This window comes from Bufo gargarizans, chromosome 3, assembly GCF_014858855.1.
Source record: "Bufo gargarizans isolate SCDJY-AF-19 chromosome 3, ASM1485885v1, whole genome shotgun sequence".
Taxonomy (NCBI): Eukaryota; Metazoa; Chordata; class Amphibia; order Anura; family Bufonidae; genus Bufo; species Bufo gargarizans.
In genome coordinates this window covers 548656619-548708467 of record NC_058082.1, presented here as the reverse complement: position 1 = coordinate 548708467, position 51849 = coordinate 548656619, and the positions used below count along the sequence as shown (strand labels likewise).

Sequence of the window (51849 nt, the reverse complement as noted above, 5' to 3'; positions counted from 1 at the left end):
CTTGTGGCCCCCACACAGTATCATCTCTCCTTGTGGCCCCCACACAGTATCATCTCTCCTTGTGGCCCCCACACAGTATCATCTCTCCTTGTGGCCCCCACACAGTATAATCTCTCCTTGTGGCCCCCACACAGTATCATCTCTCCTTGTGGCCCCCACACAGTATCATCTCTCCTTGTGGCCCCCACACAGTATCATCTTTCCTTGTGGCTCCCATACAGTATAATCTCTCCTTGTGGCCCCCACACAGTATCATCTCCCCTTGTGGCCCCCACACAGTATCATCTCTCCTTGTGGCCCCCACACAGTATCATCTCTCCTTGTGGCCCCCACACAGTATCATCTCTCCTTGTGGTCCCCATACAGTTTGATCTCTCCTTGTGGCCCCCACACAGTATCATCTCTCCTTGTGGCCCCCACACAGTATCATCTCTCCTTGTGGCCCCCACACAGTATCATCTCTCCTTGTGGCCCCCACACAGTATCATCTCTCCTTTTGGCCCCAAGTGTTTTTTCTTCTAAGTGGGTATATGTCACAATACATTTTTTAATATCCTTAGAATATTTTTGATATCGCCCAACCCTAGACCCAAATTTGCTCATCTCTAATCTGCATTTTAAGCAAAATGGCCGGAGAATCCCTTTAACAACTCATTTACATCTGAATAAAACCCTATTTCTCTGCGGTGCTGACCCAGTCCTACCAGGCGCAGTGCCGGTTTGAGATCACCATGGCTGATGATGATGCCCTTTAAACCCTGTCTCTTGGTTTTGCTGCTTCCGATCCTTTGTCTTTCTTCCGTCTTCTCGTGTTTATTGCGTCTTATTTTTATGAACCCATTAACCATGAAATTAAAGGTGCCTTCAGGGACTCGTGACTCAGACTTGTAATCACAGATCTTTTACTTGGGTTTTATGAAACTTGGGTTTAAGGAAAATAAACATGTTTTCCGATGACTTGTGTTACTGGACCAACGGCGTTTATGGCTTTGTGATGGGATCTGCGCAAAATGTATCATCAAGAAAAAAATCACTGTTGATCGCTGTAAATGATCAATTCTTAGGGCTCATGCAGACAAACCTATTTTTTTTTTTTGCGGCCCCCTATGCGGAACCATTCACTTCAATGGGGCAGCAAAAAAAAACGGAAGATTGCATTCCATGTCCATATGTCTACATGGCCGCTCTGTAAAAAAACAGAACATGTCCTAGGACAAGGATAGGACTGTTCTATTAGAGGCCGGCCCTTCCATTCCGCAAAATGCGAAATGCACACGGCCGGTATCCGTGTTTTGCGGGTCCGCAATATGTGGACCTCAAAACACCTAACGGTCGTGTGCATGAACCCTTAAACTGTGAGGAAAGGGACCAATGAATACTGACGCCTCAGGATGTGGCCCCACCCTGGAGGAGGTTTCGGTGCCTTGTTGGTGAAGTTGTAGGGTTTAAAATTGCCCTGAGAATCACTAGGCAATATTTTTTTTATTTATTTTTTTAGTAGGTCACCATTTACTTATGAGGGTCTTATAGGGATTTCCCCAGAGGGGGAAGGGGGATAATCCAAGTTAATAATAATAGTATCATTCTTCCTGATCCCACTAGGGGAAGCTCACTGCAGACTGTGCTGTTATGGGGTTGGATGAGCGCTGTATAATTCTCAGTGCAGGGAGCTCCCCCTAGTGGTGGCTGCAGAATTTTATATCACGTTATTCTATAGCTGCATGCAGGGGTTGTAGAATCTGTACAAAAAAAAATAGAGCTCTCACTACTATAAAATGTTTTGGTCCTATTAAAGTTAAATGGGAATTAAATTATAGGCAAACTGTTGTGCCCTAAACCTCCCCCATTAACACCTTCACATATGTAAACCTCCAGTAATATTTAAGAAGACCCGTCCCCTCTTCTGACATGATTTTAGTAACATGATTCCCTACATAAAAACAATTCTGGAGCATCTATTCTTGTGGCATTATCTTGTGTCATTCCTCTGTTATTCCTACTACTAGTTCATGAATGAATTGCCAGAAGTGTGCAATGAGGGTCCAGATGGGTGCTACCAGCTGGGTGTGTGTCCCTGCACAGTCTGACACTGGCAGAACTGTATGGATAATGTCAGACTATGAAGGGACATCCCCCCCAATTTAGTAACACCCAGTTGGACCTTTATTGCGGAGTGCTCACAATTCATTCATAAACATCTAGTAGGCATAATGGAGGAATGGTACGACATAGAGACATAAGAATTCTTATTACATGGGGAAAGCAAATAGTTACTAAGACATGTAAGGAAATGATGCAGGTTCTATTTAGGTGTTTACCGGGGTTACCAATCATCCAGAAAATCTTGGACAGTATTGGGGAGGTCCTATTTCTCCTTGTGCAGATTCAGCTGGTGTAGGAAGTCTTACATCCAGTACTCCTTGGGGGGAAAACTATGCAAATTAGGTCTCATTCATGACCTTGATTGATCCCACTTGTAGGGTCCCATGATCCCAATTGGTTTTCACTGGAGAGGTTACTGGTTTGCTCTCCAGTAATCCAGTTCAAGGAAATTGTGAACCATACAACTTCACCAAAACTCTCTGAAAGGCTCTTCCAGGGTGGACCCAGTATTCCTTCAGAAATCTTTTTAGGACAGTCAGAAATCATTGATGATCCAGTGTAACATGTATTTATCTAGAGAGGATTGGTGGGCAGCCAATGGTAGAGAAAGGTCTTCTCCTATGTGTTGGGATCTCATCTTCAGGAATGTTTGATATAGATGTGTTTCATCATCAGAAGTCATTGATGACCCAGTATAACATGTATTTATCTAAAGAGGGGCAGTGGGCAGCCAATGGTGAAGGAAAGGTCTCCTGCTATGTGGTAGGATCTCATCTTCAGGAAAGTTTGACATACAGTAGATGGGTTTCACGCTCAGAAGTTATTGTTGACCCATTATAACATATATTTATCTAAAGAGGAGCAGTGGGCCGCCAGTGGTCGAGAAAGGTCTTGCCCTATGTGGTGGGTTCTAATCTCCTGGAAAGTTTGACATAGATGGATTTCACTATAAGAAGTTATTGGTGACCCAGTATAACTTGTATTGATCTAAAGAGGAGCTGTGGGCCGCCTATGGTTGAGAAAGGTCTTCTCCTACGTGGTGGGATCTCATCTTAAGTAAAGTTTGATGTACATGGATTTCACTATAAGAAGTCATTGATGACCCAGTATAACATGTATTTATCTAAAGAAGAGCAGAGGGCGGCCAATGGTCAAGGAAAGATCTTCTCCTATGTGGTGAGATCTCATCTTCAGGAAAGTCTGACATAGATGGGTTTCACCATCAGACGTCATTTGTGACCCATGATAACATATATTTATTTAAAGAGGCGCGGTGGGCAACCAGTTGTTGAGAAAGGTCTCCTCCTATGTGGTGAGAGCTCATGTTCAAGAATGTTTGACATCTGACTGGTGGTACTGGCTCCTGACCAGTTCTGCTCCAGAAATGTCTTCCTCCACCGTGCTTTTCTTCTCACTTCTGCCCATTCTCTTCTAGGGATGATTTTCGATAACTGATTCTAATTTCTGTCTTTTCTTTCCTCTTTCTCTCTTCCAGGCAAGACAGGGGTGCTTGCTGATCTGTTGCCCAGTTTTGAAGTGGAAATTATGCCAGGTACCCAGTGTCATCTTCTAAGTGTTTCTACAGATCTGTTATTCATCCATCTGTCTCTTCCATCTGTCTTCACTCTCCTCCAGGTCAGGTTTTCCTAATAGGACAAACTCTGTATTACTCCGCTCATGTCTGAGGAAGGTCGATAAATTGTTACTGGAATTATTCTATAGCATTTTGGCTACGATTAATATATTCATGATCCTGGGCAGACACAGACAACAGAGGGCCCCATGTAAAAGCACCTGGGGCCCCTATAGTCTACCAGAGCTGCCAATGAAGCAAGAGGGTGGTTCCTCTCATAGAGCTCTCTAGAAGGTGTCTCTACCGAGGGGGGTTAATACATTTTAGCCGTTTTGGAGCTCTCTGCTTCTTTGTAGAGAAATGTTAATGAGCTGTGAGACACATACAACACGTTCATACACGCACATACATGCACACAGAGATACATATGTACATTCACAGAGGCACACAGATATTTAGACAAACATACCCATAGATATATATGTACAGACAGAAGTATATGCAGATAATTGCATGCACCTTTTCAATATTCACACATACATGTAGTGTACATACATGCATACATACCTGTATACTCGACTGTGTCTGCCCCAATACAGATAGGCACATCCATATGGACAGACATTATAGACACATTCTCATACATCTATATACAGTGTCACACGGACTATTTCATACATGGATACATACATACAGATACATTCGTACATGGATACATACACAAATATTCCTAAACACATCAGGCTATTTAATAAAGGGGTTATCCAGGATAGGTCATCACTATCACATCGGTGGGGGTCCGCCACCCATCAGCTGTTTCAGGGTGCCACCGGGCTCACCGGAGATCTGATTAAAGCAGCAGCTCACCAAGCACAGCACCGCACATTGAATAGTGGCTGTGCTTGGTACTGCAGCTCAGCCCCATTCACTAGATCCAAAGTAGCTTCTCTCAAAACTTTAGTTTAATGCCGTATGGAGATCCGTCTCCGTACAGCGTTAAAATGTACGGCCTCTGATGAGGCGAAGTGAGCTGTTCCCGAAATCTTGCAGTATATGATTTTTAAACTGAAAAAACTGTCTAAAGCTTGGATCCAAACTGGGCTTCCGTTCCGAAATACCAGTCGGAACCAAAGCCGAGTTTGGATCCAAGTTTTAAAATGGATTTGCAGTTTAAAGGCTGTGTACACCTTTGGGGGCAAGTTTTTTTTATTATTGCATTGTATTCATTATGAGCTATTCTGTCTTTTCCGTCATCTGGGGAGCAGACAGACTCTTTATCTCTATTATAAACACTCATTATAGCTCAGCTCTTAACTGATAATAATGTGCCTTAAATAAGTGTTTATGACCTCTCAGTAAATTAGAGATGAAAGTGAAAGTACCAGTCACACAGCTAGAAAAAACTGGTAGCCCTTTGTGACAGAATGGCTCAATATTTTTAATAAAGGCCAATTGAAAAAAAGATTTTTAGTCAGAAATGAGTAACATGCACTCATTTTAAAAAATTGCCTCCGAAGGTGTACATACAACTAAAATTTCTTAACTCATCGCGTTATCTTGAGACAAAAGCCATTGAAAAGCAATTGAAGGTGTTTGCTTAGATTAGATAACACAACTCAGAAATCTCAGAAAACAGAAGTGTTAACTCTACTCCATCCGTAGCCTTTAAAGATCAAATACCGAAGTTATTCAACAAAGTCTCGCAAAACTTCAGGAATAATTCACTTCGCCTCTTCGGAGGCCATACATTTTAATGTTGTACGGCGATCTCCGTACAGCATTAAACCAAAGTTTTGAGCGAAGTGACTCTGGATCTAGGATCTGAAGTTCGCTTCGCTCATCACTACCATTCACTTCAATGGGGCTGAACTGTATGTAGGCCATGTGGCCGATGTACAGTATCATCACATGGCCTAGGAAGAGGCCGCCCATGGAGCACTCCGCCTCTTCTAACAGCTGGGTGTAGGACCCCCGCTGATCTGATAATGATGACCTATCCTGAGGATAATCCCTTTAAGACCTGTCAGCTACTTTGGCTGTATATAATTAAAGCCAATGTAAACGGCCGAAAATGACGTTTGTTAATTATCTTAAGCCAGTGGGCCTCAAAGTGCAGTGTTCCCGGGTCCCAAACCTTCCTCCTGTAGCTTCACTGAGTCAGAAACCCAGCACAGGCAGTTGCCTGTTTAGCGCTTGCACTGGGACAAGGTGACCAGGCGGATGAAGTTTAAAGATGATGGTGACATCACAGAGGAGAGAGGTGGAAGGGGAGGAACGGCACAAGTTTAGTGGCAGGCTCGGAGTCTTGGAACTCGCTTTCAGACGAGCGAGTGTCACGCAGAGTTTGTATGCAGCAGCCCCCGTCCTGACCTCCCATAGCATTAGATTGATTTATGATGCTATATAACCCTTACAGTTCTGGAATGTATTGGATAACAGTGACATAATGCTGTCACTGTTATCCAATATACTCCAGAACTGTAAGGCCCCTTTCACACGGGCGAGTTTTCCGCGCGGTTGCAATGCGTGAGGTGAACGCATTGCACCTGCACTGAATTCACTTCAATGGGGCTGTGCACATGAGCGGTGATTTTCACGCAACGCAGGCCCCATAGAAGTGAATGGAGCTGCGTGAAAATCGCAAGCAAGTGCAAATGATTTTCACGCATGGTTGCTAGGAGACGATCGGGATGGGGACCCGATCTTTATTATTTTCCCTTATAACATGGTTATAATGAAAAATAATAACATTCTTAATACAGAATGCTGAGTAAATTAAGGATGGAGGGGTTAAAAAAAAAAAAATCTAACTCACCTCATCCACTTGTTCGCGCAGCCCGGCTCGTCATCATTCTTCTTCTTTGAGGACCTGGGAGGAAAAGGACCTTTGGTGACGTCACCGCGCTCATCACATGGCCCATCACCATGGTGATGGACAATGTGATGAGCGCGGAGCCATCACATGGCCAATCACCATGGTGATGGACGATGTGACGGACCATGTGATGAGTGCAGTGACTTCACCAAAGGTCCTTTTCCGCCCAGGTCCTCAAAGAAGAAGAAAGAAGACAAGCCGGACTGTGCGAACAAGTGGATGAGGTGAGTTTATTTTTAATTTTATTTTTTTTAACCCCTCCATCCCTAATTTACTTAGCATTCTGTATTATAACCATGTTATAAGGGAAAATAATAAAATCTACACAACACCTAACCCAAACCCGAACTTCTGTGAAGTCGATACCGACACTGGATGCAGTGGTGGGTTCCTCTGGGCTCTCGTCAAGACGATGGGCCTCCTGGATTATTCTTTGAACTCGTTAAACTCTTGTATCAGAGCTCCTGTTATCTCATTGAGCGGTTTGATGTCTCTTCCATTTTATTTAGCAAGGCAGAAGACATGGTCGCCCCCTGCCTCCTCTTCTGTTCCCCTTGGCTGCCTTAGGGCTCATGCACACAAACTTATCTTTTGTCTGTTTCAGTTCCGTTTTTCTTTGCCATTGACTTTAATGGGGCCACGGAAAAAAAAGTGGAAATGAAACGCATGCATTCCGTGTCCGTATGTCCACATTCCGTATGTCTGTATGTTCCGCCCAAAAAATAAAACGTGTCCTTTTATTGTCTGCTTTACGGACAAGGATAGGGCCAAAAGTACCGTTCCGCAAAATGCAGAACGCACACGGCCAGTATTCGTGTTTTGCGGATCTGCAATTTGCGGACCGCAAAACAACAATGGTCGCCTGCATGAGCCTTTAAAGGGAACCCGTCACCACATACCTGGAAATTAAACCTTCTGAAGATGCGCGCTTGTCAGTTGAAACTCTCTTGGTCCCATGTTGATATGTGGCAGCAATTTGGAGAACTAAGCCTTTGTAGTTTATGCAAATTATGCACATGAGCTCCTAGGTGCAACCCCCGCGGTGTCAGGCTATTTTCAAGACTCCCATAGCAGTGAATGGTGGGTGGCCGCATGTAGAAGAGGAGAATTAAAGGGGTTATCCAATAGTAAGACTACCCCCTACAATGCCCAGGCCCCTCCTATAGACAATACTTACCTGGTCCCTGGCACCCACGTCCCTCCGGATCCCTGCACGGCCACTGGAGACGGGGGGATCGGCCAATAGCAGATGGTGACAGTGACCAGCCTCCCTAGCATCGTGGGTGAGAGGCAGGGATCCAGAGGAACACGGGTGCCGGGGACCGTGTAAGTATCATCTATCAGAGGGGCCCGGGCATTGTGGCTGTCATTTGTACTATTGGATAATCCCTTTAATTTTTCTGTAATTTTATTTATTTTTTGTCTCAGGGGGAAGAGTTAAAGGGGTAATCCCATCTGAAACAATGGGGCATATCGCTAGGACGGTGCGGGGAAAGTGGTAGCTGGAGGTCCCTGGGTTTCCCTGGGTTCGACCACCACCAAGCACTCTCCCCATAGCGAATGGGAGCGCACCCCGCTGGCGCGGCCACCGCCCCCCATTCATTTCTATGGGGCCGACAGAAATAGCCGAGCCAGCTCTTGGCTATTTTTGGCTGCCCCATAGAAATGAATGGAGAGCAGCCGCGCATGCACGGTGCCCCCTCCTAGACTTAGCCAGCTGTGTTTACGAAATAGGTGGGTTCCTAGCGATATGACCCTATTGTCTCAGATGAGAATACCCCCTTATATTGGTTGTGCAGCACTAGTATATGACCTATCCTCGGAGAAATAAAAAGTTATGGCTCTTGGAAGGTGCGGATAAAAAAACTGCAGCAGAAAATGAAAAACGGGCAGCGGTGCCAAAGGGTTAAAGCTCTACACGATATTGATTTCACAGAGCCGCTTAGCAGCAGCATGCGGTCTTCAGTCACGGCTCCCATCCCCCCCATCCATATTACTGCACATACATCAGGTCACTCGCTTTCACTGTGATTAGAGAATGATGATGTAGATCTCCTAATTAGACTCGCTGGATGATGCTCCCGGGGATTAAAGTCGGGGTGACGGCTTCAGGAAGTTGCGGAGTCTAAGGTGTCCCCCCATTGTTCATTCTCATGGGGGGAGACTTGAGTAATTCGTTCCAAGGCTAGTCGCCTCCAGATTACAGGTAGCAGGAGGGGTCAGTAACAGGCATCAGGGTGAGGGATCGGCAGGAGACAACACGGTAAGGAAATTAAAGGCAAAGGTCGGTACATGAGTAGTCGGAGAAGCAAGATCAAACTTACCTCTAGGGATGACCATGCAAGGAAATTAGGAAATTCTGGACCAGGTCTTTTTTAAAGGTCCCCACAGGCAGATGAAGCATCACACTGAAGTATTAAAATTCTTACATGGACCTCCTTTAACCAGGGGGTCTGACTATACACCCTAATAGAGCGTAGGATATCATATGGAGTTCCCCATAAGCCAGATAATTTTTATAGGAGGCCTGTAGTAATACTTTTCTCCTGTAGTGGCCGCTGCAGAACAACAGTATCACAGATCACAGGGCGGTTTCAGGAGCCAGATTTGTGGCGATCACTTGATCGCTGCGACGGTTGTCTTTAGAGAAAGGGTTGTGTTGATTAGATTAGTTATTTGGGGATGTTTGGGTTTAAAAAAATAACATTTTCTAACAGTTTGGGGCATAAAAACCTGTCTTAGGCTGTGTTCACATCACGTGATTGCGTTTGGTGCGTGCGTCAGGATAACTTCTGAATGTAGCCCAGTGGGGGAGGGCTCCTGCTTCGGCCAGTTGCCTTACAGGCAGACTCAGGTTGGTCAGAAAGGGAGAGGAGACACAATACAAGGTGTCACCTCTCTAATCACCTGCGGTCCAAGCGATTTCCGACTTTCAGTCCCGTAGACGGCGGTTAGAGGTCCTCGCTCACGGTTTAGTGTTCTGATTTATCTTTTTGGTTCATCATTTCATTAAATATTAAGAGGTGGATAATTGATTGTGAGTGAGTCACGCACGGAGTCAGCATTTCCTCTCGTCTCTTGCCCAGATTTCTCCGAGTCCCCACAACATTTCGCAACAAAACAGCAACATGTGCATTTGCCTTTAGGTTACTTCTGCTTGTACTGTTTTAGTGCCTTTTTTTGGTGTGTATTTTGTAATTTAGGATAAGATATGTGCCAAACCTGCAGTTAACGTCAAGATTTGCTCATTTCTGCTTTACTTGGCTTCTACCGATCTTGATTGATCTCATGTCTTATACTCTAGTTATAGCCAAAGCTGCATTCTAAATTCTGAAGCATGCATTCATGTATCACCGCCCCTCTGTCAGACATAGGACGTAACGGTTTAGCGCTGTGTCAGTTATCTGATCTCCCACAATCCACTCTCATAGCAGCAACATTGCTGAGTCCTAAATGTAGCTTCGTATGTGAATAGAGTAGAATATAATTCAAGATCGGACCATAAAGATTCTAAAGATTGTATACAGATGTCCTTGGTGGGAAGGTCAAGTGCATGGTGAATGTCCCCTTTAAATATGCACCATGGCAGCTGAAGGGATTGACCCTTTGTGCGCTGGCTAAAGGAAATGTAAAGCAAATATTTGATCTCCAAATGTTATTCTTCAGAAATGTATTTCATCAATTCCCTATAAGCCATCCGCCTGGAATCATGGAGAGAGCGGACTGGTGAATAATACATGCTATGGATTGTTACACTTCATCATTCATGCCGGCAATTAAATATTCATTAAAGGAACAGGCACACCGGTGGAGGGGGGAAGAAGCATTAGAAAGGGGCTGGAGGGTTCAAAAAAGTATTCTGACCTAAAAGTGAACAAAAGTGAATGCAGATAGCTCTGTCCAGTATTTGAGGGAGGACTGAGCAGCCAGGGAACCTGTGGCCCACCCACTCCCTTACCCTCCACTGTTACTCCCATTCCTCTTACTGGGGTTCTGTGCCTGTTACTGAGGGTCTTGTGCCTGTTGCTGTTATTGAGGCCCTTTGGCTTCCGTTAGTACTTGGGGTCCTTTGCCTGATGCTGTTACTGAGGGTCTTGTGCCTGTTGCTTCTAATGGGGGTCCTGTGCCTGTTCCTGAGGATCTCGTGCCTGTTGCTGAGGCCCTTTGGCTTTTGTTAGTACTGGGGGTCCTTTGCCTGTTGCTGATACTGAGGGTCTTGTAGCTGTTGCTGCTAATTGGGGTCCTTTGCCTGTTCCTGAGGATCTTGTGCCTATTGCTGAGGCCCTTTGGATTTTGTTAGTACTGGGGATCCTGTCGCTGCTACTGAGGGTCTTATGCCTGTTGCTGTTACTGGAAATCCTGTGCCTGTTGCTGTTATTGGCAGCCCTGTGCTTGTACTGTAGCTGTTACTGAGGCTCTTGTGCTTGTTGCTGGCATCCCTGTGCCTGTTACTGTTATTGACAGCCCTGTGCTTGCTGCTGTTACTGAGGCCCCTTGGCTTTCGTTAGTACTTTGGGTCCTTTGCCTGTTACTGAGGGTCTTGTGCCTGTTGCTGTTACTGAGGTCTTTTGGGATTTGTAAGTACTCAGGATCCTGTTGCTGTTACTGAGGGTCTTGGGCTTGTTGCTGTTACTGAGGCCCCTTGGCTTTCGTTAGTACTTTGGGTCCTTTGCCTGTTACTGAGGGTCTTGTGCCTGTTGCTGTTACTGAGTCCCTTTGGCTTTCGTTAGTACTGGGGGACATTTGCCTGTTATTGGCAGCCCTGTGCTTGTTGCTGTTACTGAGGCTCTTTGGCTTTTGTTAGTACTTGGAGTCCTTTGCCTGTTTCTGTTACTGAGGGTTTTGTGCCTGTTGCTGTTATTGAGGGTCTTGTGCCTGTTGCTGTTACTGGCAGTCCTGTGCTTGTTGCTGTTACTGAGGGTCTTGTGCCTGTTTCTGTTGCTAAGGATCATCAGTCTATCACTAAAATAGTGATAAAAACATCACTACTCCCCCCTTCTTGTGCTATTGAAGGTGAAGCAGTGTCTCTGAAAAGGGGAGGGGCATAGACCTACTTTATAGCTGGGAGTCAGCTTGCTACAACAGAAACCACCCCCTGACTTCCTCTGCTATGGAGACCTGTGAACCCAAAACACCCCCTTTACTGAAGCCCCACCCTTTCCAAGCATTATTTTTTTTTTTTTGCAGAAATGTGCCCTTCTTTTCATCTGAATGGGTCTTACAGAAATCCCTGTGCATAATGCAGAAAACAGCCCATTTATATATCCGGAACAGATTTTCGGTCTCACTTAAATTTAAAATTTCAGTTAAAAAAAATTGAAAGGTCTAAAATTCCTAATATATTTTTATATACAGACTAGAGCTTCACTTTACTGACTTCCAAATCTCCTGCATGGACATATAAACTCTACCTGAAGTCACCACTAGAGGGGGCTCACTGCATACTGTTATACATTGTAAATCTAGATGTACTAGGCTCCTGAGCTCCCTCTAGTGGTGGCTGCAGGCAGCAAAATTGTATCACTTACCTTTATATTCATGCAGAGACAGCCAGGGAGTTGATTGGACCATTAGTGTTGGGTCACTTCTTATGGTCTTGAATAGGGAACCTCCATGCTTTATATGCTGTATAATGTGGGGGTGGGTCTTCCATTCGGTTGCATATGGGAAGTGAAATAGATAAAGCTTATTGTCTAGTGGGAAACAGATCAACATCAAAAACATACTTACCATATCAACCCGCCTCTGTGAAAATCCCCATATCCACCAAATACCAATCACCTTTGGGTAGGGCTTACATAAGGCCTACCTATTTTTGACCCAGGACAGCCCAAATTTGCCCGACCAGTGGCTCAGGAGCCACATTATAGCTTTTGACCCCCCTTTCCCCATTTATTGTGGCTTATAAGTTACAAATGGTTGAGAGATGAAGAAGCAGCAGAGCGGGCGTACATACGGGATGAAAGGACTGCACTTCCCTCCACGCTGAGTCGGTATTATTGAGCCGGTCCCAGCTGTGTATTATGTAATTGGAGCGACCTCAGCACAGTCACGCTATAATGAGTTTGTTGTAAGAATCGCGGGCTTCATCGAGCCGTGGTCAGGGTCAGGTGTATATTCACCCCCGCTGAGTCACAGCATAGCCAGATACCTAGAGAGAGTCCGGCCCTTTATCTGACCAGGCACGACGATATCCTCCACCTCACCTAACACAGAAAATGTCAGCGTGATAATTAATCAAATATTACCAGAGTCTGAATAACAGAAGAATATTCCATTATCCACACTAGACCCTGACCCCCGACTAATGAGCATTTAGACTGCAGTTCCAGTCATATTCTCAACGACAGCATGTTCTCTTATAGTTATATTCTTGTACATAGGAGCAGTATTATAGTAGTTATATTCTTGTACATAGGAGCAGTATTATAGTAGTTATATTCTTGTACATAGGAGCAGTATTATAGTAGTTATATTCTTGTACATAGGAGCAGTATTATAGTAGTTATATTCTTGTACATAGGAGCAGTATTATAGTAGTTATATTCTTGCACATAGGCGGCAGTATTATAGTAGTTATATTCTTGTACATACAGTCATGTGAAAAAATTAGGACACCCTTTGAAAGCATGTGGTTTTTTGTAACATTTTTAATAAAAGGTTATTTCATCTCCGTTTCAACAATACAGAGAGATTAAAGTAATCCAACTAAACAAAGAAAACTGAAGAAAAGTCTTTTCAAGATCTTCTGTAAATGTCATTCTACAAAAATGCCTATTCTAACTGAGGAAAAAGATAGGACACCCTCACATGTATTCCCTCTTAAATTGGCTCAGATCTCACACAGGTATATCACACCAGGTGCACATAATTAGTAGATCGTTACTCTGCATGTTGAATGAGGCTTGCCCTATTTAAACCTCAGACATTTAGTTTGGTGTGCTCCTGACTGTTGAAGTGAGAGTGAGCACCATGGTGAGAGCAAAAGAGCTGTCAGAGGACTTCAGAAAAAAGATTGTAGCAGCCTATGAGTCTGGGAAGGGATTTAAAAAGATCTCAAAAGATTTTGAAATCAGCCATTCCACTGTCCGGAAGATAGTCTACAAGTGGAGGGCTTTCAAAACAACTGCCAACATGCCCAGGACTGGTCGCCCCAGCAAGTTCACCCCAAGAGCAGACCGCAAGATGCTAAAAGAGGTCTCCAAAAACCCTAAAGTGTAATCTCGAGAACTACAGCAGGCTCTGGCTACTGTTGATGTAGAAGTACATGCCTCTACAATCAGAAAGAGACTGTACAAGTTTAACTTGCATGGGAGGTGTGCAAGGAGGAAACCTTTGCTTTCCAAGAGAAACATCGAGGCCAGACTGACATTTGCCAGAGATAAAGTTGACAAAGACCAGGACTTCTGGAATAATGTTCTTTGGACAGATGAGTCCAAAATTGAATTATTTGGACACAACAGCAGAGGACATGTTTGGCGTAAACCAAACACAGCATTCCAAGAAAAGAACCTCATACCAACTGTGAAGCATGGAGGTGGAAGTGTCATGGTTTGGGGCTGCTTTGCTGCAGCAGGACCTGGTCAGCTCACCATCATAGAATCCACGATGAATTCTACTGTGTATCAGAAGGTGCTTGAAGAACATGTGAGACCATCAGTTAGAAAATTAAAGCTGAAGCGGAACTGGACCATGCAACATGACAATGACCCAAAACATACTAGTAAATCAACCAAAGATTGGCTGAAAAAGAAGAAATGGAGAGTCCTGGAATGGCCAAGTCAAAGTCCAGATTTGAATCCCATTGAGATGCTGTGGGGTGACTTGAAAAGGGCTGTACGTGCAAGAAACCCCTCAAACATCTCACAGCTGAAAAAGTTCTGCATTGAGGAGTGGGGTAAAATTTCCTCAGACCGATGTCGAAGACTGGTAGATGGCTACAAGAACCGTCTCACTGCAGTTATTTCAGCCAAAGGAGGTAACACTCGCTATTAGGGGCAAGGGTGTCCTATCTTTTTCCTCAGTTAGAATAGGCATTTTTGTAGAATGACATTTACAGAAGATCTTGAAAAGACTTTTCTTCAGTTTTCTTTATTTAGTTGGATTACTTTAATCTCTCTGTATTGTTGAAACGGAGATGAAATAACCTTTTATTAAAAATGTTACAAAAAACCACATGCTTTCAAAGGGTGTCCTAATTTTTTCACATGACTGTAGGAGCAGTATTATAGTAGTTATATTCTTGCACATAGGAGGCAGTATTATAGTAGTTATATTCTTGTACATAGGAGCAGTATTATAGTAGTTATATCCTTGTACATAGGAGCAGTATTATAGTAGTTATATTCTTGTACATAGGAGCAGTATTATAGTAGTTATATTCTTGTACATAGGAGCAGTATTATAGTAGTTATATTCTTGTACATAGGAGCAGTATTATAGTAGTTATATTCTTGTACATAGGAGCAGTATTATAGTAGTTATATTCTTGTACATAGGAGCAGTATTATAGTAGTTATATTCTTGTACATAGGAGCAGTATTATAGTAGTTATATTCTTGTACATAGGAGGCAGTATTATAGTAGTTATATTCTTGTACATAGGAGCAGTATTATAGTAGTTGTATTCTTGTACATATGCATGTATTATAGTAGTTATATTCTTGTACATAGGAGGCAGTATTATAGTAGTTGTATTCTTGTACATAGGAGCAGTATTATAGTAGTTATATTCTTGTACATAGGAACAGGCATACCGAGGTGGACAACAGCCCAGAGACAAAACAGAATACTTTATTAAACAGTACATGACCAAAAATGACAGTAAGACCTGGACTAACAGTTAAGGGCACCGTGGCAGATGGAACACCCCTGGACCAAGTGCACGCATTTGACCTGGGAGTATAAGTGAGCCCTGTTCTTCACAATACCCCTGATGCTGAGGGTAGGCTTTTACAAGGGCTCACCAGGTCGCACCTCCGGGATGGTCCTGGTGCACTTGGCCACCTACCTGCAAGGGACAAAGGCTAATGCAAGCACCAGCGGCCCAGGTAAACACAGACAAAGTCTGGAATGGCAAATGAACTGGAACCCAAACATACTAGAACACAGGACACTGTTCAGACATAACTAAGAACACAAGAAGCGCTGACATGGAACTAGCAGATGTCTGAACCCCATGTGAACACTGCTACACAGCGGTCGCAGGAACAGCTGCAGACATAGGCTAGGCCAGGATACGGATACCGAACAAGCAGGACATAGAGAGAGTGTGGCAAAGCACAAACCCAAGAAGGCCAAGGTAACATAAAGCATGTTAACATCTGTCCCGGGAGACATCGATGTTTTACCAGACGACCACACAGAAAGGGCAGGTGGCATAGATCCTGGAGACAGCCTAGTCTTAGGCCCACAGCTCATAGGTATTATTAGCTGAGTACTGAGGGCGCCTGACCACGTGGTAAACCAAACTCAGACCAAGGAACATTAACCCCACATGAACCAGGACAAACAAGAACATAGAGCATCCATATACACGGGCCCATGTTCACACACCTAAGGCCACAGCCAGTATGCAGAGTGGCACCAGTGTCAGGAACTACGCAGTGATATGGACGCGGGGACACACAGTCACAGGCCACAGTTCACACACAGGAGGCCGCGAACTACACGTAGCCCAAGGCAACCAACCTACACAAGAGGAACCTGCAGCGAGTAGTCCACAGCGACTAAAGCGAGCACAGGGATCTGCACTGTGACACTGATGAAGGTTCTCCGAGCACCCACCCACCCCGGCAGTGGAGACCCTTGGCCTGCATACTCTGGCCTTGTCACAGAACAGATGAGGTTTTAGTAGACATAGAATTCTAGTTTTTTTAGCTAATATTTCTTTCTGCCATACATATGGAAAAGAGTAAAATTAAAAGATCAAAATTCTCTTCATATGGACAGTAGTGCTTTTCTCCAAGATAGATTCCAAGTGCCCCCCCCCCCACCCCCACCCCTCGCCCTTCTTGTAATTCCTTCTTACAGTCTAATAGGAGTTTTATTTGCATTCATGGCTCAGAACGGTGTGCAGCTTTCAGGACACCATCGCTCTGGACCAGTCTGGACCATGGGGTTGAGGAACAGCGCTGAGATTACTGGTGAAGAGGAGCTTAGACGTGTTCAGTACAAGGCGTCTTCCATAAACAGCGCAGTTATTCTGGAGTGTATAATAAGCAGATATGGCAGTGTTACCATAGTGAAATGAGCAGCATTCCCGTACTGCCGAGTGCTAATAAACCTCTACCTGAAGGCGGCTGTAATAATGTGTTGTCAGCGGCGTACGTAGGTGCTCCTGTCTTCTGACTCCCTCTGCCCTAAACTAATGGCTCATTAGCGGGTGTGGAGTTTAAAGGGGTTGTCTCATCTGAGACATTGGTGTTATATTGCCAGGATATGCCACTAATGTTAGATTAGGTGCAGGTCTCAACTCTGGGACATGCCCCTATCTCCAGAATGGGACCCCATGAAGTGAGACGAGAGCAGCCGCTCATACGCCTCCCCCCTACATTCACTTTTATGGGAGTTCAGAAAACAGCAGGGTGCTGGCTCGACTATTTTCAGCAGTGAATAGTGCGGTAACCGCGCTTGTGCGGTGTCCAGTCACTCCTACGGGACTTGAATGTCTTGATTTCCTTTGGGAAGCCAGTTAGAAGATGACCTTTGTGAGCCTTCAGCCTCCACTATGGAGAACTCACTGCATACCTATTCATACAGCTGTTTTCTAGCTCAATTGGAGCTCTTTGAACGTGTATGCAGTGAGCTCCCCCTAGTGGCAGCTTTAGGAAGCCTGCAATTTATCGTTCAGGTCTTTGACTTGCGCTAATTTCTTCATTTTATGCAGGAACCGATACTGGCCAGGCCGCTATATGTCCTGTAACTCATTTTATCCAGGGGATTCAAAAGAAGGTGCACTTACCCTTTAACTACTAGATGGATGATCATAGAGGATTGTTTCCTAATTCTTCCTAAATACAGACACTCACAGTCCATCCATACCACTCTGTGCTCCTCCAGATCTCATTCATCACCCCCATTTTGTGTCCTTCACCTTTTCAGTTTTCTGAAGGTTAACTCTAACTTGTCGTAACGTTTCTCATGCAATATAAAAGTTCTGGATTCAGGTGGTTGTCTTCTAAAGGTAGAAGGGATTTTATAGTCACTGTTTATATATACTGTGCAGAGTACCAGAAGTACTAATTCATAATGAAACCTTGCATGGAGACCTAACCTTTGGATGATGTCTCTTAGCCATTTACCACGCTATAAGCACCCATGACTGTCCATTGGTTTGGCCACAAATTATCATGGTCACATAGATAGAGCCCTCACATTTAGAGTAGTTTTAGGTAAGTTTCGACTAAGAGAGTTTGGCATAATTAAGCTGAACCAAAATCCAAAAAGTTTTGCCCAAGTTTGTTAGTTACGTTTAGAATACTTCTGAAATCCTTGTTTTTAGACCATTCAAAGCCGTCGTCACTCCCAACAGCTGCTGAAGTCTCTTGGTGGTGCCAAAGGTATTCTTGGTCTCTATCGAGTGCTGCAACCACTATTGCTCATTGGTGGTCTGAGCTCGCAGAGTCCATGTATTTGTGAGAAGATTACCCTTTGGTGGGACATCTCGTTGAGTCCTCATGCACATAAACATATGTGTTTTCTGGTCTGCAAACTGTTGATCTACAAAATTCGGATACCGTCCATGTGCATGCCACAATTTCATTACAGAAATGCCAAAAACGTACAAGAATAGGGTGTGTTGTATAGTTTGTGGAATGGCCATACGGATGCGAACAGCACACAGATGATCCGTATTTTTTGGGAAATGAACTGGTCCACCTGCTATCTTCAAAAAATGCCTTTAGAGACAACCATCCCTGCTTTGAGTGGGTTGTGTCATCAAAATTGGTCTAGCCATCAACATTGTGGTTGGGGCCATGCAGTGACCATTACAGAGCTCATAGAAGGGAGTACTGAGTAGAGACCCCCTCCATCCTTCTATCAGAGAAGGAGGTACTTTAGTGAGACAACCCCTTTAAAGGGATTTTCCAGGGTGAAAAAACTGGCAGCGGGCTCAGAAGTTAGACAAGATGAAAGAACCAATACTCTTCACACTGATCCCCCAACGCTTCTGTTCCGATACTTACCGGGTCCCTGCCGGTGTCTACTTCCTGGCCACAGCAGTGACCCACAGTGGTTGGCTGAGCAGGCAACAAGAAACCAGCAGGGAATCGGGCAGCATGGGCATGGTTGGTAGGTATTGGTTCTTTTATTTTGTTAACCCCCTTTTAGCTGAAAAATCCCTTTAAACAATGTAATTACAGAAAGTCAAACAGAAAGTCATGTTCCTTTAACTCCTACTCGCAGGAAGGCACAGAGAGATCTCACGATCGACTGACCAGAATTTTACTATGGCAGCACGGTATCTTGGTGTTGCCACATCTTCCCTGCTGTACACTGATCAGCATATCTTCTTTGTCATTTGCAGAATGGGTGTTTGTCTGCCTGGTCATCGTCGGCACGTTCCTCTTCTTCGCCATGGTGGGCATTTGTTGGTGCCAGTGCTGCCCCCACAGCTGTTGCTGTTACGTTCGCTGTCCTTGCTGCCCGGAAACCTGCTGCTGCCCAAGAGCCCGTGAGTATCACAACTGTCTCTGCTGTACATCCTCATATGAGTAAATGGAGAACTTTTAGGTAGACCTGCTAATGCCCAGAAGAATAACTGCCCCTGACCCCCTCATTATAATCCACCCTCTTTTTCATTAAAGCGTGTAATATATATTGCTTTAAACTAGGGCTGCACGAAATGGGAATTTTGTGCGATTGCGATTAGGGCCATAAAAATTGCGATAACGATATGCGATGCAATATTTTAAGGGAATTGTGCTAGAGGTCTATTTGCTTGGATTTTCCCATATGAGCCGCTGACGCCGCCACAGGAACCCCTGCCGTGACCCATCGCCCAGGTACCGTATTTTTTTGCTTTATAAGACGCACCTGATTATAAGACACCTAGGTTTTTGAGGAGGAAAATAAGAAAAAAAAAGATTGTGAAGCTTTTGGTGGATTTTGAACTAATGGTGGTCTGGGTATGACATTGTTATAGGGGATCTGTGGATGGCACTGTTATGGGGGACCTATGGATGATGCACTGTTATGGGGGATCTGTGGATGACACTGTTATGGGGGATCTGTGGATGACACTGTTATGGGGATCTGTGGTTGGCACTGTTATGGGGATCTTTGGATGGCACTGTTATGGGGGATCTGTGGATGGCACTGTTATAGGGGATCTGTGGATGACACTGTTATGGGGGATCTGTGGTTGGCACTGTTATGGGGATCTGTGGTTGGCACTGTTATGGGGATCTGTGGTTGGCACTGTTATGGGATCTGTGGATGGCACTGTTATTAGGATCTTTGGATGGCACTGTTATGGGGGATCTGTGGATGGCACTGTTATAGGGGATCTGTGGATGACACTGTTATGGGGGATCTGTGGATGGCTCTGTTATGGGGGATCTGTGGTTGGCACTGTTATGGGGGATCTGTGGTTGGCACTGTTATGGGGATCTGTGGTTGGCACTATTATGGGGATCTGTGGTTGGCACTGTTATGGGGGATCTGTGGATGGCACGGTTATGGGGGATCGGTGGATGGCTCTGTTATGGGGATCGGTGGATGGCTCTGTTATGGGGATCTGTGGATGGCACTGTTATGAGGGATTCTTGGATGGCACTGTTATGGGGGATCTGTGGATGACACTGTTATGGGGGATCTGTGGTTGGCACTGTTATGGGGATCTGTGGTTGGCACTGTTATGGGGATCTGTGGATGGCACTGTTATGGGGGATCTGTGGTTGGCACTGTTATTAGGATCTGTGGATGGCACTGTTATGGGGATATGTGGTTGGCACTGTTATGGGGGATCTGTGGATGGCACTGTTATGGGGGATCTGTGGATGACACACTGTTATGGGGATCTGTGGATGGCACTGTTATGGGGGATCTGTGGATGGCACTGTTATGGGGGATCTGTGGATGGCACTGTTATGGGGGATCTGTGGATGGCACTGTTATGGGGGGGAGCTGTGGATGATGCACTGTTATGGGGGATCTGTGGAGGACACTGTTATGGGGGATCTGTGGTTGGCACTGTTATGGGGGATCTGTGGATGACACACTGTTATGGGGATCTGTGGATGGCACTGTTATGGGGGACCTGTGGATGGCACTGTTATGGGGATCTGTGGATGGCACTGTTATGGGGGGGGGGAGCTGTGGATGATGCACTGTTATGGGGGATGTGTGCTATGACACATAGGGCCATAAGGGGGACCAGCATAAGATGCTATATGTGTGGATTACACACATATAGCATATTATGCTGGTCCCTCTCATGGCCCTATGTGTCACAGCATTACTTTATTAATGTCCCCTCATGTGTCCTAAACCACACACATACCTGTCTTTGTATGCAAAGTCTTTCTTTACTGCTGAAACAATCGCTCTCCTATTGATATAATCGCCAGCCTCTGTAGTCACGATGAATGCACTGCAGCGAGCGGGCCGGCGCATGACTTCAGTCACTCAGTCAGTCACGCTCCTCCCACTTCATTAATGAAGCAGCAGCGCGACTGACTGAGTGACTGAAGTCATGCGCCGGCCCGCTCGCTGCAGTGCATTCATCGTGACTACAGAGGCTGGCGATTATATCAATAGGAGAGCGATTGTTTCAGTAGTAAAGAAAGACTTTGCATACAAAGACAGTTATGTGCGCGAGGCCCGCCGCGACTTTCCCCCAGCCGCTCCCTGCACTGTAACTGATGTATCGCTGGCCGCGCTGTGCAGCATAGCGGCCGGCGATACATCTGTGTCAGCCACGTAAAAAGTCAACCATCGCTTTATGAGACGCACAGTGTGTCTTATAAAGCAAAAAATAATCGCAGCATTTTTGGGTCGGCCAAATCGCCATATCGCATTCAGCGATTATCGCGATACGATTGCTTTGGCGATATATCGTGCAGGCCTTCTTTAAACCTATATGCATTTAAAGTCTTTGGACAGTTTTGAGATGAGTAAATAAAGTTGCCCTGTTTCAGTTTGCAGTCTTCATACTTGCATTTATATTCAGACCTCCTGATATTCAGTTCGCAGCCTGCTTCTAGTTTCAGACGTTTCTCATGTGGTTGTGTCCCTCCCAGTAATACATTCTGGATCTGTGTGTCCAGGATGCTGCTGCCTTCCCCTCCCTACCGACAGCCTGTCTGATCTGCCCTCCCCTCTCTCCACACTCTGATCTGTGATATGCAACCTCCTCCCCCTCCCTGCTGCTGTCTCTAACACTGAGAGAAGTGAGAGTAGACAGATAGGTGAATGACTTAAGCACACTATACAGAGGCAAAATGGCAGGAAATTTTAATGAAGGAAGTTTAGAAAGTTGCGTAATTTTGCATATAGGAAACAAATGAACAATTAAAAAAAAAACTTTGCCTTTTAATATAGTCCATTCAATATGAGTCCCCCCCCCAGCTGATTTTGCCTGCAGCTAACACTGGGGGAGCTTACTGTATGCTGCTTATACATTGGCTTCAGTAATAAAACAGTACTAAGCTCCTCCTGAAGGTAAATGATACAGTTCTGTCTGCCTTCAGCCACCACTAGAGGGAGCTCAGGAGCTTACTGCATATTGTTTATACACTGTCCTCAGGGATAAAACAGTAGTAAGCTCCCCCTGGTGGTAAATGATAAAATTCTGTCTGTCTGCAGCCACCAGAGGGAGCTCAAGAGCTAACTGCATACTGGCTATAAACTGCACTTAACCTTTGTAAAAATTGTTTTTCCGGAGTGTTTTGTGCCACCCTATTTTATTCTTTCTCTTCTGCAGTATATGAAGCGGGCAAGGCTGCAAAGATTGGCTATCCTCCCAACGTTCCCACCGCCTGCCCTCCATATTACATCTCCACAGTTCCTGTTGCTCCAGTCCCGGCACCGATGCTCATGGAAAAACAGCACGTTCCGCCGCTAGTGCAGAGCGACTCGTTAGGAGGACAAAATGGTAAATCCAACATCTCTCATGAAGTGAGGAGGTGGATAGGGACAAGCGGAAGTTCACATACTGAGGGGTATGTAGTAGAAAGGATAGCATTCCCCAGCTGCACAGAGTATTTCAGGAGTTCACCTACCGAGGGTTATATCATAGAGGGACCACGTTCACCAGAAGAGAGGATTGTGCTGATCTTGTAGGTGGTAGGTTTAATGAGGGGAGGACTGTGTGTGAGAGGGGCAGTGTCATCATCTGAGATGGAGACAAGTGGAAGGTCACTGCAGCAGCACAGAGTATTACAGCAGAGCAGTGACCTGTCCACCTATAAAGTCAGAGACTTTTCCTACAGTAACATAATGTGTCTGTGTTTTCATCAGTACGTAAAGGCTACCGCATCCAGGCGGACAAGGAGCGCGACTCGATGAAGGTTCTGTACTACGTGGAGAAGGAGCTGGCTCAGTTTGATCCGGCGCGCCGGATGCGAGAACGATGTAAGTGCTCCATGCAGAACGTCTCCTCTTCTAACTCCTTCTCAAGAGCCGGGGATTTAATCTAAGATTTCAGAATCTGTTCAATTGAGTCATTTTTCTGTGAACTTGGCGGCCACCTACACAGTGAGTCACCAGTTACGAGCTGTCACTTCCAGCCTCGCATTGTCCCAGCGCAGAAATATATTATATTCTGTTCAGCCGAGAGGAACGTAGACACAGGCGCATTAGCGGGATCTCAGGATTAGCTTTTCTCTGGGCTGATACATGGCTGTGTACTTGTGTCTAGTTATAGGATAAGGCCCTGTTCACATTGGCGCTGGGTTCTGTCCCACCAGAGGATAGATTACCAGAACAAATGGAAATATGAGGGACTCCATTACAGGTAAATAGGGTCATTCAGGAGCCTACACTAATGCAGACCTCAGACCAGACCCCCTAAATGCAAACCACAGACCCCAGAATAAATACAGACCAAGACCCACTAAGTTCAGATCCCAGACTAGACTCCGATGTAATACAGACCCTAGACCAGATCCCCTAAAACAGACCCCAGGCAAAGCCCCCTCAATAGTGGATTCCAAACCACATCCCCTAAATACAGACCCCAGACCAGACCCCTAAGTGCAAATCCACTAAATAAATATAGATGCTTGGCCAGACCCTCTAAATACAGACCCCAGACCAGAATTCATAATATAGACAGACCCCATAACCCCTAAATGCAAACCCCAGACAAGACCCCTGATTAATTATATATCCCAGACCCCCTAAGTACAGACCCCAGGCAGGAATACCTAAATACAGATCTCAGGCAAAGCTTCCTAAATAGAAAATTCCAGACCAGAACACATAATAAAACACAGACCTCGGAGTAGGCCACCCAAATGCAAACCCTAGACAAGACCCATAATTATACAGACCCCAGACCAGACCCTCTAAATGGAGATCCTAGACAAGACCCCTAACTAAGTATAGATCCCAGACCAGACTCCTAATCGATAGAGATACTAGGTCAGATCATCTAAGTATAGACCCCAGGCAAAAGCCACTAACTGTCAGACCCCAGACCACATCCCCTAAATACAGACCCTAGACCAGAACACTAAATAAATACAGACCCCAGACCAGAGTCCAGACCCCTAAATACAGACCCAGACCACCTAAGTACAGATCCAAACTCCTAAATACACACCGCAGACCAAACTCCTAAATACAGACCTAGACCCCTAAGTAGAGATCTCAAACCAGGCTCTTATATAATACAAACCTCAGACCTGATCTCCTAAATATACAGGGTGGGCCATTTATATGGATACACCTTAATAAAATGGGAATGGTTGGTGATATTAACTTCCTGTTTGTGGCACATTAGTATATGTGAGGGGGGAAACTTTTCAAGATGGGTGGTGACCATGGCGGCCATTTTGAATCCAACTTTTGTTTTTTCAATAGGAAGAGGGTCATGTGACACTTTAAACTTATTGGGAGTTTTACAAGAAAAACAATGCAACCCTCTTCTCCCACTCTTCACACACTGATAGCAACACCGCAGGAGAAAAGCTACCACAGGCTTCCAGTATCCGTAGTTTCAGGTGCTGCACATCTCGTATCTTCACAGCATATGGAAGCCTGTGCTAGCATTTCTCCTGCGGTGTTGCTATCAGTGTGTGAAGAGTGGGAGAAGAGGGTTGCATTGACAATCCAACACAATGGCCAGCACATTGAACACATTTTATAAGTGGTCAGAAACTTGTAAATAACTCATGAAAGAATAAAGTTACGTTAAAACCAAGCACACCATTGTTTTTCTTGTGAAATTCCCAATAAGTTTGATGTGTCACATGACCCTCTTCCTATCGAAAAAACAAAAGTTGGATTCAAAATGGCCGACTTCAAAATGGCCACCATGGTCACCACCCATCTTGAAAAGCTTCCCCCCTCACATATACTAATGTGCCACAAACAGGAAGTTAATTTCACCAACCATTCCCATTTTATTAAGGTGTATCCATATAAATGGCCCACCCTGTAGATCCCAGACAAAGCCTCCTAAATAATAGCTCCACACCAGATCCCTAAGATAATGCAGTCCCCACAGAAGATCCCTAAATAAATTTAGACCCGGACATGTGAACAAACACAGACCACGCAGATACTCAGCCCCTTCTTTTAGCAGTGACTGGGTTTGGCCCCATACATTATGGTAGAGATGTCCCTACTATCGGGCCATACACAGAAATCGTGTGCCCCACCGAGACCTCTGACCAATATACAGCTTTTTGTAATGCCTGTTCCATAGCAGATCTATGTAGAGTTTGGAGCCCCATTGGGGTAGCCGGTGGAGAGACATTGTTACATCTGCCCCACAGAGCTCCACATTCCCGACACACATTAATGCTGTCTGCTTGCAGCCACCACTAGGGGGCGCTCGCTGTATGTGAATTTTATAGATGGAGAGGTTTATGAAACTGTCGGAAAGAAAAACGGTTGTCTACAGCAGCCAATCACGGCACATCTTTTATTTTAATCTTCTGCTCTTTGAAAATGAAAGATGTGCTGTGATTGGTTGTGTTGGGCAGCAGTTTTTCTAATAGACAGTTTTCATAAATTTCCCCATAGAACTCAATGGGAGTTTTAAAAATCTATATGCAGGGAGCCCCACCTAGTGGTGATTGCAGGAAAAAACTTTGTCCTATGTCCTGCCTCTGTGGTAGGTTCTTTCGTACTATTATCTGCTTCTGGGAAAGTTGGGTGACAATCTATGGCCACTACTGCAACCCCCACCCAGCTTTTCCTGACTCCTAAATGGTACATCTGCTTTTAGTGGGGATTTTTATATTTTATTTTTTTATAAGGCTTCTTAAATTTCTGCTCATTGATCTTGTTATCACTTTCCATATTTTCACGTCTTCTTCAGACAGCCATACAATCTCAGAGTTAAGCTCCCTGCACGAAGACAACACTCAATTAAACCGCTCCTATCGGCAAGTCCGCAGAAAGCCGCTACCTGCCAGCTGCACCATTGATGGAGATAAGGAATACTGGTCAGGGGTGGTCGGGGCCACAGCCAGAGCCTCAACATGTCCCAAATTCCGAGATGACTTCAGGAGTAGGTAAGTTATTTCTTAGGCAGATACCAACATATTAACCCCTCAGAGATACAGAATGTAACTCAGGATCAGTATAGGATAAGTAATGTACGTACACAGTGGCTGCCCCAGCAGAATAGTGAGTGCAGCTCTGGAGTATAATACAGAATGTAACTCAGGATCAGTATAGGATAAGTAATGTAATGTACACAGTGACTGCACCAGCAGAATAGTGAGTGCAGCTCTGGAGTATAATACAGGATGTAACTCAGGATCAGTACAGGATAAGTAATGTACGTACACAGTGGCTGCCCCAGCAGAATAGTGAGTGCAGCTCTGGAGTATAATACAGAATGTAACTCAGGATCAGTATAGGATAAGTAATGTAATGTACACAGTGACTGCACCAGCAGAATAGTGAGTGCAGCTCTGGAGTATAATACAGGATGTAACTCAGGATCAGTACAGGATAAGTAATGTATGTACACAGTGACTGCACCAGCAGAATAGTGAGTGCAGCTCTGGAGTATAATACAGGATGTAACTCAGGATCAGTACAGGATAAGTAATGTATGTACACAGTGACTGCACCAGCAGAATAGTGAGTGCAGCTCTGGAGTATAATACAGGATGTAACTCAGGTTCAGTACAGGATAAGTAATGTATGTACACAGTGACTGCACCAGCAGAATAGTGAGTGCAGCTCTGGAGTATAATACAGGATGTAACTCAGGATCAGTACAGGATAAGTAATGTATGTACACAGTGACTGCACCAGCAGAACAGTGAGTGCAGCTCTGGAGTATAATACAGGATGTAACTCAGGATCAGTACAGGATAAGTAATGTATGTACACAGTGACTGCACCAGCAGAATAGTGAGTGCAGCTCTGGAGTATAATACAGGATGTAACTCAGGATCAGTACAGGATAAGTAATGTATGTACACATTGACTGCACCAGCAGAATAGTGAGTGCAGCTCTGGAGTATAATACAGGATGTAACTCAGGATCAGTACAGGATAAGCAATGTATGTACATAGTGACTGCACCAGCAGAATAGTGAGTGCAGCTCTGGAGTATAATACAGGATGTAACTCAGGATCAGTACAGGATAAGCAATGTATGTACACAGTGACTGCACCAGCAGAATAGTGAGTGCAGCTCTGGAGTATAATACAGGATGTAACTCAGGATCAGTACAGGATAAGTAATGTATGTGCACAGTGACTGCACCAGCAGAATAGTGAGTGCAGCTCTGGAGTATAATACAGGATGTAACTCAGGATCAGTACAGGATAAGTAATGTATGTACACAGTGACTGCACCAGCAGAATAGTGAGTGCAGCTCTGGAGTATAATACAGGATGTAACTCAGGATCAGTACAGGATAAGTAATGTATGTACACAGTGACTGCACCAGCAGAATAGTGAGTGCAGCTCTGGAGTATAATACAGGATGTAACTCAGGATCAGTACAGGATAAGTAATGTATGTACACAGTGACTCCACCAGCAGAATAGTGAGTGCAGCTCTGGAGTATAATACAGGATGTAACTCAGGATCAGTACAGGATAAGTAATGTATGTACACAGTGACTGCGCCAGCAGAATAGTGAGTGCAGCTCTGGAGTATAATACAGGATGTAACTCAGAATCAGTACAGGATAAGCAATGTATGTACACAGTGACTGCACCAGCAGAATAGTGAGTGCAGCTCTGGAGTATAATACAGGATGTAACTCAGGATCAGTACAGGATAAGTAATGTATGTACACAGTGACTGCACCAGCAGAATAGTGAGTGAAGCTCTGGAGTATAATACAGGATGTAACTCAGGATCAGTACAGGATAAGTAATGTATGTACACAGTTTCTCCAGCAGCAGAATAGTGAGTGCAGCCCTGGAATGTAATACAGGATGTAACTCAGGATCATTACAGGATAAGTAATGTATGTACACAGTAACTGCACCAGCAGAATAGTGAGTGCAGCTCTGGAGTATAATATAGGATGTAACTCAGGATCAGTACAGGATAAATAATAAACGTGCACAATGGGGATCATTTAGTAAAGACTGCACACACCAGTCTTGGTAAAAATCGTGTTGACATAAAATGTGAACAGTTTATTAGGAAGCAAAGAACTTTTAATAGATTTGTAGCATTGTGAGTCCTGTGCTCCAAAAACTGAAACCTGTGCCGACTAGGGGCTGGTGTACATTTCACTTAGAATTTCTGCCAGTTTTCCGGTGTAAAGTCTGGTGAATGTTTTGTGCCATTGTGGCCGTACCCCTTCAGCTAAGCTCTGCCTACTTTTAAATAAAGCAATGAGAGCAGTATCAAAAATCAAAAACTTAGACTTTTGTATACTAATAAACTAGCATGGTGGTTTAGTGAATGACCCACAGTGACTCAACTTTTTATGTTGATCCTCTCTGTATATTAACGTATTTAATTATATGTATAAAAATATTCATTAAGTCAAGAAAAAATTTCCCATTCTATACATGTAACTCCATTCAAATTTTTGCTTACTTTCACAGTCTTCAAAGACCAACATCAGAGGTCTTAGAAAGGAAAGCGTTCCCAATGGCAGTCCAAGCCACCTCTACGGACGAATTAGCTGTATTTGCAGACTCATATAAACAGAGGTCCCGTCGGACTGACAGCCGAGGTCCTGGGACTGGGCCAAGGTTTGAGAGGTCTGAGTTGAGAGGAAGAACTCTATATCAGGATAGCTCAACCGATGACTACTATGGAAAGAGAAACCACGGCAGGGAACTGTTTTCAGACAACGAAAGAGGCTGGTCGTTCAGTCCGTCTCGGATACGAGCCCCAGAGGACAAGCTTCTGCCCAAAAGGATATCCCGAATGGGACAGAGTTACGACGATGCATACCTTAGCAGTATTCTTGAAAGGAAATCAAGGGGTATTGAGGAAACCAGCATAACCCCATCCAAACTGAGCTTGCGGCAAAATTCAAGTCGCAGCTATGGTCGATCTCCAACGTTCAAGACAGGAGACAGCAAAGATCACAAAGTTGAGGAAGAAGATTCACTTCCTCCGTACAGCGAGAGAGAGCTTGCCAGGGCTCTCCCGTTTCGCTCAAGAGAACACTCCTATCTCAGCGCCTCAGACAAGAGGAAGAAAAAGGACCATCAACCAAGTAAAACAGTGAGAAAAGCCTTCTTTTTTTACATGAATGGGTCACAGGCCAAATGGGGTTGGCGGGCTTTGTCAAAAATTTAAAGTGGGTAGAATGCGTGTGTGAGGACACTATTATACGATGTTGGTGGACCATTAACATGATACTAATTGAGAAACGCATGCTGTAGAAAGGCAGCTCCTGTTTGGTCACATTTCGAAACAGGGACTTTTTTGGTCCTCTTTTTCGGGTTTGTCAAAATAATCAAAAATAACACAAGAAAAACTTGGGCTGTTTGGACAATTCTCCAAGCTATGGACAATGGGTGGTCAATTATGTCTTTTTTATATATCTATTCTGTATATTCGGCTCCAGATGTAACTTGTCTTGTGCAGGCATGGTTGAAATCGGGATAAATGTTGAGTTGAAAATCTTTGTAAACAAATAAAAAAAAAATTGCAATGTGGGCGTGCGGGTGGTTCCACCCTTTTAGATTTCTGTGGTTATTCTATTGCTGTTATGGAACATAAGGACGAACTGTTGTAGAAACAAAAACAAAAAAAGTCAAAAAGTGAATACCGCATTGTCTGTGCAGTTTCGAAAAGCTGCTCCAAAAAAGACTTTTAAATTCAGCTGACCAGAAATCTATTTTTTTGCCACAGTAAAAAACAAAAACATTCTAGACTTGTACAGATATGAAAAATGTTTGTGTTGCTGCTGCTAATTATTTTTGTTCCTAAATTAATTTACATGAATCTGTAAATGTGGCAGCTTTTTTATTAAATGTATAAAACTTTTTGACATGTATTAAATTGAAACGAAAAAAAAAGTAAAAATCAAAAACAGATGGGTGGTTTCCTTTATTCTTTAATAATTATCTTCTCTCTCCTTGTAGTTGTGTTTTTTTATGAGAAGTTTGAGGGAAACATCCAATGAGGAACAGAAATAAAAATTTAAATATATCTATATATATATAATCCAAAAATTATCATCCATTTGATATATGACATTCCACTTCATATGTCACCATGCCCCCCCCCCCACCCCCCACCTATGCATGTCATGAATCTTGTGTTTGACATCTGTCCAGTCTAAGAACAGCCCTGTGTTACCTGTTTGTTTTTGTGACGGTCTCATTTGGGTGGCTAGGTTTATAATCGTAATTTAGGATATCCTATTTAGAAATTTAGCAAATAAAAAAAAAAAAAATGGGTCCATCAATTGGGGGTGCCAAGTTTTTTTCCCCAAAGACAGGGAGAGGTTAATCATTTTGTTCTCCATTTTGTCATGTTCATATCTTACTGTTTATTATTTTTCACAGGGTGATTTTCCAAACAGGATGTCCCTCGTTGTCTGACACCGTGAAAGACTTAAGGAAGATTCTCTTTGGAGGAGGTACTGAGGCAGTCCTGGTTACAAGAGGCAGAGCCATTAGCCACTGTGCTCCAAGGAACCCGTTCTTGACGTGGAAGATCTTTTAAGTAGCTAGTAGACCATATGCATTGGGCCTTAAATTGGAAGCAATGGTCTCCTACTGGGTATACAACCCAACCAGTAATGGACCTCAAAAATAAAACAAAATAAAATAAAAATGTGGATTATAGCGGGGCATCACAACTTGCCACAATTTTAGATTGTGTTAGGACTAGCCTTAGTATACTTTATCTTACTCCTGTTTAAAAACAAAAACTTAACAGGGGTGGAAATTGCCTCCATTCTCCAACATTCCTTATGTCTCACACTCAAACAGTGTTATTTTTGTACCATCCAACCTATTTGTGCCTCTCATTCACAGTGTCCAAGGAAAGGACGAGTGATGTCTTTGTGAAAAGTGGGCGGAATTCACAGACACAAGTGAACATTTTTACAAAATTAAGGGAAAAAAAACAAAAAAAAATTCTGAAATGTTTAATTAGAATTATATTTACAAAATTAGTTTCATTTAAATTTAGAATTTTACAGACTGTGCCTGGAAAGTGTCTTGATTTGCACCAGAATTTCTGGCAGACACTTTATGTGCCGACATTTTAGAAACTTTTTAGACTAGTCCTATTTTGAGCTTTGTTTTGTCTTAGTCTTCGACAGATTTTGGCACATTTTGTGGACAAAAACAGTATAAATCCCTATGGTGCATTGTGTGTTAAATAGAAATTTTTGTGGTGCATTGTGGCATTTTAGACACATTTAACACTCCAAATACGTACTAGTCTTAAATTGGCCACTAAATAAAAATGGAGCAAGCACAATATTCTGGCGCAAAAATAAACAAATTTTATTATATCGTCCCCTATGTCTTAAAATTATTTAAATCCATTATGAAATATTGTAATGAATTGCCTAGATATACAAAGAAAAACATTTAATAATGCATTTTCAAATTAGGCCTGTTTCACACTTGAGTTGTGGTTTTCCGGTTTTGATGTCAAGCAGAGGATCTCAAAACTGGGCTAAAACGGATCAGTTTTGTCCCCATCCATTGTCAGTAGGGACAAAACTGATCAGGATGCATTCCATTCCATTTTTTGACCAGCTGCAGTTTTGTGTTTGGTCTGCGAGATGGAACACACCAGATCCGGCATAAAAATCAATGTAACTCAAGGGTGCCTGGTTGTTTTATTTTTTTGTTACTTACAATGATTTTTATACCAGATCCGGTTTGTTCAGGTTAAATTTAATACGAACGGATCTGGCCGAAACAGATGCATCCGGATGTCTTAAATGGTACAAATCCGTTTAATTCCGGTTTTGAGAACCTCTGTCGGATCTGAAAACCGGGAAAGCCACAACACAGGTGTGAAACAGGCCTTAGAAATTGTATATCCATGTTGTAGAAATTTGTAAATCCAAATTGTAGCAATTTTTCAGAAATTTATAAATCCAAATTGTAGCAATTTCTCAGAAATTTGTAAATCCAAATTGTGGAAATATAATTCTCCGTTTTATATTTTATAGTTTCAAATCTTAACAGTGAAATAAAAAAGTGTTAAAATCTAAAAAAATTCAAATATTATTAATTTTATAATGTTGATGGCTCTCCAATACTCCTATGGTCCTGTCTGTGAATTCCGCTAAGAGTCCCCTTTGTTTACCTAGAGAAGGTGCTACTTACGTACCGTTTTTATTTCAGTTTACGTAATTTTTTTTCTCTGCTGCCATGTATCTGTTCTCATCCCCCTTGTATCAGTTTTTATTACCTTACATCACATTTACCTTTAATGCAAGAAATATTTTTGCGTTCTATAAGGAAGAACAATACATGTGAGTTTTTGTAACTATTTTTAGGAACACTACTCTTTCCGTTTTTGTAAAATCGATTGGATCTTGCCAACCGAGAGCAAATTCGCCGAAGGGGTGAATGTACTGTGAATGTATTGTGTTGCTTTTTGAGTTTTTTTTTTTAAATGATTTGTTTTAGTTTTTAGAAGTAATTATTTTATAGTAAAGTGTTATTGCATTAGTATCTTTATGATAATAGCTAAAAGTTTAGATTTTTTCAAAATCTTGTTGCATATGAGAAAAACTGTTGTTCTTTTGCCTTTGCCGTTTCTGTTCAAAAGATGTAACTTGCATGGACAAATGTAGCTCAGACATTTTACTTTTAGATTTATAATTCACATCATTACAAAGCATGACTATTCACTAGATTTTACTGCGGGCTGTTATCTCATAAGTCAATGAGAAAAAAAAATTGCAAAAACTTCTAAATCATTTTTCAAATATCATGTTATTTTGTAAATTGACACACAGGCCCCGATTTACTAATGTTTCTGTGTCAAAAATCAGTCTAAAAAGTGGCACAATTTGGCACATCTAGGGTTTCTACAATTTCTTCTGACATGCTTAACAAGGGGTTGGGGCTTAGCGGAAGGAGTTGGGCTTTGCCTGAAAGTGGGCAGTGCTACGGTGCACCATTTTGTGCCAAAATTGTACCAGAAAATCTGTCTCAAAGTAGTCAACCAATAGTTGACTGCACCATGTTTATCATCCTCCAGCCTGAGCCAATGTGATAAATCTGGTGCAGGTCTAGACACCCTGTCTAAGCTTAATAAATCTGGGCGGACCAGAGTCCTGTGGTGCACCATCTATGGAGATGCAAGTGGACCATTGTAAGATTTTTTTTCTATACAGTTCTATATGCCTCTGTATGAAATCTGAGTTTATTGGAATGTGCATGAGCCCTTAAAGGGGCTATCCCGTTCTTTAAAACTCATGGCCTATCCTTAGAAGAAGCCTTCAATATTGGATTGCCTCCCACCAGTATAAAAGCGGTGGCCCATTTTCTGTACAGACCATTATTTTTAAACAACTAGAAGCTCTTTGAAAGCAGTATTTGAGGTAAAAACTTGAAAAAAAAAAAACTTGTGTGAAGTCTTTGAAAGCTTTCCACATTTTTAAATACCCATTTCCCAAAAATATGTATTAAAGGGTTTGGAGGGTAATTTTTTTTTTTTTTTTTTTACAAAAGGCTCAGAATAGCTTAAAGGGGTTTTCCCATCTCAGAGATTGGGATCATATTGCTAGGATATGCCCCCTTTGTCTGATAGGTGCGGGTCCCACCTCTGGAACCTGCACCTACATTGAGAACTGAAGTTTTGGAGTGCGCACCGTGTATGCGCGGCTGCCCTCCATTCATTTCTATGGGGCCGCCGAAAATAGCCAAGCACTGGCTCGACTATTTCCGTGGGTCCATAGAAATGAATGGGAGCGGTGCGCTCTTATTCACTACTATGGGAAGAACGCTTGGTGGTGGCCGCAGCCCTTAAAACCTGGGGTCCTCCGGCCACCACCTTCCCCGCTCCGTTCTATATGCCCCCATTGTCTCAGATAGGAAAACCCCTTTGAAGGAATAATGCTTCCTGCATCCCCCGCCTGTGTCTCCTTCTCGGTCACTCTCAACACATAGGGAATGTGCGCTGACGGGCAGAGCAGAGGCGGGTTTCCACCGTGGCCAGTGATTGGTTGAGCAGGCATTTTCTTTGTGTTCAGAGGGACCACAGCGGACAGACTGTCGGGGACCCAGAAAATGTCAGAACATGATTGGTAAAGGAACAGTGAGACAACCCTTTGCTTCGAGGAGCTAAAACACTGGAATCTGAAAAGAAAAAAGAGTGATTAAAAAAATATAAAATAATTTTTTAAAAATGCATTTATGAGAATATGCCACGCAGTAAAAATCTAGATGAATCAGCTGATGTAGCATCCAATTTACTGTTATCATGATGCTTATAATAATTGCCTGTTGTTACATTGTTGGCCAACACTAGAGTAATATAGAATAATAGTTTTTTATGATTTTGTTCTAGAAAATAGTGTTACTTAAAGGGGTTTTCCGGGAATTAAATACTGATGACCTGTTCTCAAGATAGGTCATCAGTATCTGATCAAATCACAGAATTAAAGGTAGTAAAGGTATTGTATCATCTCATACATTGGGGGCGTATGGCTAGCATAGGCCCCCAATGTCTGATAGGTGCAGGTCCCACCGCTGGGACCAGCACCTATCTTTAAAAGTGAAGGAGGGCGCATGCGCGGCCGGCCTCCATTCATTTCTATGGGAGTGTCCTGAAAATAGCCGAGTGGCGTGCTCGACTATTTTCAGAAGTCCCAATGAAATGAATGGGAAGCGCATCGAGCAAGAGCGGCCTCCGCTCCATTCACTTCTGACGGAAATAGCTAAGCCGGTGCTCGGCTATTCTCTGCACTCCCATAGAAATGAATGGAGGGCGGCCGTGCATGCGCGGGGCTCCGTTTTAAAGATAGGCGCTGGTCCCAGAGGTGGGACCCACACCTGACAGACATTCGGGGGCATATCTTAGCGATATGTCCCCAATGTATGTCATAATAGAGTGAGTTTTCCTTAATATCTGATCTTTCGGCACACCCGCTGATCAGCTGTGTGAAGGAGCTGCCGCAATCGGGGTTCGGATCGATACTGATCAGATACTGATTGACTTATCCTGAGGATGGGTCTTCAGTATGTAATTCCTAAACAACCCCTTACATTTTTTTTTATTACATTTTTTCAATCACATTTTTTCTTTATATTAGAAGTATGAAGAGAACGATTCACTCAGACTTAAAACTTAATTAGAAATGGATCTTGATTGTACCAACCACCGCACGGTAGAATTGTTTTGTTTTCAAAAATCCCACTGATCATGACCTTATGTGCATCAGCTATAATTTGATTCTCAGCTACGACCGGCTGTTTTCTTTTCAGCCACTTGCTCCAAAGACGGACACTATATGTCTATATCAGATTCAAAATATTTTTGTATTGGTCAGTGGTGCTGACATTACCTTCAGCACTGCATGATGGGACATGCCCTTACATTGTTACATGGGGTAAGTACTATAAACCGAGAGCGTACAAGGTCGGCCCTTGCTTGATCTTAATGTATATACAGCTTCTTTGAATTTCTGGAAGGGCTTGTAAACTACTGTGAACAGAATATTCTGCTGCCTTTCAAATGATTCGTTGTCTCTTATGATTTTGTTATTAAAAAAAAATTGTGATATAAATATGGTTGTATCTTTCTTATCAGCCTAAGGTTTCATCAGTCCATGTCATAAAATTTGTTGCAGAAAATTTGGGCTCCAATGTTTTATTTTTACACTTTTACACATTACAATAGTAAAAATAATATTACAAAGCAGAAATTATTTTTTCATGAAAGTTTTTTTAGTTTTATAATAGAGCTTAAAGGGGTTGTCTACCTTTTATTGTGCTGTTTTTTTTTAGATCCCCCTTCCAGCGTGGCTGGTTCCACGATGGTGAGCATACTTACCTGATCCCTGCTGTTGTAATCCGCCTCCATTGCATTCCAGTGTGGTCCTATAGCTACCCGCGTCAACATCCTATGTGATGCTACTGCAACCGATGACCGTAGAGGTGACATGACCTGTGCCAAACAGGATGTTGACGTGGGTAGCTGCAGGACCAGTGGCACAAGAGAGGGAGCGATAGAGCCGAAACTCCACTGTTGGGATCAGGTAAGTATGCTCACCACACAACACAAAAAAGGTGAACAATCCCTTTAAAGGGGTTGTCCAGTTTCAGAGCAGAACCCAGACATATACCCTTCTTCCACCACTCAGTCCCCATGACATGAGCATTGGAGCATTTCATGCTCTGATGCTATCCCTTGCCATGCGCTGTATCGGGCAAGGGCTTTTCTTTACATTTTTACACTGCTAGGTGGAGGCTTCTCCCTAGCATTGTTCCTGACGATGTCACCGGCACTAATAAGTGGGTTTTAGTGCTGCCTTAGCCGTTTTACAGGCTAGGGCAGCGCTAAAGCCACCCATTAGTGGTGGTGATGTCATCAGGCTCACTGCTAGGTGGAAGCCTTTCCCTAACTTACCCATGGAGAGCCCGGTACATCACCGGATCTCCAGAAAAAGCTTTTGCCCTACGTGATTGCTCCGATGCTCATATCATAGGGGCTTAGTGGGGGATAAAGGAGATATAACCCCTTTAACTGATAGATTTTGTTGTAGAAATACATACAAATACATTACGATCCTCTACTTTTGGTGCTAGTATTAGCGCAGAAGAAATATAATCCTCTGGAAAAGAAAGAAATGTAATAGGCCAACTCATTCTCTAGAGCCAAACCTTATACGGGTATGGTGGGGTCTATAACTGACCTATATTTTCACCACTCTTCCATAAATCCGATCATTGAGAGGCACTGGGACAGTAACAGACTGAATATCTGCTGAAAGGGTCAAGTGATACCCAATAGGAATATAATATGGTGAATTATGTCAAGTAAAATTCAGAACCAGGTAGAATACAGGCAAATCCAAGGCAAACACTTAATAAAATGCAGAGCACTGGCAGAGGCACAAGCTTCAGGAACCCAGACATGCAGATTACAGGAACCCATTCACACATAGCAAATACTTAGTGCAGTAACAGAACAACGCTGACTTCAGAATCCTATTCAGATATATAGTGAATACATATGCAGTGACTAAGCAAGACTGACTTCAGGAACCCATTCAGACACAGTGATCAAGACGTCTAGGTGTAAGGACACAAACAACGCTCATACTGTCACAACAGGACTCCGTGGTACAGGACTATAGCAGAAAACATACGATCCATGACAAGGTCAACAGAGTACATAGAATGTTTAGAACAGACAGAGGGTAATGGCATTCAACACTAGGTCAGAATACAGACACAGAATGATCCAGAAACAAGCTTCACCTATGTACAAGAATATAACTACTATAATACTGCTCCTATGTACAAGAATATAACTACTATAATACTGCTCCTATATGCAAGAATATAACTACTAGAATACTGCTCCTATGTACAAGAATATAACTACTATAATACTGCTCCTATGTACAAGAATATAACTACTATAATACTGCCTCCTATGTACAAGAATATAACTACTATAATACTGCTCCTATGTGCAAGAATATAACTACTATAATACTGCTCCTATGTACAAGAATATAACTACTATAATACTGTTGCTATGTACAAGAATATAACTACTATAATACTGCCTCCTATGTACAAGAATATAACTACTATAATACTGCTCCTATGTACAAGTATATAACTACTATAATACTGCTCCTATGTACAAGAATATAACTACTATAATACTGCTCCTATGTACAAGAATATAACTACTATAATACTGCTCCTATGTACAAGAATATAACTACTATAATACTGCTCCTATGTACAAGAATATAACCACTATAATACTGCCCCTATGTACAAGAATATAACTACTATAATACTGCCTCCTATGTACAAGAATATAACTACTATAATACTGCCTCCTCTGTACAAGAATATAACTACTATAATACTGCTCCTATGTACAAGAATATAACTACTATAATACTGCTCCTATGTACAAGAATATAACTACTATAATACTGCTCCTATGTACAAGAATATAACTAATATAATACTGCTCCTATGTACAAGAATATAACTACTATAATACTGCTCCTATGTACAAGAATATACCTACTATAATACTGCCTCCTATGTATAAGAATATAACTACTATAATACTGCTCCTATGTACAAGAATATAACTACTATAATACTGCTCCTATGTACAAGAATATAACTACTATAATACTGCTCCTATGTACAAGAATATAACTACTATAATACTGCTCCTATGTACAAGAATATAACTACTATAATACTGCTCCTATGTACAAGAATATAACTACTATAATACTGCTCCTATGCACAAGAATATAACTACTATAATACTGCTCCTATGTACAAGAATATAACTACTATAATACTGCTCCTATGTACAAGAATATAACTACTATAATACTGCTCCTATGTACAAGAATATAACTACTATAATACTGCCTCCTATGTACAAGAATATAACTACTATAATACTGCTCCTATGTACAAGAATATAACTACAATAATACTGCTCCTATGCACAAGAATATAACTACTATAATACTGCTCCTATGTACAAGTATATAACTACTATAATACCGCTCCTATGTACAAGAGTGTAACTACTATAATACTGCTCCTATGTACAAGAATAAAACTACTATAATACTGCCTCCTATGTACAAGAATATAACTACTATAATACTGCCTCCTATGTATAAGAATATAACTACTATAATACTGCTCCTATGTACAAGAATATAACTACTATAATACTGCCTTCTATGTATAAGAATATAACTACTATAATACTGCTCCTATGTACAAGAATATAACTACTATAATACTGCTCCTATGTACAAGAATATAACTACTATAATAGTGTCTCCTATGTACAAGAATATAACTACTATAATACTGCTCCTATGTACAGGAATATAACTACTATAATACTGCCTCCTATGTACAAGAATATAACTACTATAATACTGCTCCTATGTACAAGAATATAACTACTATAATACTGCCTCCTATGTACAAGAATATAACTACTATAATACTGCCTCCTATGTACAAGTATATAACTACTATAATACTGCTCCTATGTACAGGAATATAACTACTATAATACTTCTCCTCTGTACAAGAATATAACTACTATAATACTGCCCCCTATGTACAAGTATATAACTACTATAATACTGCTCCTATGTACAGGAATATAACTACTATAATACTTCTCCTCTGTACAAGTATATACAGGGGTCAAGTCCTGGGAAAAAAAGTGTGGGAACTCACCCAAGATCCACTGCAACCCCCCCCCCCCCCCCTCCAAAAAATAAAAAAGCACAGAAAATCTAGCATGCTGTAATTTGTGTCGCTGCGGACTAAAAAATAAATTAAAAAAATAGCACTTTTAGAAAAGTTTGTCCTGGGATTCGATCTCATGACCTCTACACAGCAGAAGCAAGGCATATGCCCTCACAGCTATGAAAGCTGTCTAGCTTGCTACTTAAAAAAAATATATATAAGACTTCTACTGTAGGTAACTTTGCCCACTGTGTATGGATGTAGCAGAGCTGGGTGTGTTGGGGCAGCTGTCATGTGTATGGTTGTACACTAGGTATCAGTACACAAGGTATCAGTAGAAGTATCAGAAAAAGAAAAAAAAACACTTTTAGTTTGTCCTGGGATTCGAACTCATGACCTCTACACATTACAGGCAAGGCATTTACCCTCACAGCCATAAAAGCTGTTGAGGTAGTTGCTTAAAAAAAAAAAAACTAAGACTTCTACTTATACCTAGTGTACTGATACCTAGTGTACAACCATACACATGACAGCTGCCCCAACACACCCAGTCCTGCTACATCCATACACAGTGGGCAGCTGTCATGTGTATGGTTGTACACTTGGTATCAGTAAACTAGGTATCAGTAGAAGTCTTATAAAAAAAAAAAAACACTTTTAGAAAAGTTTGTCCTGGGATTTGAACTCATGACCTCTACACATTACAGGCAAGGCATTTACCCTCACAGCCATAAAAGCTGTTAAGGTAGTTGCTTAAAAAAAAAAAACTAAGACTTCTACTTATACCTAGTGTACTGATACCTAGTGTACAACCATACACATGACAGCTGCCCCAACACACCCAGCCCTGCTACATCCATACACAGTGGGCAGCTGTCATGTGTATGGTTGTACACTTGGTATCAGTAAACTAGGTATCAGTAGAAGTCTTATAAAAAAAAAAAAACACTTTTAGTAAAGTTTGTCCTGGGATTCGAACTCATGACCTCTACACATCAGAGGCAAGGCATTTACCCTCACAGCCATAAAAGCTGTCATGGTAGCTGTTTAAAAAAAAAAAAAATAAGACTTCTACTTATACCTAGTGTACTGATACCTAGTGTACAACCATACACATGACAGCTGCCCCAACACACCCAGCTCTGCTACATCCATACACAGTGGGCAGCTGTCATGTGTATGGTTGTACACTAGATATCAGTACACTAGGTATAATTAGAAGTCTTATATTTTTTTTTTTTTTTTTTTTTTTTTAAGCATTTACCTAGACGGCTTTCATGGCTGTGAGGGTAAATGCCTTCCTCTGATGTGTAGAGGTCGTGAGTTCGAATCCCAGGACAAACTTTTCTAAAAGACATTCTAAATGATCTCGTAGTGAAGGAGATGATGTCATTAGGGGGCGGGCGCCATGAGAGGAGTCGCAGGCAGCAGCACCGCACAGACAGCTTCCTCTCAACTGAAGCCGCCCCTCCTCCCTTAACCTGCCCTGCACAGTGCGCTCCGTCTCCCCCTGTGAATCTGATTCAGCCGTGTTCTCCTGGCTTGAGGCTGAAAGGGAACGGCGTTCCTGCCATGAAAAAAGTGCAGGAACGCCGTTCCCATGCGTTCCCCCTCCACTCGACCCCTGAGTATATAACTACTATAATACTGCCTCCTAGCTGTGAGGACATGTGTTAGTGCTCTCCTGATGACTGGAGAAAGCTCAGGGAGTGGCCAGCCCGGGCGGAGAACTTCCCTCAGCAAGCCCCAGGCTTCCAGGCCTACACTGGGAGAAAACTCCCAAACCATTTCTAAAGTGAATACTAATCCCAAAGTTTCCAGTCAGCAGCAGAAGGAAAAGAATGGAAGTCACGTTGTTGTCATGAAGAAAGAAGAAGAAAAGAAAGTGAGAGCAGTAAAGATTGCAGCAGTGTCCAGGCCCAGCCAGCAAGGTGCACAGGTGATGGAGAGCACAGAACATGCAGCAGGTGAGCAGCTCCCCCTGCTGCACACAGAGACAGACATCTCTGAAGAAACAAACATTGCGAGAGAACTTAAAACAACAAGTTGTGGTCTCCAGCATGGCCTGCCAAGATCTGCAGCAATGCCTCAAAGAGTTCTCAAACATCTCATGTCTGCAAACACTGCAAAGTGTTAACAAGCCTCAGCAGATGCAACTGCAGGTACAAGCAGCAAAAGCTGGAAAGGCAAAGCTGAAGGAGACCAGTGAATCCACACAGCCTGGAACCCTGCCCCAACCAGGACATCAGGTGAAGGAGACCATGCGAGCATCTAAGCTGCAGATGGCAGAGGAGATCCCGGCACTGGTAAGTAGAATGGGGGAGTTAAAGCACCACAAACAACTGCTGCAGATGCAGATAGACTGTGTATATAACCTTAAAACCGCGCACCCTGATAGTAACACCTTGTACGATACCAAGCTGCACTCACTGAGCATAGAGCTGGCGGAGGTGGTGAAGGAGATGGACTGTGTCCTGGAGAGGATGGGGCCCCTGGCCGAGTCCCACAGAAACCAGGAACGTTTCTCACAACAAAGACTCTGGATCCCGCTCCTCTAGAGCACAATCAGGGTCTGTGTCCCCAGATGACCCCCAACGTGTGACACAACCAATACTAAAGCCTGCAAGTTTCTCTTCAGAAGGGAGGTGGGCAAGGGCAGCCGCAAACACCTTCAACTGTCCCTGAGCAACATCATGGAGCTGTGGCATCATAAGTCCCAGCAGAGACAGTCCAACAGCAGGACAGTGGACATTCATCCATGGGTCAGGATGATGCAGAGACGCAGGAGAGCTCTGTTAGGTTCTGGGCAAACTTTGCCAGGTTTAGGGACACAGAGGGATGGAATAAATTAATTTTCATTCCAATATCCAAGCTAAATTGGGACATTTATCCATGGGTCAGGATGATGCAGAGACGCAGGAGAGCTCTGTTACTGGGGCACAGACCGAGGACAGTTATAATGTACCTGAGGGGTCGGGGGCTGGTGATAATGTACAGTCTGTGTGGGATATGCAGCCATCTGAGGTGGACGGTGAGCAGTAAAGTGTACAGAATGATGTGTGTAATTTCTCCCCCTTAACAAAATCTACGCCGGATGAGACGAGCCCCTCTAGTGCAGACACGCAGGGAAGTGAGCCCCGCCAGGGTCCTCCCAGAAGCGGCGCTTCATCTTTCACCTCCAGTGCAGGCTATACAGGCTAGGCGTTTAAAAGGAGGAACGTGGTAAGGTTTAAACACTGAGGCACCAAAGAAGACCTCCCTGTTAGGAGGTTTGTGGTGAGGGAACTCCTGTGCCACCAGATGGGGTTTGCTCCAACGGACATCCTGGCAGTGATAAACCTACCAGACAGGCAGGGCTATGATGCCTGCTTTAAGCTCATGTCTAGTCTGGATAGGTTCTGGGCAAACTTTGCCAGGTTTAGGGACACAGAGGGATGGAATAAATTAATTTTCATTCCAATATCCAAGCCAGACACAGTTATTGTCAATATCATCTTCTGGAATGAACCTGTTCCTCCCCAGGACATTGTGGTGTGGCTCCGGAGGCACCTCGTGTCTGACCTCACCAAAAAAAGGGACGACGATGGTGTCTGGACTGGAGGGTGAAAGGTGCTGGTGAAGCTGCGCCAGCACAATAACATCACCTTACATCTCCCTAACTCCTTCATTGGTAGAGAAAAAGGCGTTTGTTTCTACCCTGGCAAACCTAGAAAGTGCTTCAAATGTGGCAAAGTCGGTCATGTGGCAAATGTGTGCACAGTGGTCAAGTGCAACCTGTGCGGTGAGCTCGGACATCTAAGTGCCACATGTAAGAATGTTAGTTGCAATCTCTGCTGACAGATAGGCCACTCTCATGAGGATTGCCCAGATGCCTGGCATAACGTATGCAGGCAGCTTCCAGATGAGGAATTAGTGGAGGTCGCAGATGGTCAGGGACCATACTGACAAGGCAAGAGGTACAACAGGGGTCAGGTGAGACAACACCCGAGCCTCAGCCTTCAGAGAACACTCAGAGCACCATGGAGGTGGTCCCTCAGGACCTGCCTCAGGCAGCCACCTCTGTATCACCTTCTGTATATGAAGAGGCGAAGAGGAACAAAAGGCGGAAAAAAGATAAGTCTTCTTGTAAGTCTGAGGAAGAACATAACCTGGGCCAAAACACCAGGAAAAAAGTCAATAACGGTGCAGGATTTATGGTCCTATCAAACAGATATGAGGCTTTATCAGAGTCAGATGGTGATTACGAGCAAGAGCTGCAGAGAATAGATAATGAATGTAAAGCAGACACAAGGGACCCCCCAACAAAGAAGAAGCCCCCTCCTGTAGAAGCCCCTATAGAGTCAGATATGGTGGTAGGCAGGGATGCTCTGATTCTGACCTATGATGATGGGAGTCACTTATCTGCTCTTTCTCTGTTGTCTTATAATGGCTGGGTTTTCTCTAAAAATTGCTTCAAGCAATGTGAACAGCATCAAAGTAAGAAGGACCAGACACTCGGTATACGATCACCTCAGATATCTGGATGTAGAGGTCATATTTTTACAGGAGACACGTTTGACCACCTTAGGGCATCTACGTGAGGCTGAGAGTGAATGGCGGTCTGGTGCTTCTTACTGGTCACTGGCTGTGGAGCCTTATGCCGGGGTGGCCATATTGTTTAATACCAATGACATGACTGTGCACAGGTTAACGGCGGTAGCTATAGGAAGGTGCCTGATGCTGGAAGTGACCATCCATGGTAGACGGCTCCACTTCATTAACATCTACGGCCCACAGACAATGGCTGAGAGAATCCAGCTATTTAATGACATGAAGCAATATCTTTTTACCTCTATACCTGTGGTGATAGGGGGGACTTTAATGTTACTTTGTCATCAGGTGATAGGTCCTCGGACCGAGCGGTGGTCAGAGACTCCAGAGTCTTACAAAACATGATATGACATGCAGGCTGGCCTAAGTGATGTCTTCGCATAGGATGGTAGGAAGCCAAACTTTACATATTCTTGTGCTGATCATTTTGGGCCACTTTGTCAAAGTATGGTATTCCGGGACAACTTATTGATTGGCTAAAAACTTTGTATTGTGAGGCAAAGAGCTTTCCTCTGATCAATGGTTGGCAAGGGGACACTTTTGAAGTAGAGGCAGGGGTGAGGCAGGGTTGCCAGTTGAGTACACTGCTGTATGTGTTTGCCTTAGACCTTTTCCTGAGGTCACTGCAGGAGTGTGATTTTCAGGGGGTGCCGGTCCCCCCGCTGCTTGCCTTTGAAAGTAGTTGCCTACGCGGATGATGTGACTGTGGTGATATCTGAGCCTCGTGAGGTGCAGATGTTGTCTGCAGCCATCAAAAGCTACTCTGAGACCTCCGGGTCTCTAGTCAACCTTGAGAAGAGTCAAGCTCTCTGGACTTTTAAGTCTTTGATCTGCCACAATTTTCAAAGGCCTCCACCCATATTAAAATCCTTGGGGTCAAATTTGGGAGGGATGATAATGCAAAACTAAATTGGGAAGAAAAGTTGCAATCCGGAAATGCAAAGGTTCAGCGAAAGAAGAACTGGAGGATGACCTATAGAGAAAGGGTTACTATGTTGAAGATTTACCTGGTCCCTGTCTTCTTATATGTCTCTGTTGTTTTTCTTTTCCTTTGCCAGAGCCTTTCTCGGCTAGGCTCTTGAGCCTGCTCTTCCAACTTTTGTGGGGGAACAGTTTGAACCCAATAAAAAGAGGGATCTCTTACCTAAAGAGGAGAGAGGGTGGGCTGGATATATTCAATCCAATGGGTTTTCTTTGACTCCATGTTTCTAAAAGATAATTTTGGTAGCCTGGACTCAAACAACAGTGACCTGTGGGTAAATAGTGTCAGGGACTGGATATTGCCTTTTGCAGAGTCTTGGGTACAAGGCGGTAGTCTCAAGAGGGGTTGATTTACTTGTGACTACCTCCCCCAGTACCTGGAATATGGTCTGCAGTGCTTGCAAAATGGGGAATAGATAAGGTGTATCTGGAGACAAAGACCAGGAAGGATCTCTATATCAGGATCTGTAAGACCTTCTATAACTTGCAGCCAGCACTGAGAGACTGCACAACGGCCACCTTGCAGGAAAGTCTAAAGTTCCTCAATGGACCGAGGCTTCCTGCAAAGTTTGTTTACATTGCCTGGCTGTCATTGCATGGGAAGCTTTTTGTCAGAGGTAATTTTACATTTCTGAGTGTCTCAGATCACATGTGCCCCTTGGGCTGTCAGCAGGAGGAGACTATTGAACATTTTATAACCAAATACTACCACTGGCATACAAGAACAGGAGTGTCCATCCACAGTGAGCCCTTCAATAGAGGTTAGGAAAAAGGGCAAGAATGAAAAACTATGGAGGAATGTAGAGTCAGGTCCATAAATATTGGGACATCGGCACAATTCTAACATTTCTGGCTCTATACACCACCACAATGGATTTGAAATAAAACAAACACGATGTGCTTTACCTGCAGACTGTCAGCTGTAATTTGAGGGGATTTACATCCAAATCAGGTGAACGGTGCAGGAATTACAACAGTTTGCATATATGCCTCCCACTTGTTAAGGGACCAAAAGTAAAGGGACAATTGTCTTATCAGCTGTTCCATGGCCGGGTGTGTGTTATTCCCTCATTATCCCAATTACAATGAGCAGATAAAAGGTCCAGAGGTCATTTCCAGTCTTCTATTTGCATTTGGAATCTGTTGCTGTCAACTCTCAAGATGAGATCCAAAGAGCGGTCACTATCAGTGAAGCCATCATTAGGCTGAAAAAACACCACAAACCCATCAGAGAGATAGCAAAAACATTAGGTGCGGCCAAAACAACCGTTTGGAACATTCTTAAAAAGAAGGAACGCACCGGTGAACTCAGCAACACCAAAAGACCCGGAAGACCACGGAAAACAACTGTGGTGGAGGACAGAAGAATTCTTTCCCTGGTGAAGAAAACGCCCTTCACAACAGTTGGCCAGATCAAGAACACTCTCCAGGAGGTAGGTGTATGTGTGTCAAAGTCAACAATCAGGAGAAGACTTAACCAGAGTGAATACAGAGGGTTCACCACAAGATGGAAACCATTGGTGAGCCTCAAAATTAGGAAGGCCAGATTAGAGTTTGCCAAACGACATCTAAAAAAGCCTTCACAGTCCTGGAACAACATCCTATGGACAGATGAGACCAAGATCAACTTGTACCAGAGTGATGGGAAGAGTATGGAGAAGGAAAGGAACTGCTCATGATCCTAAGCCTACCACCTCATCATGGTGGTGGTAGTGTCATGGCGCGGGCATGTATGGCTTAAAAAGTGAAAGTTTGATTTATGAGTATTATTATGTCCCATTACTTTTGGTCCCTTAACAAGTAGGAGGCACATATGCAAACTGCTGTAATTCCTACACCGTTCACCTGATTTGGATGTAAATACCCTCAAATTAAAGCTGACAGTCTGCAGGTAAAGCACATCTTGTTTGTTTCATTTCCAATCCATTGTGGTGGTGTATAAAGCCCAAAAATTTTGAATTGTGTCGATGCCCCAATTTTTATGGACCTGACTGTATATTTGGAGTCATTTTGGCTAATTTATCCTGAAATTATATTTATTTATTAATCCTTTTTCCTATTTATTTAAGTTAAAGTTATTATAAATGTATTCTTTAGAAGATATGTATGATTTCAGTTAAATAATTGTTTTCTTATTCTGAAATTTATTTTTGTATTTTTGCTTGTTTTTACTAATAAAAATTGCCTCCTATGTACAAGAATATAATTACTATAATACTGCTCCTATGTACAAGAATATAACTACTATAATACTGCCTCCTATGTACAAGAATATAACTACTATAATACTGCTCCTATGTACAAGAATATAACTACTATAATGCTGCTCCTATGTACAAGAATATAACTACTATAATACTGCTCCTATGTACAAGAATATAACTACTATAATACTGCTTCTATGTACAAGAATATAACTACTATAATACTGCCTCCTATGTACAAGAATATAACTACTATAATACTGCTCTTATGTACAAGAATATAACTACTATAATACTGCTTCTATGTACAAGAATATAACTACTATAATACTGCTCCTATGTACAAGAATATAACTACTATAATACTGCTCCTATGTACAAGAATATAACTACTATAATACTGCTCCTATGTACAAGAATATAACTACTATAATACTGCTTCTATGTACAAGAATATAACTACTATAATACTGCTCCTATGTACAAGAATATAACTACTATAATACTGCTCCTATGTACAAGAATATAACTACTATAATACTGCTCCTATGTACAAGAATATAACTACTATAATACTGCTCCTATGTACAAGAATATAACTACTATAATACTGCTCCTATGTACAAGAATATAACTACTATAATACTGCTCCTATGTACAAGAATATAACTACTATAATACTGCTTCTATGTACAAGAATATAACTACTATAATACTGCTCCTATGTACAAGAATATAACTACTATAATACTACTCCTATGTACAAGACTATCACTACTATAATACTGCTTCTATGTACAAGAATATAACTACTATAATACTTCTCCTATGTACAAGAATATAACTACTATAATACTGCTCCTATGTACAAGAATATAACAACTATAATACTGCCTCCCATGTACAAGAATATAACAACTATAATACTGCTCCTATGTACAAGAATATAACTACTATAATACTGCCTCCTATGTACAAGACTATAACTACTATAATACTGCCTCCTATGTACAAGACTATAACTACTATAATACTGCTCCTATGTATAAGAATATACCTATTATAATACTGCCTCCTATGTACAAGAATATAACTACTATAATACTGCTCCTATGTACAAGAATATAACTACTATAACACTGCCTCCTATGTACAAGAATATAACTACTATAATACTACCTCCTATGTACAAGAATATAACTACTATAATACTGCTCCTATGTACAAGAATATAACTACTATAATACTGCCTCCATTATACAAGAATATAACTACTATAATACTTCTCCTATGTACAAGAATATAACTACTATAATACTGCTCCTATGTACAAGAATATAACAACTATAATACTGCCTCCCATGTACAAGAATATAACAACTATAATACTGCTCCTATGTACAAGAATATAACTACTATAATACTGCCTCCTATGTACAAGACTATAACTACTATAATACTGCCTCCTATGTACAAGACTATAACTACTATAATACTGCTCCTATGTATAAGAATATACCTATTATAATACTGCCTCCTATGTACAAGAATATAACTACTATAATACTGCTCCTATGTACAAGAATATAACTACTATAATACTGCTCCTATGTACAAGAATATAACTACTATAATACTGCTCCTATGTACAAGAATATAACAACTATAATACTGCTCCTATGTACAAGAATATAACTACTATAATACTGCTCCTATGTACAAGAATATAACTACTATAATACTGCTCCTATGTACAAGAATATAACTGCTATAATACTGCTCCTATGTACAAGAATATAACTACTATAATACTGCTCCTATGTACAAGAATATAACTACTATAATACTGCTCCTATGTACAAGAATATAACTACTATAATACTGCTCCTATGTACAAGAATATAACTACTATAATACTGCTTCTATGTACAAGAATATAACTACTATAATACTGCCTCCTATGTACAAGAATATAACTACTATAATACTGCCTCCTATGTACAAGAATATAACTACTATAATACTGCTCCTATGTACAAGAATATAACTACTATAATACTGCTCCTATGTACAAGAATATAACTACTATAATACTGCCTCCTATGTACAAGAATATATCTACTATAATACTGCTCCTATGTACAAGAATATAACTACTATAATACTGCTCCTATGTACAAGAATATAACTACTATAATACTGCTCCTATGTACAAGAATATAACTACTATAATACTGCTCCTATGTACAAGAATATAACTACTATAATACTGCTCCTATGTACAAGAATATAACTATTATAATACTGCCTCCTATGTACAAGAATATAACTACTTTAATACTGCCCCTATGTACAAGATTTTCGATCTGAGCAGGAATGGTAATCCTGAGCTCTATAAATGTAAGTAATTTGGACAATTAGAACCCAGAATACAGAGCAGTCGGTAATTGCGGGCCGTTGTGCCGCGCGCTGTGTTATGTATGGATGATGCTTCTCCTCCTGTATTTATTGTGGACACTCTGAAAAGACTGTTATTTGCTTTGTGTTTGTGCATTGAAATGTAAATGAAGGCAGTTATTTCTTTACATCTCCATCGACTCAATAGTTTTCGCTGCGTGATCTGTAATCTGACAAATCGCAGTTTATAGTTGGAGGAAATAGAAGCCACAGTACCAGCGACTGAAGGACGGTACAGAAAGGAGGATAAGTATAACCTGGTGATGTCCGATAGATATATAATACATGGATCGGAGATACGCATGCGCTGGTGAATGATCAGTTGGCACATGCTCAGTTCGAATCCCAGCATTGGAGATACGCATGCGCTGGTGAATGTTGAATATGTGCAGTTTAGATTAAAGTCGTCTTTCCCTGATGCTGCGATCCAACATTCTCCTACGCATGCGCCCCTCTGCGCTCCATGCATCTAATTAGCATATTAAACACCTGGTTTATCTGTCATTTCATGGGGCTAGGCTTCCTTTAAAGCAACACCCCGGGCAGACTCACTGAAGCCTCACTCAGCTCTTCTGGATGTCTAAGAAAAAAATTTGAATATCATCAAAAAGTTAATTTTGTAATTCAAGCAGTGAGTCATTACACACAGAGCCATCTATTTCACGCTTTAGTGTTTTCACTCCCCGTCTTCCCAGAGCCATAATGTTTTTAATTTTCCATACACATAAGCGTATGGGGGCTTGTTCTTTCTAGTGGCACCATTTAATATTGCATATGACAGGGATCAGCCGCAAACCACAACTCCCAGAATCCTCCTTTCACTTTTATGGAAGTTACAAGAACAGCCAAGTAAATGTGCATGCTGGGAGTTGTAGTTTCACATCAGCGGGAGCGCCAAAGGTTGCTGATCCCTGGCATTTGATGTAACTGGGAGCAGGAAAAAAAAATTCCAAATGTGGTTGAATTGAGAAAAAAAAAGCTATTCCTCCACATTTTTATGAGTTTTGTTTTTATGACGTTCTCTATGCGGTAAAAATGACAGGCATATAGCAGCTTCCCCGATCTCAGCCAGATAAGGCTGTTACAGGCTCCCACATCTTCACCATTCAGATGCCGCGGTCACATTTGACCACGGCATGTGAGCTGTTAATGTGTCTGCGATCGGACTTATGGCTGATCGTAGATATTCGCCCTGGGCTTCTGCTCTTTGAAACAACAGAAACCCGCCAGCTGTGGGACTCGCGAGGGGGCGCCATCTTTAAAGTAACAACCTCCACTGTACATATACGGCGGAGGTCGCGAAGGGGTTAATGGTGATAATGATTTGTAATACAGAAATGTCCTACTAAAATGTCTGTCCAGTGTATGCCCTCAATGACTAGGTCAGGGCTCCTTTTGCTTGGATTACTGCATCAATGTGACATGGAGGCGATCAGCCTGCGGCACTGCTGAGGGTTTATGGAAGCCCAGGATGCTTTGATCGCGGGCTTCATCTCATCTGCATTGTTGGGTCTGGTGTCTCTCATAGATTCTCTATGGGGTTTAGATCAGGCGAGTTCGCTGGCCAATCAAGCACAGTGGTACCGTGGTTAGTACACCAGGAATTGGCACACTTGGCAGTGTGTGCAGGTGCCAAGTGCTGCTGGAAAATGATATCAGCATCTCCATAAAGCGTGTCAGCAGAACGAAGCATGAAGTGCTCAAAATTTTCTGGTAGGCGGCTGCGCTGACTTCAGACTTGGACCAACACCAGTGGATGACATGGTTCCCCGAACCGTCACCGACAACGGAGACTTCACCCCGGACCTCAAGCAAATTGGACTGTGCACCTCTCCACTCTTCCTCCAGACTGTGTGACCTAACCTTGATTTCCAAATGAAGTGCAAAATTTACTTTCATCTGAAAACAGGACCTTGCACCCAGTGGCGTAGCTAGAAATGACTGGGCCCCACAGCAAATTTTTGAATGGGGCCAAACTTCCCCAGTAATTTTTTCTCAACCCCTTCCTTTCATGCCACCCCCATTCCTGT

At 42.7% G+C, this 51849-nt stretch overlaps 1 protein-coding gene across 1 annotated transcript; it reads left to right on the top strand.

Moving 5' to 3' along the window:
• Positions 1-3216: 3216 nt before the first annotated feature.
• ILDR2 (immunoglobulin like domain containing receptor 2) lies at positions 3217-31349 on the top strand. Its single transcript, XM_044285866.1, has 8 exons — positions 3217-3301; positions 3599-3655; positions 19081-19227; positions 22480-22650; positions 23016-23129; positions 26047-26242; positions 28761-29391; positions 30684-31349. The coding sequence occupies exons 1-8, from the start codon at positions 3217-3219 to the stop codon at positions 30717-30719; spliced, it is 1437 nt and encodes a 478-aa protein (XP_044141801.1). The 3' UTR covers positions 30720-31349.
• Positions 31350-51849: the final 20500 nt, after the last annotated feature.

Bases quoted from the DNA above. Each gene is read 5' to 3' on its own strand.
- ILDR2 (XM_044285866.1), top strand. From the start codon at position 3,217: ATGTATTTATCTAAAGAAGAGCAGAGGGCGGCCAATGGTCAAGGAAAG. The intron at 22,651-23,015 runs GTAAATCCAACA...TGTTTTCATCAG, and splicing joins CTCGTTAGGAGGACAAAATG to TACGTAAAGGCTACCGCATC. The intron at 29,392-30,683 runs GTGAGAAAAGCC...TATTTTTCACAG, and splicing joins ACCATCAACCAAGTAAAACA to GGTGATTTTCCAAACAGGAT.